Source organism: Falco peregrinus, chromosome 9 (genome assembly GCF_023634155.1).
Source record: "Falco peregrinus isolate bFalPer1 chromosome 9, bFalPer1.pri, whole genome shotgun sequence".
In the NCBI taxonomy this organism is placed as follows: Eukaryota; Metazoa; Chordata; class Aves; order Falconiformes; family Falconidae; genus Falco; species Falco peregrinus.
In genome coordinates, this window is record NC_073729.1 from 16,223,493 (window position 1) to 16,284,440 (window position 60,948).

At 37.9% G+C, this 60,948-nt stretch overlaps 1 protein-coding gene across 1 annotated transcript; it reads right to left on the reverse strand.

The window, feature by feature from the left end:
- Positions 1-24,963: 24,963 nt before the first annotated feature.
- On the reverse strand, positions 24,964-58,428 carry SLC17A6 (solute carrier family 17 member 6). Its single transcript, XM_005240328.4, has 12 exons — positions 57,614-58,428; positions 54,429-54,681; positions 53,135-53,253; positions 36,920-37,034; positions 35,024-35,111; positions 34,838-34,924; positions 33,775-33,917; positions 31,530-31,679; positions 29,233-29,365; positions 28,414-28,524; positions 27,457-27,584; positions 24,964-27,090 (listed from the first exon to the last, which is right to left on the reverse strand). Exons 1-12 carry the CDS (start codon positions 57,697-57,699, stop codon positions 26,758-26,760), a joined length of 1,746 nt encoding a protein of 581 aa, XP_005240385.1. The 5' UTR covers positions 57,700-58,428; the 3' UTR covers positions 24,964-26,757.
- Between the last annotated feature and the right edge of the window lie 2,520 nt (positions 58,429-60,948).

Here is a 60,948-nt window from a genome sequence, read left to right on the forward strand (position 1 = left end):
ATTGTATCTACCCTGCCCCCAAAGAGGTAGGAAACTTAGGATAAGTAAATATTGCCTAATTAAAAAAAAACCACCAAACCCAAAAAACAAAACACACCACTTTTTTAATCTTCAATAAAAAAAAAGGTTAATAGCCATTTGCTTTTTTATGCTAACTTTATTCCATCTAGTAAACAGCTTACCTAAAAAAAGAATATGTGGTGGAAAACCTGCAATTATTTATAAATTTGTAGAATGTTTGTAGAATAATCTGTATTTCTTTTTAAGAAATATGTGGCAGTTACATTGAGCCACAAATCTCTCTTTATTAGCTGTATGACTACGCAGTGTGTACAAATCTACACATCTTTATTCTCCTTATGTATGTTTTACATTTGTAGTAAGCAGCAGGCACTCATAGGTCTGGTCAAACAAGCTGGTTTAATCAATGTATATGTAATCAGTATTTTCTTTGTACGTCGAGAAAAAGATTTCCTTTCATCACCTTATGCTACTTGCCTTTCATTATGTGAGCAAGCTGAAGACACACAACTACAAGAGGCTATACAATTATTTTCTTCAGGTAGCTGAGTCTTTCTTAACATTTTAATATAGTTCAAGACATTGGTTGGTTGGTTGGTTTTTATTCTCTGAGCTTGGGACTGCCAAACAATGAGACAGTCACCTAATGTAACATAGCACAGATCTTATGGCTACCTTATGTGACAGCATTTTTGAAAGTATTATCAAGACTCTTCTGGAAATTTAAAGTCAGACTATGGATGTGTTATTACCTTCATGTGTCACTGTTGTTTTCATTCTCCCAGGAGAGTGGAAATTGCAGCTCAATGATACAGGTTTTTAATTGCTTCTCAGCACACCAGTCCAATGAGGATGTGGACTAAAGATAGTCATTCTTTTCTGAGAAGGTGCAACACTTTGAATGCTACACAGAAGACAGAAAATCCAGCCCGTGAAAAATCAAGAATTCAGTAGTTATTCCATTTTGGGGAAAGACGTAAAAATTTTGGGATATCTAAAATGGAAATTCTGGGGGGAAAATAAAGACATTTTGAAGCATTCTATTTTGCTTCTACTCCCTGTGTAAGAAAAGCTACAGGCTTTGAGTTCAGAAGTGCCAAAACATGGTGCTTTATTCTTGACACCTGTTTTAATTTCTCAACTGAATGATATTTCAAAGAAATCGGAGTGTTCCAGCTTTGGGCAGAGAAGTGCATTGTTATGCAAAATATTTAAATTAAATATTTCTTAACAGTTTCATTTTTATTTAGTTCAGTTCTCCTTGCCAAAAATTCCCTACTCAAAGTCAGGTCCCTTCTGTTGGAAGCAAGCTGAAAAGCCTTTGGCTCTGACTCCACAGAAAGGCTCCATGGAAGGTGTCTTCAATGGACAGCATTAATTTCTCTCTGTTGTTTCTATTTCCCTGGATATACAAAGCTGTAGTCCTGAAGCATTTGTGTATAACTCTTTGCAAATAATGAACTTTTTCTTTGTAGAAACAATTTACCAGTCTTAGCATTTCTAGAGATTACAGTATATCAGGCATCCACATCACAGGCTGCAGATTCAGCTCTATGGACAACTAAATGGCATGGGGTTTAGTTCTGTTCTCAGGGTAACTAAGAAGAGATGGAACCCTAATGTATGTAGCCAACATGGCCTGACATGTCCTCCTTGGGAAACTGTAAAAGGCACCACTGAGGTAACTATCTTTAATTGAACTATCAGCATTTTGGCAAAAGTGTAACCACACTTAGCAGTTTTGCTGAGGAACTAGCCTCCTAATTCAGACAGTTCAGTGACAATCACAAACTTTCATTTTTTTAAAAAAAGCCAATTTCAAGTCCTCAGGCATATGGAAGAAAGCTGGACAGCATAATTTAATGACATTGTTATGATCCAGAAAGCTAAAAGCAAAAAACCACAGCACAGGCAAACAGCTGATTAAACTATATTTTAACTCATTAAAATTATTTTTTTTTTCTCCTAAAACCTTAGGTTTTAAGGTCTGACTAATGCTTTGTGAATGTTATTCTGGATCCTCAGATTCCATATGCTCAAATGTTGCACTAAAATATAGTGATCCTTAATTTGGTGGAGGGGCTCAAATGTAGTAATCCCTCATTTAGTAGAACTGCCCTGGTTCACTGCCAGGAGGCCTCTACACCTTTTGCATCAGAGGTAGACTTGGCCCATGTGAAAACTCTGCTGCATTGCACAGAATACGCTAATACAATACATGTCATTGCAGTAAAGTATGTTACAGCCTAAAAATTTTTACAATAGCTTTCTGTCTCTTTTGAACAATTTAAATAATGTTGAAATCAATGGGGACACATAGAAGGGCAGATTTTGGCCCTGTGTTATGGAGTATAAACACTGAATTTTACAATTTTGTGATGTAAAATAATATTGTAAGCTATTAGGGGACTGTTTTCTTTTTATAATCCACATCAGATTTCTGTACTGCAGAAACACACTTGAAAGCTCCATAACCCCCTAAAGAATTGATTATTTTTAGGTCTTTGGAGGGTTTGTGCCCTTTAAATCCAGCCATATTTCTTTAACTAAAGCTGGTTGTGTGCAACTGTTAGTAATAAACTATTTTGCATACCAAGAAAAGCTTTTAGCTTGCATTCAGCTTAGCACAGAATGCATAGGACACAGCTGAGCAAAAGCAGTTTTGCCACTAATGTAAACAGTCCTATATTTGCCAGGAATACTAAAAAATAAAATCAGTCGGCTTACCAATATTTTCTTCTTTGCTGGAGAATGAAATTACAGCTAAATACAGAGATCAATAATATATAATACTGCTGAGGAAATAATTTCCTTTTTAGCTTTTTAGATGTTGTCATAAATCTTAAGATAAATTTTTCAGAGTTGCACAGGGTATTTGACTATTTCCTTTTATTTCAGTGGGAAATGAACATATAAATCCCTAGGCCTGGATTTTCAAAGCACCTTGAAAGACTGATGGTTTTATTCAGGTTTCTTCTTCACATTTAGGGAAGAAAATATTTTAAGTGAGTATGCCAGCAGTGGTGTTCATAAATACCACCATTTTAAAAGTATTTTTCTCTCTGTGAGAAAGACATCATAAAAGTACATAGGGGTGACTAAACAGGCTCATATAGAAATGAAACAATTGATCGCTATATTACCAAAGCTGCTATAGTCCATAACAGTGATTAGGACCCCACTACACTAGGTATTGTACATACAGTATAAAATAATCTGTGTCCCCCAAAAAACCACAAAAGCCACATGGAAATGAAGCATGAATGAAACCATTACCGTACCAACCTTACATGTGGGAAACTGAATGAAATGATGTGGAGGCTTTTAAAGTGCTACATATTAAAAATACGTTATTATGGTTTCATCCTCTGTTTCAACATCTACCTCATTAGGGAATTTAAGTTTCATGTTAAAAAAAATATTTACTCCACAATCTTAAAAAATAATTAGCCATTTCATTTCTGTTTAATAGGAGTCTAATAACGTTGAAGATCAGACTTCAGACTGTTGAACCTAAATCTATTTGATTTTCAGTTAGAGACTACAGTGGCAAGGGGACCTTGGGTCTCATAATGCCACACCTGGCAGATTCATTTGCTTTGCCACTGCTTGGAAACCACAGCCAAAGTCCCCCGGGCCTGGCACAACACAAGCAAAGTCAGGCTTAGTGACAATATGCTGTGCAAAAGCTAGAGTACTGGCCAAGGAACTGTAAAATGCCAAAAGGAAATCAAGATGAGAGAGACATAGCTTGAAATCATCTCCTTTCCAGTAATTGAAAGGATGTCAGGCATACTGATCAGGTACTTTTCTCAGTTCAGTCCTAAACTCTCCCTGGGAATCAAACATTTTGGCTTTTTTCTGAGGTGAGGCCAGTCTTCTTTCAAAAAAATAGAAGAAGCAGGTGCTCCACAATTTACCTGATAACTCAGTAGTACAAGGACTAATATGGGCTAAAGACTTGAATTTAGCTCCCTCTCTTGTGTAAAAATGTTAACTCCCTTCCTTCCTTCCTTTCCTTCCTTCCTTCCTTCCTTCCTTCCTTCCTTCCTTCCTTCCTTCCTTTTTCTCTCTCTCTCCCCACTTCCCCCTTTCCACCCTCCCTCCCCCTTCCTTCTGTTTCTCTCTCCCTCCCTTCCTTCTGGTTTTAGTCATCAGCCAGCAAAATACTGTGGAACAATATGCTGTCAGTCCCTCCCGCCTGAAGCTGTCCTACAGTGAGCTGAACAATTAAATATTTATGGAGGTCTGAAAGAGAGACAAGGCATGTTTGAGACGAGGGAGAGAGCCTACAGCCTAGTTATAGCATTAAGTTAGAAAGAATGAGACATGTTTCTTATTTCCAATCAATAAGTAATATAAAAATTTAATTATTTAGTGGAGTAGGTATTAGGAATCTGATCTCTTTTCCATGTGACACTGATTGTGTTACTATTTCTGGAGTGAATTATTTATATATAAACTATGTATGAGAATTAGGTTTTCTTTATGTGTAAAGTGTTCCACATGGGAAAGATTGTCCTACCTTCATATATAACATGGTGGCCCCTGACATGACCATTACCATAAGGTATTGGAGTCATACTATAGAGATGCATGCTATGTCCAGTGCTCAGCAAAGGTCAAAAAGAAAATCAAACATTAAGAATTACTAGAATAGTAAAAGATAATGAAAGGTGCATTAAACCATTGAATATATCCATGGTTTGCTGACACCAGATACGGACAGTTATGGTCCTTTGACCTCACAAGGAAAAGTTTCAAAGAAAAGGAATTCAAGAGAATGGAATGACTTCCATACAGATGATGACTGTGTAGGCTAGCAATCATCAACATGGAAATAAAGACAACTTAGTCAAGACAGAAGTTCAAAATCATGAGTAGTGTGGTGAGCTGTCATTTGTCTTTTCCAGCACAAGAAATCAGGACCATCAACTTAACGCAGTAGAGGCTGACAAAAAAAAAAAAACCAACACAAAAAAAAAAAAAAACCCACACACAAAAAAAACCCAAGCAAAAAAAAACCCACCACCAAAACAAGAAGGGAAGGAAGTTGTATTAGACCTGTGAAATTCTTTGGTTTAGACATTTTGGATGACAAAATATATTGCATCGAGAGGGCACTCTTAAGTATTTGGAAGAGACATTCGTTGAGGATTACTTACTAGACAAATACCAGCAGGCTTTGGGAATTTTCCAAGCTGAAAATTCTTGGAGGCTGGGAGAGTATTAACAGGGGAAATACTGCATATACCTGCCTTGTTTGTACCCTTCCATAGGTGCTCACATTTGTTTCTTGTTGGAGTCAAAGCAGTAAGCTGTGCTCTGAACGAGTATGGTTATTCTTGTGTTCTTCCGTAATCCTTCGTTGCATGTGGAACCAGCAGTAAAGATGGGTTGAAAGATTGTGCCCAAACCAAGCCTTGTTCCCTGATGACCAGACAACTGTTCTGAGGGAACTGGAAACAAATACCCCCATACAGAGGAGAAAGCACAGATTTTCTGCATCGCATTTGAATGACCTTCATAACATGCACGAGATCACACAGGAAGCCTATATACTAACATGGGGCTCAATTTAAATCCTCCAAATCTCAGAATAATTCTTTAGTCATTGCCTGGCAGATTTTGTTAGTGAAGATTCTGTGGAATCAATGACATAATTTTGATACCTGATAATTTTGTAGCCTGAAAGTTAACAGCAAGTAAGGATAAAACATTCTGGAGTCCACCCACATGTTCATTGAAATACGTGTGTGTCAAATGATTCATCTTGATCCTCACAGACTCTTCGATATTCTTGAAAGTCATTTGGTTATTTAGAGAATAAAAACTTTTTTTCATGACCAGAAAACATATGGCGAAAAAAGTGAACAGATAATGTTGTACCTGTCAGTCTGAAAGAGTTGTTATGGAAAACTGCCTCGTATTGCCATGCTTGGTCTGGACCCGAAAGCCAAATAGACACATCTATGTCAGCTCCAACACACTAGCAGGCCAAGTAGCAATCACTAGGTCAGTAACATTTGGAGCAACCTTTATTCAGCCAAATGGTTCATTCTTAGCAATTCTGCCTCAGGAATTCACTGTAAAAGAAAACCAAAGACTATTATCTCTATAACAGGATCCAGCTTACTAAAAAAAAATATTAATAGCATCATATTGTGGATGTAAAGTGATGTTGAGAGGCCTGCATTAAGAATATTTCCCATAGGTATTTTTTAGTCCTTTAAAAATAACCTTAGTTGCAAGGACTAGAGATAAACTTGTGAACACTCATATGTGCTCTGCTGCTATTCGGAAAACCACATTGCATATGCACTTCCATAAAATGGTGAAGCTTCATCTTAAAAGTATTAAGCTCTCTTCTTAGCATCCATGCAGAAAGGTAGCCCAGGATCATAGCAGTCTGATAGCTAGACAGCTGATCTAAGTTTTATAAATTATCAATGAGTTTGTAATTTAGTCCTTATCTTACACTGTCCCAGGCTTCATCCACTCCCCAGATTCCTGTTACCACTGGAGGATATTGAGATAAATCAGATCTGCAGATTTCTACAACTAGAGAATATATTCATAAATATCAGTTAGTGATGGATGGAGGGTCCCATTTACCCTCATTTTTAACAAAAATATTTCACCACTTTCTCCCCACAGTCATTAGTACCTTAATGTTCACTGTGGCTTATTTTAAAGTCTCAGTATGATAGTTATAATCTAAAGTGTCTTTGGAATCTCCGTGGAGATTCTCAGATATATCTGTGTGGGAGTCTGGCTGATAGGTGAGTGTTTCCATTCTTTTAAGAATTGGCTTTGCTCTAGATGTAAACCAATTGCGGTCAACGTACAGAATCAACAGGCAGTTTAATAAAAAATATTTTAAACTTTCTGACCTGCCTTCTGTTATTTTTTATCACTTTCCCACTATCTCCTAGTTTAATCATAACCTCAATTTTTATTTTGTTAAGTTGTGGTGCTCTATCTTTCCAAGAGCTAGAACAACACCCATTGTACTGATTATATCTAACGGCCAAATCAGTGGCATTTCCTCTTTCTTCAGGGTTCTCAGTGTTGGAGTTCATATTAGAGGACTTCAAAACTTTCTCTTCTGACCTCTACTCCAGTTTTGGATCCATCATATATTCTAATATTCTCAAAATGATCCTTGAACATCACATTACAATAATAAATTTTTTCTTCTTTCTTCATCAATGTTCTTACACTCCATTTCTTTCATGATCTGATTCATGGTAAAGAAAGAAAAAGGGTAAACTTCCAGTGGTTCGTTTTAGGTGCTTTTCAAGAGTAAAGCTGTTTTTCCACCTTGTCAACTGGCATTGACATTATACAGTGCTTTAGGAGGTGTTCTTTTTATGGACAATACCATGGTGACACAAACCAGAGCAGCAGTGGCAGCAGCAGAAGCAGGTGAGGTGGTAGCATGTTTTTTAGTGGATGAAACAGAAGAACTTGCCGAACCTGTGAGAATGTGACCCATAGGAGAACTTGTTGCCAAATTTCTCTCTTTTATAAATTTTCCTCTTTCTTTTTCATTATATTTGACATTTTCCTGAGACTAAGTTTTGTTAACTGTAAGTAGCTTATGGCAATGAACAGGAGAAATAGGGTCTGCTCTGATATGGAAAGTAGACAAAGAAAATTTGTGAAAAGAAAAACATTTCTAAAGCTGGAAAAAACATTTGTGAAGTGCTTATGACCCCTCCTTGTCGTCAGATGCTGGTAGAAGCTGAAGTTCTCCATTCCTTGCACAGCTGTCTATACTCAGAATCAAATGTCATTAATTTTTATCCCTAATTAGAGCCGGTTTAATTTTCTGTCTCTGTCTTCACTTGACAAAGAGCACCAGTCTTGGCTTTCAAGTTAGAAGTTACCCACACTCTCTCAGCTGGACTTCACAACTATCTCTACAATCCCTTTTTTTGTGTTTTTTCCTTGAAGTTAACTAAAAATTGAGGAAAAGTGAAAAACTTAGTTACTCATCAGCCCTTTCACACCAAACCTATCACACCTGGGCTCATCACATGTGTTGGCTTAAATCCAGATGCTAACTTTCACTTATGTGGCCTTGAAGAGTCAAGAGCGGGGTGTCTAGCAGACTACTTATGTAATGCTGGTTCCACTCAGAGAGAAAACCCAAGTTTCCCTAGGCTTTTACAGTGATGGGATTTCATCACCATTGCTCTTAACTGGGATTATGTGGGGTAAGCCCTGACAACAGCAGTAGACTCATATGGAATGCACAAATGCAGTGTATAGTGTTGTGATTCACTGTGTAAGATTTTAGTAGCTTTTAAAATAATCTTAATATTTTCTCTTCTTAAAATACATTCAAAATTGCTATAGAGTTGTTACTAGACCTTGAGAAGTCTAGGATGCTGATTTCAGAGATGGATTTAAACATCAGACGTACAGACGTGAGGTAAACTTAGTTAATTTGGCTGTGGAACTGACTGGAATTAAAAGGCAACCACTGGACCATCAGGAGAGAACAGCTGGATTACTTTCATTTTCAGTACTTTCAAATTTGTGATAAATCCTGGTAGTAGACAGTAGTGGTAATATCGCTTCAGCTTTTTTGTATTGAATTGTTTCTCTATGGTTGTTAAGGGAGAAGAGGCCAGGCTTTTATACTAAGCCCACACTTTATTGTATGCCTGGCCCAATGGGCAGAAAGATTCTGTGAAAAATCACTGTCACAGGTTGTAATTGATGTGAAATAGAAAAAGAAGCAGCTCTGTCTGCCTCTATTGTGCAGAGAACAGCAACAAAGCTGCCTAATGGGCTTTGCTGCTCTGCATGTTGCAAGCCACACAAAAACTCACTAGTTGTGTTAGTGAAATAGGAAAGGTGATGAGAGATACACTACCTTCGCCTTCTCACCTTGCTACCCCCACATCTGTAAGCAAACAGCTTTTAATGAATCATTTTGTATTTCTTCCATCCTTTCATGTCCTTCCCCAGTCACACACCAAGCATTGCTTTAGATCAGCCTAAATGAGAACTTGAGAGAGCAGAGAGAGAGTTGTCTGATGAGGGATTGCTTCACAGTTAAAGACAAGCTGCTCTAAAAGCAGAGCTCTGTTCTCAGATGCAGAAACTGAGGCTAGGGCACACTCCTAAGCTTGAAATGTTTTTTGGTGTTGTTTTTTTTTTTTTCCTGTTTGTGTAGCTAGGATATTTTCTTCAGGCATTGGTGTTTAGGTTTTGACCAAAGACTAAACCACACGTTTAACCAATGAAGCTCATTACTTCCATATTGAAAAAAAAAACAACGGAATTTCAAAATCAGATTAATTCTACTCTTTCTGTGTGGCCACATAAGTTTAATGCATACAGATACCTTCTTAACATATCTATTGAGTGCTTTCAGGTCTATTTTACAAAGGAATTCTTTTTAATCAATTTTTTTTTTAAATTAAAATAAAAAATATTTTTATGATTTTTTTGCAAAGTATATGCAATAGTCTTTGCACTGTACAAGAAAGTAATGCAACTGATGTCCTAAGGTTTTAAAATCTAATTAACCCTTTGTGCCCACTGAGCTATTAACAAGCAAATGTGTTTCAATGTTACAGTTGTCTATCTTGGGAAGTCCTGACATGATCTTTTTTGTGTTAACGTTTTCCCATTTGATTTCATTTAAGATGTACTGAACAAGGAAGTTTTTCTAAAATTTCTTGTCTGCGATCTATGTGCACCTATGCATGCTTCTTTAAGAAGATGCTTTATATCTCTACAACAGCTTGTGATTATCATGTGAAGCAGGAATTACCATGGTAACTACCTGTATGCATTTTCTACTACAGCACAATGAAAAGGTAAGAAAAGCTGCATAAGTTGTTGGCAACACAAGTTGCAGCTGCCCTTGGTCTGTGTATCTCAGTCATTCACTGGTGGTAAAAGCATTGTCATTGTCTTAGGATAGAATGCTTATATTTTATACATTAAATCCAAAGGAGGCATCTTTTGTTGGAAAGTTGGTTGGACTTCTTGTATATTTGTGATTTATGGCATGGAGGAATATACTTGCTTATACTTGGGAATTAGCAAGAAAAAGTCGCTTTTGCTCATTTATCTGAAAGATAAACTCTCAGGCATTTTGTATTCTTCTGTAACGTTTGGGAAGAAATGAACATATTTCTCCAAGAAAGGAATTCACAGACTGATAATCCTTAAGGAAAATATATAAGCAGTGTTTAAAGCTTTTTCAGAAATACGAATGCGGAAAATTCAGTAAAATTTAATTTCCTCACACAGAATTACTATGCTTGCTCATACATTTTTCATTTAAATGCTACATTTTGAGATGCGTAGACCTGAAATGCAGATGCTAGTTTTTAGGAGATAATAGTTTGATTTAGAAATGTATATGCCTGTAGTAATATAGTTCTAATATTTCTATCTTCTAATAGATAATAATAATCTAAATTCTCTAGAATTCCTATTCATGAGTGCTGCTAAGATAGCAGCAGGATGTAGCATGTAATCTCATTCACTGCCAGTTCCTCTGATCCTTCAAGAATCATTTGTTACTCATTCATTGCATGTCTGCAAAGCCAAGAAGCTCAAAGTGGTTTATTGAAAAGCCCAGTAAAATATTGTTTCTTGCAATTCACTGCTTAAAGAAGAACAATAGAAGTTTTGTTAGTGGAAAAACAAGTCTATGCCCTTGAAGGGAACCTCCAAAAAGAAATAGCGAAATATTTTCCCATCAAATTATTTAGAGCTAAACATGATGGCTTAGTTTTACATCCTGCTGAATGTCTTCAGTGCCCACAGCCTGGTGTTACAGAAGTCCTGTCTACAGAAATGAGAGTAGAGAATTGTTGTGCCATTTCCAGCAGTTCAGCCACAACTTCCAGACTCTAATGAGCCAGTGCTCTGTCAGAATTAAGAATTTAATTGTGCTGAAATTAATCAAAGTTCAATCCAGTTAATCCAAGTATATCTATATGTGCCTGGTTTTTATTTCTTCACCAAAAGGGTGCCATAGTTCAATAGTACGTTAAAGCTGGAAACTGCGTTCTGTTGCTAGCTCTGCCAGTGGTCTATCAGATAAATGTGTCCTGGTCCTTTCAGCTCACTGTACTTGGATTTTCCTACCTGTAAGAGAGCATCATGTTTTCTTTTCTCTATGAAGATGTCTTTGAGGTCACTCAGGTAGCATATAAACAATCAGCAGCTTTGCTGTCATCATCATAAAACTAAATATTAGGTCAGTTGTAAGGTAGACACATCTTTCTTCTTTGCTATCTGCTCTTCTTCCCACCATCGTGGACCCAGAAAAGTGAATCAGCTGTCCTGCATGGTCACAGAACTCAGGTCATTGGACACTAGTACCTTTGCTGGTCTCTCAGCCCAGCATATTCCACATCCTATCTTCAAAATGTGTGCCAAATGACCAGCCATTTCACATAACAGAGCAAGTTGCATAACAGAAAACATTCCCAAGGAAGACTTTCCAAAAGTAGTATAAAGACATAAGGACTACTTATGTTTTTCTCAAATATTCCTTTAAGGAAAACCATTATTATAAATGCTGCATTGACAGTGATTTGTGCTTGTATTAGTGTTTTGTGTCAGGGTTAGCACAAATCTGCAATTTGAAATAAATTATAATAATAAAATTTAAATTGCTGGAGTTCCAGAGTTGCCAGACTTGAACCTAGAACAATTGACTCCATGTAAATGCCAAACTGGCAGAGGGCAAAGAAAAGGAAAAAGAAAAAAATATTAGAACTCTCCTGACTTTGAACAGAGAATTCTGACTTTAAAAATGAAATAGCTCTTGCTTTTTCTCCTTGCCAACATCACAGTCTGCCACCTGCCAGATTTAAAAGCCCCACAGGTTGCATTATTTTCCAGTACTGAGACATTGACTGATGTCACTCCTTACATAAGACCACAATTAACTGTGTTTTTTCTTCAGTTAGTTCCAGTGATTAAATTAGTTACATTGACAGTGTCTGCTGTACACGGTAACTGGCTCTAGTCAAGTGTCTCTAATACTTACCAATGTATTTTTTTTCCAGACTTGCACTGAATTTTATTTAGAGAAAAAGATATTACTATTAATCTACTAATATTTATCTTCTCCTCCCATTCAGGTAGCCTTACACATACCTTTTGAAAGTTGCCAGATATGATACTGAATTGTCAGGGGTCATGACATTATGTGAAGTTTTTTAGCATGAAGTTACATAAAACACTTGCTAATGCTTTAAGGAGAAAAAGGAAGCTGGATGTGTCTGATGTTTTCTACAGTATTGATCCTTTTCTGAGTGCTTCAGGGACCTCTTGGCATATTTAGAGTTATAGAAGAATGTTTCTCTGGGTGTAAAAGCTTTTACTGAATATCAATATATAATACATGTAAAAATGTATTTTAAAAAAAGCTGTTTAAGTAGCAAATAAATTAGGTCTTCAAATAATTTAAAAAGCAAAATTTGAAATAGTTTTAGAGCTCTTAGCAATGTTGTCTTTGTGTACAGTGTGTGTGCAAAATGAGTTCAAAGTACGTCAAATGATCCTTGAAAAATGGTATTGTACATGTACAGAAAGATACAATATTTTCTAAAGATATAATATTTTCTAAATATTGCTAAATGCTATTTCAGTTATATCATGTGTATAACAACTATGAAATCGATGTTTTTATATATGGTCTATTTTAAAAAGCACCCAACCAAAACTAAGGAAGTGACGTAAATAAAACAGCATAGCTATGTGGTGAAGATCTGTAAGATACATTTTGGAGACACATGTCTAAAGCTAATAACCTTACACCCCTCCCCATTTCATCTGCACTTTGGCCTCCAATCTGCCTCCACTGGGACCAGTATTCATATTCCAAACCACAGGGTAGCTTTCAGAGAGGTCTCATTATTATATTTTTATTTTCAAAACTGCAACTTGCCATAAAACATGCCAAGTATTTTTGAATTGTCACGTGAAGGGAGTGATGAGTAGCAGACACACGGTTTGAAGGCACTCCTTTTGTAAGGAGTCCTTAGTTCTCCCTTGCTGCTCCAATGACTAATCCCTTCCCCTCCAAATACTGAATTTGTCAGCAGACCGTATGACCGGGGGGAGGTGGAGGAAGCCACGCATGCACACTTATTTTTGGTGATGCAGATTGAAAATTAGGTTGCTATGGATTTGCAAGACCTTTTTATGCCAGAGTCCTGACAGTAAGATTTTGAAACAGAGAAAAGGGGGAAAGATTTGGGTTTAGGATACCTTTCAGGATACAGGGGAACGTGTGCTTGTTGGAGAGGACAAGTGAAACTCAATACATTTGACATATTTGATGTTGAATTGTGTTTAAATTTCAGGTCAGACAACTATTTCTTCTCATACCAATGTAGTCTGCAAATCTTGAAAGGAATTCAGCTTGTTGAAAGGGAAATCATAATAGTTGTCATGTCAAACTCCTGTCCTTAGTGTATATGATTCTATATTTAATCAACTTGACATAGAGTGGGTAGATTGGCAGCTTCCAGGAATCAGAAATGAAGGATGTGATACACATGTCAGAAGTATGGAAAAGTAGGAATAACTAGAAGTATGCAACTACACTTTGAGAGTTTGACCATTGTCACAGTGTGTTGCCAGCTTTTGTTTTCTGTTATCTAATACAGTAGCCACACTGCTGGTTTTTGTGTACTCAAAAAATGTAGCTGATGGCAATTTTTCCTCTTTAAAGCTAGCTGTTTAGACAAGCAGATACTACTGACTAAAAGATGGGGATGCAACTCAGAAATACCAGAGACAGATTGATGACATAATTCATGCCTCTAGCATTTCATTCTTTATGTAAATAAAGGACAACATCTTCAAACTATATATTTCGCCGCTAGATTGGCAGCTTTGAGATAGAAAAATGTTTTCATATTGTCAGCTACTGTTTATTTTATATTCGGGTTTTTTCTCGGTATTTGGATCCCAAAGTGTTCTTTGTCAGTTGTACGGTATGTACAATTCTCCCCCTTCACTCAGAACCATTAATAATTCATTGTCTGGATTTGACTAACTATATTTCTCATGAATTTACAAAGTGAAATTTCTTATACTCTAGTGGCTCCTTGTGGAGTTGCCTTTTTTAGACTGAACTGCACATGATTCACACATGACTGTTGAAGGAGAGTTTTTTCTACATTTGCTTTAAAGTACATACAGGTTTTGATTTTGAAGTAAATAGCTATGAAAAATAACTCATATATTTGAAGATAGAAGTCCTTCATCAAGTAGCTCAGCAGTGTCATTATATTCACTTACGAACTGATTTGTTTCTTGGAGTTTTGCCTGGATTTTTTTTTTAACGTGTGTTAACTCATAAAAAATGCACATAATGAAGTCTTCCAAAATTTAAATGGCAGATGTATAGGGGATGCTCTTACTTGTATTGAACTGGCCTGAATCATCTGAAGACAGTAGAGCTACTCCACCAAAGTTGACCAAATGTCTGTCTCTTTGCAAACCTGTTGCTTTGTTACTATCAACATATCCCATCCATATCTGTCCCTTTCTGCAATATACATGACAAAATGACATTCTTTTGCAGAATAAGAAGTGAACCTACCCAAAACTGATAGTTAGTAACTTAGACAATTAAATCAATATGCAATACTTCGAAATTTTTGAAAGCATGTTTTCAAAGATTTGTGCTTCAGAGTAGTATGTACAATCGTTGTATTTGTCCACTGAAATTTAGCAAAACATGTACCACCTCATCATACCTAAATGCACAAATATTTATCTGCATGCACTGAAATAAATCCCAATGGGGTTCCAGCTCATGGAGAATCCCTGTGAGAAAGGTTCCATGGGTGATGTAGACCAGTATGGCTGCTCTTATCATCCATTTAAAAGGGTTGGCATGTGGGTAGGTTAGGTACAAAAATTTTGCTATGCAAATCGTCCTCTGGACTAAGGAATCAAATGAAATTGAGATAATAGATTGGGACTAGTAATTGCAGTCTGCAGATCTGGGCTGATGGAGAGTGAGGAAAGGAACACAGGCTGGGAATAAGGCACTACTGTTCTCATAAGATCATTGACTAATTCATTACACAGAAAACAGTTTCTGTAGATAAATAAAAGTGACTTGTTGCTTTACTTGAAAAATGTGTGATGACCAAGGCAGAGGACTGCTGGCAAATTACTAGCAAAGGAGGTGATGTTTTATTTCAGACTGTTGAATAGTATCCCAATGAACTGATTTCCTTTTTTCTTATTCCAAAACTTCTAGACTGAAACTAAAGAAGTTATTAAACAAAACAAATGAAACGTCCCATAGATATTAAATAAATGTATTTCTTATTTCTGAGAGGATAGTGTGAGATGATACAGGCTGATTATGGTTAGGTAATACATACAGCATTAGAGCATTTGTAACTGCACCTGATATAGGAGGCTGTATTATAAATTTAGTTAGTGTCATTTATCACCGATTGTTCTGAAAAATTGGGATTAAATACTCTCAGATCTGTGCCCTATTAATTAGTCATATTTTTTTTAATTTTTTTTATCTAGTTCTCTACCTAAGCATGCAATCAAGGCCCTTTTATGTTACATAGGTGCTGAGGAAATGTGGATCAGTGTCTGAAGCACTAGAACACTGTAGTGATGAGTATTACTGAAGAGTAAACAAGGAAATTAATCTTCCTGTCTTCAAATCAGGATTTAAGTGGGGTGATAACATTGAACAAGGAGGAGAAAACAACATATTTTATAGCTGCTCATTAGCTTATCTTAATCATTTGTGTACTAAGTGACATGGTGATCTCATGGAAAAATACATTGGTTCATCGTGCATTGTTTCAGAATATATGTAGAGAAGAAGACTAGGATTGTACAAGCAAATTTTAATTCTTATGTCTCCTAACTGTTAATACTTGGTTTTGTAATCTTTAATCTTTATACACATACACACATATGTATATACATATAAACATACAGTGTACGAGAATTTTTAGTGAGTGTGTGTTGCATGTGCTCGGTTTGATGTCTGAGCATCACCTGGAGGCAGTAGAAGGCAGGAGGAATTACAAGGATGAATGTACTCCTCTGTCTGTGGACTTAAACCTGCTTTTAAGCCTCAAGAGAAGAAGGAGAAATTATTTTCTGTTCTTGAAGGTATAAAAAATCTAACAATACTAAGCAGTGAAGTAATTGTGAATGTTAATGCAAAAACCCTAATGTGAATATAATTAGTATTAATAGAGTTTTTAAAGTAACAAAGATAAAGAAATTAGAACTGTTATTTCAGGTATATATCTTCATTTTATTGATTTACTTAATACATAGATTATGTCACATTTTTTCTGTCATATTAGAGTAGAGGATCATCTGAAACATGTTGCCTTTAAAAACAGTATAAAAATGAATTGGTAAGAGAGGATCCTGCTGAAAGATGATGATTTGTTAAGTCTCGTTTTGCTTACCTGGAAGTGTAGCACCATTATGGGTTACTCAAAACCTGAGATCAAATCCTAATGGTAAAGTGTGACACGAAGTTTGTGCTGGCAGCACAGGCAATCAGGCTTCTTATTTTAAACTGCCTACAGCCAAAGCTCTTCTTTGAAACGATTGTCTCCCACGGCAAAGGGAAGAAAGGAGCACTGCTGTGGCAGCGCTGCCCACTCAGCCAACAGGGGTACAGTGTCAGCAGAAGCCTTCAATGGAGCTTCAGCTTTGCTGCCATATGGTAGTAAATGCTATAACCTAGCCTCAGTGAGGTGGGGAAGAAGAAAGGAAAAGCAGAAAGGCATTATCAGTATATAATCATATGCTAAATCACTATTTTACTACTCTAAAATGTCTGGGGTTTCATTTTGACTGTATTTTCTTAGTAAAGCCTTTTATCTGCTGCAAAGCAAATACTAACATGCAGCTAAATTTACCGCCAGCCCTGCCTTCTGTCAGAGTTGTGTACTGACAATCTCTGTTCTTTCTACAGATATAGAACAAGGAGAATGATGTCTGCAAACCAAAATGTTAAGTCGCAAATGCTTTATTAGGAATATAATGCAGATTTGTTTTCATACACTCAATCACAAGAACAGCAGAGGACAAATTAAATTTGTGCTTATTGCATACAGGTTAAAGTGTGCTGTAGATATTAACTGTAAACCTGCTCTAATTAGTGCCCAAAAGCAGATCAATAATTCATCTGTATATATCTTCCTGTACTTTGCTAGTAATCACAAATTAAATTAATGGTCACACACAACAAATGAAATGCTGGGCTGCAGCATTTTTCCCTGGGAGATCAACACCATTTCACTGGAGACAGCACAGGGTCTCAGTGGGTCCTAGGATGTTGATTCAGGCAAATGAAGCACAGTCACACTTTGGGGTGTCAGGCTTCAAGCTACACTATAAACACTTTTTGTCCATATAAGCTCTAACATATGCACATCAAAAATTATTTTTAAAGAATCTTTAGCTCCTAATAAAAATTACATAGACCTTTTATTTTGAAAGCAACTGAGATTTCCCAAAAGTGTTTGGTTACATAACATGTCTATACTCTGTTAAGATAGTTACGTTTCAAACATCAACAACACAATTTTGCTAATTGGTTTTGTTGTCTTCTCTGATGTTTGGATTTGCAGCCTGTTTTGATGGTGACCTTTAAATCTCTCCTCTTTGTCAGCTGGGGGATTCTTTTCTGTCTTATTCTTTCACACACTTTCCTTTTTCTGTATACCTTTGTGATTATTTTTATGAGATTATCCCAGGATGAATTACATGATTTGTGATTTTATTGCTGAAAAGAAAAGCCAAAGTTGTTTGAAATTAAAGAATCAAGAAAAGAAATAGTAATCCCACCAGGAATGATTAAGTCATGTTACCAACATGTTGCTGTTAATCAACTTATATATGATCCACTATTTCATTTTTATAACATAATTGAAAGTGATAGATTCACAAGATTAAGTGAATCAATAACAAAAAAGGAAATAAGCATTTCCAAGCAGTGCCTCCAGGTTCACTTACTAGTCAAATAGGTATGGTTTTTTTTCTGATGACATAATGCCTCTAGGTTTTTTCATTTGTTATTTTATGGGATTGTCTTTCTTGTGTGACTTACCATTATCACTACTGACAGAAACTTAGGTAATACACCTTAACACACATCTAACTGCTGCTGGAACCAGAATATGTGGAACATCTGGCGTTTGGGCACCATGGCAGGCGGGCATGGATACATCCCTCGGTAACCAGGAGCTGTACCTTCCCCACTTCGACTCTGTGGCACAAAGACATCATTTCTCTTTTCTTAGCAACTTGTGCTAAGCAAATAGAACAGATCAGGAAATTGGAGAAGATGAACTCAGTGACAGAAGGATTTGAACATTTGCCTGGAATATGAGAGGCTTATATCTGAAGCTGTGATTCACTGCAGCAGCAGCCATAGCCCAGCACTACCCTGGAGCTGATCCACTTTCATTGCAAAGTCCTGTGAAGATAAAGCTTGCATTCTGACAGAGAACTAATGCCAGCAGCTTTGAATTTGAGGAAAATATAATTAGGGCTTTCTCTCTAGTTCAGTTTTTCCATTCTGTGAAATGGGAATACAGACTGAAATCTAGTGAGAAGCAGCACCGCAGACAATCTGCTACCTGGTGGTGGCTCTTCCAGAACAGAAGGTCAATGCTTGCAGCGTGGCTGTTACATAGCACAGTGTTCAGTCACAGTCATGACAGTTGCAATTTTGAGAAACTTGGTTTATCTTCCTTTTATTGAGGTCAGTGTCTTCAAAACACACTGCCCCTGTAGGGAGCAGAACCAGGTGTTTAGATAGAGGGTAGGTCCCAATTCTCAAAGTTTCATGGTCTCTGCATTACAGTATTAGTTAGGGAGGAGATCTTAAAATCATGCCAATAGTTAAATGCTAAATACTGCTGGTATTGCAACTCTACAGCAATTATTCCAGCTTATATGTCTTCTGCTAGGTAGTTTTTCCATCCTCTGACATCAAATTAATGCACAAGAACAATTAAACCACTGATGGCCCAAAGGATTTTATTCTAAATAAACCATGGAGTATTTACTTTTAGTAATATAAACAGCAAATGACAGGTGCAATAAGGTTGGCATTGTATGAACAAGCTTCTAGGCTAGAAAGGATATTCTAAGACAGGAACATAAATTAACTAGTAAATTATTTTTCAACATATACCCTTTCTTTTTACTCATGTGAAACACACACACACACGCAAACAGTCCTTTGAAATAATTGGCCTAAAGAAGTAATTCTGGTTTCTTAGATTTTAATTTCTGTCCCATTCATTACTGAATGTGTTCAGTATATAAAAATTATTATTTGATTTGACAAGAAATATGTATTAATTTATGGAAAAGTCAAATTTTAAGCTTCTCAGCATGACCCAGACCATATCTGAAAAAGAAAGAGATATCTGGTTTAAATTGGATAGGTACAATAGAGATATGAGAGAAACAGGGAGAAAAGTCCAGATGTTTCTTGAAGCAATATTTAATATATTTAATTCAATTTTTAATGTATTTCACTTTCAAATGCTTAAAATGAGCATTTAAGTTTTTGGTTGTATACATACATGTTATATGAATTAGCTCTTCTTTTAGATTTTAGGCTGATATTATTATTACATTTTTATTATTAAATGGCATATGTCAACAGTTATTGGGATTTGCATCTTCATGCAATGGAGAATACTAGCTCACAAAGCACAGCCAGTCCACTTCCTCGTAGTCACCTCTTATTATACACCATCACGCTACCAGTCAAGAAGTAACTGTCTTCAGGACTCCTGAGGTAGACCTAGATGGTCAGTCTTCAGCTTACAGTGCTGCCGTGGGATTTTCTGTGTAAAATGGGTACGTGCCCACAGGCATCTTTTCATACATCACATTTAATTTGGTGCTTCATCCATACAGGGTAAGCAGTTTGTGCTTTATTGATCCTATGATCAGACATAACTGTACAGAAAAACAGTTGGGAAAAAAAGTTGAGCTTTAGTTGACCTTGTCTTCATTCAGTTCAATTTTAATTCCACAAAACATTTGCAAAACAGAAAACAACATTGTAGTTTTCCAGATTAAAACTGGAAGCAGATCTGTTGATTGTTCTGATGTTTATCTTGAAGAAAATTATCATACACCCCTCACAAACTTATTGAATTCATGGCCATCTATGGCAATTATCCAGTGTTGGCACATTTAATTATAAAAGACAAATTCTAATTAAATGAAAATCTTCCAATGTTAACAATGCTATCCTTTACTTTTTAAATGCTTTCTAATCTAGTTCATTTTCTGTTTCCAAGCATCATTTTTGCTTTTTTTTTACATCTGTTTGTGGCATAATAGTGACCTTTCTCTTTGATTTGCTGACCTTCCCACATGCTACAGAAAGGTAGAGAGAAGTGAGTAGGGCTATCATATATGTTTCTGGATTCTTCTAGATACAATTCCTAGTATCACACAAATATTTTTCAAAACATGAGAAATTTTTTCCTCTCTCTGGATCCTTGGACATCCAGCCATACACTTGCATCTTCTGAACACTGATTTAAACCAGACACTGTTTTGTGCGGACCTTGACACATTTTTACAGTGCATGTGTTATTCACCTGTATAGCATGGAAATAATAAGTCCAGCATTTTCTGGTATCATTTTTACTGTGCATGTCCTATTAAATCAGTTCAGATTTTTCAGTGTGTGATACACAGGAAGCTTGAGAACACTGGCAGGAAGATTGCAACTAATTGCATAAGTGAAAGAAATTCCATTCTTCAAGGAAAGTTCTTTTTAGTATTTCTTTTCCCAGAGAGATTCGAGATCCTTTGAAAAAGTACAATCTGAAGTCAAAAAGATCCCTTAAACTGGGGAATGTTATTAGGCTATTCATACCTCTAGAAATAGTATGAAACTTAATTATATCTGCTTAAGTAAGTACTAAATACTTATTTGCTGCTATAGGGAAAATAAATAACAGATTATTTCACATTTGTGACCTGGAAAAAGTAATGGTGGAAGTGTCAGGATAAGCAATACAACACCAAATGTTTCCTGCCATTATCCCCATCCAGGTTTACAGACCTTTTTCAGATTGTTGTTCTGATGTTCCCTCAAGCTATCAGACTTCAGGATCTTAGAGAGAGAACAAAGCCAGCTAAACTCCTTATGTACAATTTAAATTTGTTACTTGTTGCTGATGTCCTTGTTAATTGTAGGTTGTAATGGCTTTGAGAGGAGACCTATGTAAATGCTATTTAAACTTGCTGAGGATACATTAGGATTTTGATCAGGTCATAAGAGAACTAAAATCTTTCTGTGTACGTTAAGATTTCTCTCCTAATACTACTCCAAATATCTGATTATTACGTACATATATATGTGCATATTTTATGGACATGTATGTGTATGTATATACAAATCTAGAAGAATACTCTAATGTGATTCATGTTCAGTTCTAAGTGAAGTTTTGCAACTGGATTAATCTTAACAACCATCTTTTGTGTGGATGGCTGGTACCTTTCTCATATGTTTATGATGTGAAATAAAATTCTTCCTGTTGCTGATCAAGTTAACCAGTTTAATTTGTTAGATTGCTAATGGCACGTGTAATCTCTGTATTTTCTGTAAGAAAAGCAGTAAAGGAAGTAAATTTACACATGTATAAATTATACATTGAGTGTTCAAGGTGTCACAGAGTAGATATGAATGAATTCATACTACTTAGTATGAATTGGAACCTTGCTAAACAAGATATAGCTGTACTGTTTGTCCATGTCAAATGTGCATCTCATTCTCTATTCTTTGTGCATGGAACCTGCCATTTGATCCCCAGGGTACAAGCAACACCTTGTCATCAATATCATCACTTAGGACTTCATGCCCAGTTTTGCTCTTCTCACTACTGCCATGAGCAGACATGAGGAAATTTGGTAACTCTTCTATAAGCTTTTCCTTAAATTTCCTACAACACTTTATTTCCTGTAATTTCTAATGTATTTTGTGTTTGACATCACATCTGCCTTTTATACTTATTCTCTGATTGCTTCCTGATAGATACAAGCATGCCAGAGGTTGGACTATTGCTCAGAATCTTACTTTATATTGTTTTCTATGCCTCACCCATGGCATTTGAGAAAACACAACTTGACCTAAAGCAAAAATTTCAAGGATTCTATGTTAATAATGTTAAAAGCCTTACCAAGGAGGCATTTGCAAACAATCATTTTGTAACATTAATTCTCAAACATGGAAGACACTGTCTAAGCACCTGACCTCGGTATAACTAAGCACACAGGCTTCGGTATATACATAAATATATCATACATTTCATTCTTCTCTGTGCTTTGGGTTACAACCGCATGAAAAAGTGTTAAGCAAAGCTAGAATAGGATCATCAGACATATTACCTGGATCAGAGATGACATACATAGCTATTTAATTAAAATATCTAACTAGTTCTAGGTCCTTTGATTATTTAGCCTTAAATCTCACAGTGTGATGAAAATTATTCAAGCAAAAAACACAGAAAAATTCAAAATCAAATGGTGTTAAGTAGTTAATCTAGACTTAGACTAGCCTTCAAACTCCTTCACAGCTTATCCTGAAAAGAACAAAACGTTTCATCTTTCAGAGGCAGCAACTAAGACTGTGATGTTATCTTTCTAACATTACAGCTTTGAACTGTGACATTTATTCTGGCTTCCACATTCATTCCTATTCCTAGCTTCATGCTGAAAGAGGACTTCATTCATATTTGCAGATGTTCTTTTGTCACTGTTATTCAGCCTTTACCTTGAGGCTTTCTTTTCCCCCATAGAAAAGTGTTTCTATGAAATTTGGTCCATTGAATTTCATGATCACTTCTGAAAGCAAAGAGGAGCGCTTTATGATAGCTTTATCTCTGCAACAAAGAGCATGTGCTAACAGCAGGGATCTGACCATTGCAGATTCAAATATTTAAAAAATTGTCACTGGTTAAGTGATACTATCTATATGAAATCATTTGAGGACATAAAGGTGAACATTTGAGGTGATATTCTATCCTGTCTAAACTCAAAGGTTTTCTATTTTAATGGAGCCTGGATTCTTTCCCTTCTTTTTACTTATTGTTCTTCACTGAAAAAATAACCAACTGATAAATAAAAATGTGAGAAATAATTCCTTTCTTTTCTTTTTTTTTCCATTTTTTTTTTCAACGTATTAAGTGAGCAGAGAGTACCAGATAGGGGAAGAGAACAGAAACAGGTGGCAGGACAAAATGATCAAGTGACTGTAAACTGATTTATCAATTTTTTATCAGATTTTATCAGTCTGATAAATGGGGATGGTTTCAGCTGCTAAGAGTTCCAAAAGAAGAACACTGTGCCGCACAAGTGTGGCACGTCTTTGGAGCTAGTCTTTCAATCGGAGCACAGAAGAGAAATCGCTGGCCAGGAAAGGCACATTTCAAAAGAGTGTGAAGAGGTATATTTTAGCAATGCTAATTTATAAAAATGAAGTAACAAGGGAGACACATAAATGTATTTACTGAAAAGAGGTATAGGAGTTTAGATGAAGGGTCACATTCCCTCAGCGCTCCTTTTCCCTAACACAGATCCAGCTCTTGTTGCTTGTCTTCGCTTAATCATCCTTTGCAAGACCAATTGTTTTCTCCATTCCCCCTTCTTCTTTCTCAGTACTGTTCCTGATGATTGGTTCCTGTATTTTTCTGTGAATAGGAGTCTGTGAAGAAGTAAAAATCTTAAAGACTGTCATGCTTCTCTTCCTTCCTGGAAGAATGTATTCCTCTGCACTGCAATTTAATGAGGAAGTAAAGGAGTCAAAGCAGGAGAGTGCTAGAAAGAGCATGTGGAGGATCTGAGAGTGGTGTAGCATTTAAAGGCAATTGTTGAGTTCCCACTGAATTGTGCATGGCTGAACAGTGTGGCATCTAATACCTGCATTAAAGTCTCTCTTTTGTTGTAAGTAATTAAAAGGTGTCAAGCTAATAAGAAAAAAAAAAAATTTACCTCTATTTAATGAAAGGAAATTATTGAAACAACTCCAACTGCAAGCAAAGAATTGATTTTTATTTTGTTAATTAGTTTTCATTTTCTGAGCTGTCCACTTGCCGCAATAAACACAAGAGTACTTTTACAACCCCTATTTATCCCACTTTTAAATCTTTCAGGAATTTTCCATGGCAACATCACACCAGTCCATCAAAACAATTAGCAGTGACTTTGTGTGTTACCTGACTCAGCATCTCATGACAACTAGCCTATCGGTGAGAAACACGAGGCCCATTACTGTTCTGTCTAGTGTTTTGCAACCTTTTGTTCAGTTTGATGTTTCTACATTCTTTTGCTTGGTGCAAGAAAATTACTGAAGAACAAAACTTTTGTTAGAAAAAAACTTAGTTTTAAAACAGATTTTCTTGAATTTACTGATTCCCATATGGTCTACCTAAAGATGGAGGGAAAGTAACATTATGTTTCAGTTAAGGAGTCTTGTTGCAGGAGCAAGGAAGGAAAGAAATTCTGAGAACAGCAGTCTGTGATGCTTTTCATTTTCTTTGGAGAATGCTGATCCATGCCAGCTCTTTAGCTAACACAGACTAGTCTGTGTTTCTCAGTTTCACTGCATTGGCTGCCACACTGATCCCTCTGCTCCTTTCTCTTCCACACCTACTCCAGCCATCCTTATGAGAGGAGGAACAACAATTTGGAGTTAGGCACCTTTCCCACCACACACCTGTGCATGGCGAGAGGAGAGAGTAGACAATGAAGGACATCGGGTATTCAGCATAGCTCCCAGCTGGGACATAACATATTATCTCCACATCAGTAGCAGAATTTGTTCTGCTGTTACTATAATATTAGTCATCTATATTAAAGTGCATCTAAAAAAATGACAAGAAACTACAATGGTCCTTTTTTATATAAAAGGATAAATAGAGCATTTTATTAACACTTTTTGCAGCAACAAAAGTGACACAGTCCACATCTTTTTCATTAAACACAGCAAAAGCTATGGTCACATTTTACATCACTTTGAGGCACAAAGCAAAATACTTTTTTCTTAAGGTCAAGGTATGATTTGCATTAAAAAAAAAGGAGAAGAAACAATCCTCAAGTTGTATATTGCGGTAGCAGGGTTTCCAATCACTAGCACAATACAATGAACAGACCAAGAATCCAGAATGGATTATTACATACAATAATAATCATTTGATTGAATTAAGAAATGGATCATTGTTGTCATTTTAGAGTATTAAGAAGTGGTCTGGTGTTGCTAACTTCAGTTGGTTCAGTTTGGTTTAATCCCAACAACCCCAAATATATACAACAAGCTAAATGAAGGTTAATATATAGTCTAGAAGATTATGCACTTCATAATGCATTGCACTTATTGCTTGGTACACTAATGTTGCAGTCACTGTTGAGTTATGCTAAAAAGACAAGCGTGATGCTTGTTGGCTTGTTTCAACCCAACACTAGTTATTTACCACTTTGGTTTATTGTGAGTTTATATGTTACTCATATTCAGTGTCCATTATTATTAGGTTTAATTGAAAGACAAATACATTTTTTATTTCAGGGATTTCTAAAATAGCAACATTTTCTATAATTACAGTATCTTCAATAAACTTATATCTATGTATACAACTGTGGCACGGTGTGTAAAAATATGAAAGCTATTAAGGGAAGAATAAGGATTAAATTATTCTCTGTTTCTTCTATTGGCTTCAAAATATTCTGCAAAACAAATACATCCTTTTTCATAGGGCTACTTGCTCATAGTAAATTTCTCTTTGGAATTTTGTAAAAGACTATATCTTTTTCTAGGTTATATCGGGTTTCTTCTCTCTAAAGTCACCAGTACAAAGTTGGCATATACTGCAAAGAATAGAATAGTAAAGCTTGTTTTTTAATAAAGGGATTTGACAGTCTGCATGTATAGTCAGACTTAACATTACATATTGGTTTTGTATTAGTTGATAAATACAGGGAAGAACATGACAACATCCATAATTTCTTAAGATTCTGTAAAGAATAGAAATAAGAATTTGTGCCCAAACATTCAGTATAAAACTTCTAAATAACTCCTTTATTTATCACAGAGTAGCCTGCAGCATGTATTCACAATAAACATACAGTATGTCCTATTTTTTCTTTAGGCTTGACACAATTACCATTAAAGGAACTGGATCAATCCTCTGTAAACGCCTAGGACTCAGCCTTTCTTTGTTAAGAAAGCTCTTGTCTTAGACTAAACACACAATTCCTACATTGCACTGAGTAAACGTGTGTATTTAACACAATCTCTTTCAATACAGTGTAACAAATATATAAGTGCATTTTTAATGATCAAGTAATTTTGGCTTTCTGAAAAGAGCATTAGATGTGCCAACTTGGTTGCTTAGTTGTGCTTTAATCCTTAGTTATGAGTTTTAGCTCTTGTATACTGCAAGTATCTAATTGCCTCTATAGTTTTGACCAGTAAACCCTTAAAACTCTAATGTTTATAGAACAAATATAACCTAATGAAAGTGATGACATGTCACAACTCATACAGATTGCACTTTGATGTATTTTTTTTTTTACAGTAAGACCTTCCTGTTTGATATGTGTTTACATGTTTATACCACATTTTATTTCTGTGTGCAAACAATCACAATGAATTTAATCACAAACACTACAAAATATAACCAATATTTAGGTTTGTTATGAATAATCTCCTTCCTTGTAGTTGTATGAGTCTTGTACTTCCTCTTGTACAAATTCCTCTTTTTTCTCCCAACCATTAGGCCAGCCACCGTTGACCTGGGTTGTAGCACCATAAGACTTGGTGGTACCATAATTTACATAATTCTGCGTAATGTCCCCTGTCTCTTCAGCAAGTTCATCTTCATGAATAAAGCCACATTTCTCTTCACTTGTCTGTTCAGGGTCTGCCCAGGGTTGTTTCTCTCCTGAAGCAAATATGCCATAGAAGATAACACCTCCATAATGAACTAAAGCGGCAATGAGGAAGACATACTGCCACTCTTCACGTGTCTGTAAGAAGAAATTTGCTAAATCAGACTAGTGCATAGACTTATCTAATTCTTCTGAGCTGAAAGATTTAAATTAGGGATTGAGGCTGTGATAGTCAGCACAGCTAAAACATCTAAGTGTCCAGTTTCCTATCATTTATATGCATCTTTCTTTCAAAAAATCTCTTTTCTTTAACCTAAAAAACCTTGACCTGGTGAGCATATAGTGAAGCATGCTTCAAATTTCCACATTCCTGGATGCTATCCCCTGGAGGTCCCAGACTCTTAATACAGATGCCCTGGCAAGTTGTATTATGGAAAAATCTTTTATTTGAAACCTGGATTCCCGTATTAAACTGGAAGTTTTGAAAACTGTACTGCCATTTACCTTGTTCTTTGTCATTGCTCCAACAATTATAGGGCAAACCATTCCAGACAAGGTCCCGACTCCATTAGAAATCCCCATTAAGATACTGGCATACCTTGGGGCAATGTCTAAATGGTTGACATTGAATCCTGCAATACAAAGGTCAGCAAACATTCACGTGAAAAGCACAGCATTACTTCAGTTCTGAAAAGTAATGCTATCACTTGACAATTTTACTATGACGTATTTGGATTGGTTAATTGCACTTCATTTTCCCTAAAAGGCTTGTAGTGGTTAAATAATCCTAGGGAGACTGGCTTTTCTTTTTCTTGCAAAAATATATTGTAAAAGCATAACTAATGTATTTTCTTCCCAAAATTGCAGTTTAAAAAAAAAATAATACCAGTAGTGACTGTGCAGAGCAGAGAACCCAGAAGATACTTAAGCAGGGATAAAGTTCATATTTCACAGTGTCATTCATGACCATTCCATGCTGTAAATAACATGTCATTTCTTCTTCCAGCTTGTACCACTTCCCTTTCCTGTTGCCCACATTTTTCTTTTTGTCGCACAGACCAGCAGAAGGGATTTCCCTTCTGTTCTTGAGTGGTAAAATGAAGGGAGCAAAAAGACATTATCTAGACAAGATTTGTTAATTATTTTTATAAATATTTGTTTGTTTTCTTGCATTTCCAGCAGCTTGATTCTGTTGAAATTTAGGCAGTAACTATTTAAATAATCTTAGGAAAAAACACTTCTCTGAAGTGACAGAACTCATTGTCCCCAAAATAAGCACTTGAGTAAGTGAAAACAGAAACTAAAATGTGTTACTAATTGTACATGCCTTAGTAATGATCATAAATAATGTCATTTGGAATTCTGAGTTTTGTTTAACTTACTATTGGTGAATAAAAACCAAATGAGATGTTCTGTCTCGTAGGTTAAAATAAGTTACTAATAACAGTAATATAATCTTACCGGATATGGCAAATCCACTAAAGCCTACAGCAAGCACTAAGAATGAAATAGCCACTCCTTTACTGTGAGAATATCCCACCACGAGAAGAAGAGTTGCTTCCATACCAAAACCTGGGGAAATCATAAGGAAAACCAAGCATCAGGTTTAATTCCCTCTCACATATCACAGGCCTTAGGATATGATAATATTTCATAGGAAGACAGAGGCAAACATTACCTCAGAGTGGAATATAATCAGGTATTTCTTTCATCCCTAAAAATCACATGCCCTTGCTATCTCAAATAATCCTTATTTTGTTCTTTGTATGCTAATTTATTGTTACTTCCTGTCAGTCTTAAGATGAAAAGAAATACTTCTGATTTTGTTAGGTCATTCCAGCCAACCCTAATGGGAATATACACTTAATCAGCTTATGAATTTTGCAGCCCTTATCACAGCTAGGATTCAGCTCACGTAACTTTAACCTCTCCAGTCAGCTATGTAATCTCAGGTAGTCTGGGCATTTTTACTGCAGAGGGTGTTTAGCTGAGGAGCTAAGTTTCAGTAAGTAGCTAAGGTTAGGCAAATTACCCCCAAAAAGCTCATCTGTTTCTTTAACAGTCTAAATGCTTTTTCAAATACCAAACATCTATATTGAACCTGGGAATATGAACAACTGTGTTTACTTTTATTTAGGAACTACATCTGTAATGCACAAAAAATGCACGAAGCATTGCTTCATAAATACATAAACCCATGCAGTTTGGTTACTGTATACAGCATCCTATATGGACATTGAATCTGTACGAGAAGCTTTTTAATAAAATAGGAAGACTTACCTCCACAGTTCATTATCTTTCTCACAGTAGTGGTTGAAAGAATCTGCCTACTTCTTAAAAAGTCTGCAATTTGTCCCCCAATAGGAACAATAATTGTCATCACTAAATGCGGCACAGCAGATAAGATACCCACCTAAAATAATCACTAGCATTAGTAGAGTATAAACCATAAGAAAATATTGATTCTTCATTTTCTGAAGCATTCAGCAATTAATTAATTGTTTCTCTTCAATGTCAGGCTATGTGCTAAAACTGAAAATCTTACCTTTGTTTATTAAGTGAACAAAACTGGTGTGATCTCAAGTTGTCATGGAAATTTATGAAGGACAGGAAGAGTTTTTAAGAACCTCTGATGCCGTGACACTTTTTGTATGCAATCGTTTTCAGTTTATGTTTAAGCTAATGGCTTTTTTCCCCTGGCTTATAGTCCCTCTGCCCTTTCTTTTCAGAAAATTTATGATCAAATGTGTTGAACTGAATTACTACATTTCTGGGGGTGATGTGTTTGGCATAGCATTGCCCTGCAAATCTAACATGTCCAGACAGATTCCTCACATGCACAATCACCATTTGCCTTTGACTTCTGACCACCCCTCAAGCTTCAAATTTCACGTGGGCAAAAGATATGTCTGAGAAACTCTGTACGTAGTGAAAGATAACTCACTAAATATCCATTGACAACATTAAAAATGCTATACATACTAGCAAAGTAAGACACAGTAATTATGTGGTGACTGTTCCAAGATATAATAGCATATTTGAAGACCGTTCCTTCAAAGCAGGACAGGGTACCTGTGAGCATGGCACAAACTGCCACTTGCTATCTTCTGTCAACATAACTGCCTTGCAGATAGTTGGGTTTAGTACGCATAGCTTTTCTTCTAACAGGGAATTCTGATTATTGGGTATGTCTAAACAAGTGCTTAAGCACAGGGGGGTTTGCGTAATTCTTGTCTGGAGAGCATATCAGCTGGCCCGGAGTCTGACTTGAGTTACACCAGCATGCAGAGCAGACAGACTCCATGAGAACAAACAAGTTTTCTCTACTTTTCAATTAAAGTTGTACAGTTTTGTATTTCACTGCAGTTTATATGTGGCAACTAGGTTGTGACAGCTAGCTTCATGCTAATAGGTGTTTCTCCCAATCAGCCAGGTATTAACTATGAGGTAACTATGGTGTTTCAGTTACTGCTTTGAGATGTTCTTGGCTAAACGACAGCTATTCATTTATGAGCATCCATATCCACAGCAGGTGAAAACTGACTTTGCTGTCATTCTTTACGAAGTTCCACATTTCTTTGAATACACTCTAAGAAAAACCTCCTAGAACAAAATGATCAGATTAATTCTATAGGATGTGACCATTTTATTCCATGTGTAACAGATGATGTTTCAAGCACAGTGAAGCTTCTTGATATAACTCCAGCTACAGAAGGAAACCCATCTTTAAATGCAGGATAGCGTTACATAATTTTGACAATATTCCATAATACGGTGAACCTTTGGAAGCTATGCATCTAATTGTCACTTACACCACAATTTAGGGTGACAATACCTCACAGAACAATATCAAAACAATACAGGTCTCTCAAAAGCACAAGCCCCCATCACTTTCACAAGAAGGAAATCTGTGTTACAAGAAAGCTTACTGTAAGCTCTGAAGGCTTGTTTGCATGTATCCATATTTACATTACAGGTCTTATTCAAAATTCATATGAATTATGTGGAACCTCAGATCATCCTTATGTGTCATATTTTGCCACCATCTCTTTTGCTTCCTAAGTGAAAAAGGAGGATCAGTTCTCACCACATTAAAGTGGACCATAGAAAGGTGATAAATTGTACTATCCTTCCTAAAACTAGGTGGTCCTGCTTTGTAAAATGCGCTTGGAAAAATGGAACCACTCGTCAATGCTTTCTTTACAGCTTCAGTGGGATCCTGCATCCCCTGGGGTGTAAGGGACAGAAGCGTAATGGGTCTCTCGATACCTTACTAATATCAGGCATGATCTGGTTTCAAGCACTTAGCTGAAGGTCTTTTTGCCATACGGCCCCAAGCAGATCATCACTAAATCTCATCCTGCCTTCAACTTCCCCTCTTCAGTCCTTTGTCATTGTTGTTACTTCACTTATATGTGCTGGTCAAGGGAACAGGAATGGGGAAGGATAAGATTTAAGACTAGAAAACCCATGATAAAGATGCAGAACACTTTTCTTTTTTCTTCCTAATAAATATCACAAATGTAGCTCTGATATTTACTTTGCTAAGTTAAAAGCTTTACATTATTTTTACATACCTTGCTTATTTCAAATCCAAACACTTCCTCAAAGTAAGCAGGCTGACTAATAAGTAGCAAGTAAAAAGTCCAGCTTCTACAGAAGTTTGCAACAATTATTGCATAGACTGGCATAGATGTAAAAAATTTTCTCCATGGAGTTTTGTATTTCTGAAACATAGAAAGGGGAATCCAGTCACCATTTCAATCATTATCAACTGTCTTTCTTCCCTTCCCCTATCTGTTCTTTTCACCTGTACTCCAAAAGACTCATCAATCACAGCTTTATGTATCTGAATTCCAATGACAATAAAGTACATGCAACCAAATTTGGATGACCAAGATTTAATTTCAAAACATAAGCAATTAAAAATAACTACAAAATGCAGAAGTCAGAAACTCAGTGATACTCAGCTATGTCACAACACTCATGCACAACTGCCATTATCTCAATCACATGAACATGATTGTCTAAGTCCAAAATAATAATATATCTTCAAAAGACAATGTTGCTGTATCTAAGGCAACAGTCATATTTTACACTGTAGGTACACAAATTCATCCAGATTTATTTTAAGCATGTATTTTAGCATTTAAATCTTAATCCCAGAATTCTGAATGGTTTTTTTATCAAGCCTTAGCTGAAACTGCTTGGTCAATATATTTTTTGTTTGTGTTATTGTATTTTTAAAATAAATCACATAATGGGGTGAAAAAAAAAAAAAAGAAAAAGACAGATGGGAAGAACTACAATCCTGCTGAGTCCCAGCACCTCTCCATGAGCCCAGGGTTCTGCCCATCTGTGTTGATCCAAATACAGGATCCAGCCCCAGATGAGTGTTGGAAAATTGCTTCAGCAAGGTTTCAGGCTGAATTTAATCTACTGTCAATTTGAATGCTGGCTTTTCTTCAAAGCAAAACAGCCCATAGATGGATATTTGCAATACCTTGCATACGGATTAAATTACACTTACGTTAAAGCTAAGGATCCATTGTCACTTAATGAGAAGCCAGCCAGAAAAGCTTACTTGATACAATGGGAAGAATTTCAGCCTAAATACTCTGGAAACAACTGAACTATTGATACAAACTAATCACTTCCAAAAAATGTTTAATTAAAAAGCAACAACAAGATAGAAATTATCCAGCCCAAGTTATAAATGTATGGACATCCTCTGAAGTATCTCACTTCATGTCAGATTTTCCAAGGCACTTACAGGTATAAGAACCCATGAATACTGCTGAATGCTATTGAAATATCAACCCAGACACTCCCTCAAGAACACCTAAAAATGTCAGCTATCAAAGAAAAGACTCCGTAATATTTCCAGTTCCCAATTTAATCTGGATCCAAGTTTTTTTACTAAGAGAATTTTTTTTCCCCTGAGTTCAGTCAAGAACCAATGTTCTCACCAATTAGAAAACATAACAAAGAGTGGTAGTGAGGGTCTGCTGGGAATAGATGGTGTAAAAATTTCAGCAGATGAACTGAGGCTTAAAATTTTTTTATATATATTTTCTTGAGTCAGTAAGCATGGTGACAGTTTCTTTGAAGCTTTTCAATAGTTAGAGAAATAAGAAAATTATTATTTTACACGATAGGATTGTTTAGTGGCTGGATAATTCTCTGAGGTAACAGCTGTTTTTTTAGGAATTCTTGAGAACTAGACCAGCACAGAAATAAGTCAGATCATAAGAAGTTTGATTGCATGTTTCCAGCAAAATTAGCACGATAATGGGGAATATTTTTATGGATCTCCTAGTATGCTGTATTGTAACTTGTAGTCTTTCTCGCAAATAGAATAGTCAGGATTTGCTTTTTCTGATGTTCTGAGGACTTCAAGAGACACTGAATAGTGCTCTTCCTCCAGTTTACTTTAGGAAGAGGAAAACCTTCCAGAAAGGATTATATAGGAAGGAAATTAACTGCTTAAACTCAAGATACTATAAAAGTCTCAATAAAGTTGCAATTTCAAACACAGCTATAGCTCTTTTTGATACTTTGGAGTAGAAAAAAAGGTATAATTTCCATGAGTGATCTTCTAGAAGAACTGGAACCTATATTTTTTTTGTGCAGAAGCAATATCCACCCAGAAGTTCATCAGCAGATTTCAGATCTCCCTACTCCAAAAAAAATTCAGAAAAATGCTTTTCTGTCCTAAAGAGGAAGGGTGCTTAATTTTTTTGTTTCTTTGTTTGTCTCTGTTTGTTTGGGTTTTTTTAATGACTATCTCATAGGAAATCAGTGTATGAGTAATATTCTTACTTCCATTGCACCTAGGAGGTTGGCACTCTCTCCAATGCTTTCTTCTATGTATCTCCTTTCTTCATCTGTGATTGTAGGATGCTTTGCAGGACTCTCATATGAAACCAAAAGCCAAAACATGTACCAGACTATACCAAAGCTCCCTTTGGAATGGAAAGAAGGACTTTAAAAAGAAATACACAGTAAAGCAGCAAACAAGGAAAAAAAATCTGTGAATAATTATAACTAATATAAATGGCAATTGTTGTTACTTTTTCTGCATTGAGTCGTTCTAACAAAGAATCAGATCCTGTAAAGAATACTGGTGCAAAATACATTCACTGGAGCACAGTGAAGTCCTCTGGTTTTTATTTCAGAATTATTTCACTGGAAGTGAATATTCACTGGTATTTTAACATCAATTTGTACAACACAATGCAATGAAACAGCTTCCATTTCATTTCACCAACCTGTAAATGAATTTCTATTCTGCATTAAGCCACTGTTGTTTGATTACTGCACTAATATTTTTTTACCTACAAAATACAAGACTGTGGCCTTGTTTTCAACATAGCAATGCACTTCCTGAGTAGTTTATTAAATTTCTGTAAGGCTTCTCCCCAAGTCACATCAATTTTACACTGCAGAATGAACTCCTTTGGGACATTCTTTTCCATCAGTGTAAGTTAAGGTAGAACAACTAGTGTGAATAAAGTTATATAGGTCTTCAGATGAAAAACAGGGCACCTCAATCAGGGCAGGTACTCTAAACTTACAGCTGTATAAATGAAAAAGTAACATTACATGATCAGAGATTATACAGATCTGTATAGCAGTTTGCACTGTTTGTACTAGAAATGACAAAGGTTTCACCAAAAACTAGGTACTCTTCTTATTTAATAATGTTGCTTTCCTGTTCTTTCCTTTAAATTTTGTTCTTTTTTTGGTCCTTTTCTTGGCTGTATTTTTAGCTTTATGGACCCACTTCCCTTTTTTTTTGGCCTCTTAAGAGTAGCTTTTACATTTTTAGAAAAGGTAGAGTAAGGTCATACAATATTGGAGTGAGATGAGCAAAACTGCATACCATACACATAGAACACAGAAGACCACCCAGTATATTGCACTAGAATTCCAGCTAAAGGCATTGCAATCACAGCTCCTGCATAGGAACCTACAAAACAAGACATGTAGATGAAAAGGGAGCAAAAATCAGTCTCAAAATACTTTTACGGGACAAATGAAAGAAAGACAAAAATAGAAAGTTACTCACCACAAAAGGAAGTGGTTGCTAACCTACTTCTTTCTAATGGGGGGGCCCACTTGCTCCAAATACCGTGGCAGGCAGGGTAGGTGACCCCCTGGGGAATGGGTGTGCCACAAGTTAGCTAATGATGATCAATTACTCAGTTCATTGTCTTTGCATGATATTTTAATTGCTACAAACAAGAAGTTGAGAATGTTTTGCGTTTCTATAGCACAGTTTGAGAACAGCCATAGAAAAACTTTAGTTTCTACTAAAGCTGAAATGGGACTCCAAATCATTCAAGTGGCCTTATGAAACTGATATAAAACATACTTATTTCCTTCTGGTCCCCTCCTCCTTCCAGGAAAGAATTGCAAATAATTAAAAAGAAAGAAACTTAATGCACAAGTACCAGAGTCAAGGGCAGGATGAAAACAGAGACCCTCTGGAGTCTTTCTAATGCTGGGCTGATTTCTTCAGCCCTGTTTTGGTGGCCTTATAGCTTTTTTTGATCTAACATTTAAAGTATCATTTACGAAATACAGATTACTGTTCCACTGCTTTAGAACTAGAAAATAAGATCAATAAGAACTTAAAAACATAATGTTAAGAGAGAAGGTTTTCACTGTCTTTGTCTTTAATGAACCTTCTTGAGCACTTAAAGCACATAATTGAATTATGTTAGTTGGTTTGATTTTAAACCAGTTACTTTTTAGATCTCTTTTCAAAACTAGCCTTTAACTTAATAATAGAAAAACAACAACAAAATCACATCCTGAACTGTTGCAATTCTAGAAAATGTAATAGGAAATGTAGAGAAATTTTCCACAAAATTCTTCTTTAGGAATCATGATGTATGCAGTTATGTAGAGTCACTTTTCTCTTAATCTGATGTTTTGCTTCCTATGCAAAAAGTAGAAAAAATTAATAACTTTTTGCAAATATTGAAGTTGCCATAAATGTTGAGCTTATCAGTCTCAATATGCAAAAGGTGGTAAAATAAATTAATTTGGTTTGAAAGAATGTCCTATAACCAATTTCATGTTTGTTTCAGTACTTTTGTCAATTAAAAAAAAAAAAAAAAAGATTTAAAGACTTAATCTTAAGATTGCCATGATTTATTGTAAAACTTCTTCAAGTGGTCCTGTTAAGGATGTTTTGCATTCACAATTCCTTTGAACAGCATCACAGAAATGAGGGGGTCTCAAATAGCTATTTTATTTTGTAATTACCCACTTGCTTCTGTTCCTCTCCTCTTTGCAGTCAAGCACACCTCTGTACATGCAGATCACTATTCAGGAATGGATCCAGATTTATACAGATATACTTCAAGAACTTAATTGACCGTTACCTAACTTTCAGGCCCATTCTGCACCCTTTTGGACTCCTTTTATACAATAAAGTGCCCGAGTTAAAATCAGCTCATGCAACTGGCCTGAGAAACAAAGAACCAGCAATCACAGGCCTAAAAGTCTGTCTTTCACTAAAGAAACAAACAAACAAATAAATTTAGAAGGAAGGCTCACTTTTTTTCTCTGTTAAGTTACGGTAAATCTCCCATTCATTCCAACAACAACATGGTCAAGGCCTACGGTAAAAGCTTAATTCTTTATTACCTGTGAGGCTGGACAGCAAATAACTGTTGAGAACAGCACCAGTATAAACCCTATGCAGTACATCATTTCAGTGAAGTTTCAGTGTTAAATACGTATCTCACTGGCTTCTTTAGCAAAAGAAAATTTTGCTGTTTAATTTTATAGATGAAGGAAAATTAAATAGCTGTAATTCATACGTTGAAATCTATTATGCTGAAAATCAGTAATAAACTGAAAGCAATTCTTATTTGCCCCAAAAAGTTACAATTGCTAGTTAAAGGCTAACAATCATATCACATTTACAGGTTATGTTATAATTTTTCCATACCTCTACAAGGCCCTGCAAGATCCTAACAAAGATGACGCACCCATAGTGCACCCTGGCTGCAGACGGTATTAACATGTTGAGGGAGGACGTCAGCAGTATAGCAGCACCAAATACTCTGCAAAGGTGGGGAAAAAAAGAGGAGAGGAAGTAGTTTCAGCGTTGTTCCAATTGACTTATTCCACATATGCTCACATATCACTTTATATATATTTACACATATGTTCTTTATGTAGGGAATATACAAACTACTAAACTGTATTAGTTCCATCTCATGTAATAGCCCGTCTGGTAAGACCCAGACCAAACATGGATGTATACATCTTTGTAGCATAATTTCCTACGGAAATACAGCTTACACAGTCACAAGTATAGATCTTATTCTGCCTATAAATCCCCACTCTTTTCTTTAATTTTCACATCTATTTCAACCAAATCTGATTGAATTCACCACCCTCTGGAGAAACTAGAAATTAGGTCTCCAAATGGTTTGCTAAAACAGGTGGCCAAGTAAAAGAGAGACTCTCGTAACTGCTTTAATTGTACAAAAGTAGCACCATGCATCCACTACTTCTAAACTGGAAAAGAATCCACTTTTATAAATGCCTAAGCAGCAGAAAGAATTTCAAACAGAGCTGAGATTTCCTTAGACACAAAAGTTAATCAGTCTGGAACCACATATCCACAGAAAACAGAACATTCTTTCTGCTGTTTTCTCAGAGGCTACTCATTGAATATTGCTGATTTTGATTCCAACAGCATCCTAGGAATTGCTTCAAATAAAGCGCATTACAATCTCTCAATAAAAAAAGAACAAAAGTGTGAAGGGATGATTCATTTTCAAAATTCCACTGCTTTGACTGAATTTTAATTTGATTCAGTTAATATCTGGCCCTTGTCAGAGGAAGCTTTTTCTCCAGCATTGTTATATGATTTTTTTATGTGCATTCATTCTTTTATTGTAAAAATAACCCTTTTCCCCCCTCATTTTCCTTCCAGTGGGACTATGCAAAGGGATGAAACCAGTAGCAATGAATGGCCACTTTCTTTATACAAAACTATGTAATGCTAAGACAAATCCTGGAGATGGCTTAACATATGACATCACAGTATCTGATGTGGAACTGATTTGACAGAAACCTTTAACCTTAGCATGTGTTCTTCAGAAATTGGTACAGGGCCATAAGTTAGTGAGAAACAGACCTTGGACTACAAAAGCAGGAAGCAGCAATAAGTTTCAGGATGAAAATTCTCCTCAAAGACATCTATGTTTCACATTCTCTATTTAAAATTACAGCCTGATACGAATCTTTAAATAGCAAACTGAATATGCTGCACTTCTATTTGACAAAGGACAGCAGAAAAAATGCTTCTTAGCACAGTAAGGAAGCTTTGTTAAATAGCTCTAAATCTGGTCTCCTCATTGTGTTCCCTATGATCCCCATCTCGTGTTAAACAACATCTAACTGGCTGTGCAGCACATTTCTGGCTTTGTCTGGCAGCATGTTCAATACATTTACTGGAACTGACTGATGCACATGTTTGTGTTCCACTGTGTGAACTATTTTGGCCTGAATTCTGTCTTTACTCTTGATTTCTTTAATGTGTAAGTTCCTACTCCAAAAGTACGTGCAGTTCATTTCCTTACAGTTTAATCCCCCCATATGTTCATGTAAACCATAATAGTGTCTTGGTTTTCATTTGCTTTTTTTCTTTAATATTAATGAGAGGAGTTTGGGACTCATAGGAACTTTGCTTGTGATTTTTACAAATTCTTTTTAAAAGTTAGATGTTCCTATTAACAATTTTTGAAGAGCAACGGACTGTAACTGTTCTAAAGGTTCATCAAGAAAATCTGTATTTGCTTTTAAGCAGGAAGAAAGGACTGGTTTGTATCCTTTCCTGCTTCTTTTCTGCATAGCTATTTAGCTAAATGCTTAATGCAACAATACAGTTTTAAATTTGAGATTGAGCATAGACTTGCTGGACCAGATTCTTAGCTAGTGTGAATCATTGAAACTCTTTGTAAATCACTATTCCTCTTAAAATCATGCTAGGATAGAATATTAAAAAATGCCATCTCTTCACAAGGATGAGATTTAAAAAATTATTATGGTACGTAACAGTTTCTTCAACGAAATTTACTCTAGTTTTTCAGTTCTGTATTTGAAATCAGCTTCTGTTTGCTATGACTGAAAGCTGTGTTTCCCAGAATTGCCTTTGTTCCCACGTTCACTGAAGAGAAGCTGTTTCCTTGAGTCTGTTCCTTTGAGAAGAGAAAGGAATATGTAATTGAAGGAATGATCAGAGACATGCATCTTCCAAATGAAAACCTTGCCTGTATTTAGACACACAAGTACCAGTGAATATTTAGTTACATCGAGGAGCAGATGATGAAATAATACCACAATGTCACTTGTAAGTCAATTCTCTCTCAAAACTATGCTTTATAGGAACAGCCTTCTCAAAAATAGATCAATTTTTCCCCAAAAAAATCTACTGATTTAAGGGTAAAATAAATCAAATTATGAATCTTGTAAGAAATAGCTTTTTTTTAATCCTTTTTCTTGAATGCATATTAAAAGCGGCACCATGAATTTAGTGCGTGGCTATTTTAGTGAGTCGGTTTCCTCTATAACTCTTAATCAAGAGCAAATACATCTTCCTACATTTGCTTTGCATGTCCCTATGCACATCCATAAATATAATCAGTATTTCTTCTTTGTGCTCTTTTGTCTTGTTGTATTTATTTCACCTCCATAAATACTAAATTCTTCTTCCTAACAGAGTATTGTGATATAGATCTGGTTTTTTTACAAAAGTACTGTTTTACTGTTTTAAATATCTCAGCTAACTATATTTATTGTGATTTAGATCAAATAAGAATGATTTTGAGCTAAAATAAATCTAAGTATATTTGAATTCTGCTCACATTTGAATATATTTAATTGGGAAATGAAACATTCTGACTGTTTCTAAGGCAATTCTAAGGCATTTTACCGACCCATACAACAAACCCCAAAATTGCATCATTCTTTTTTTTTGCTTAGATTTTTCTCACGTTTATTAAGCTATTTTTATGATGTTATGTTTCACTTCTACTTCTCAAACAATTCTCATTTGCTCAATTTTGCTACAAAGTTAATTCCAACAACGGGTTAGAAAACATGTTTTTCTTTAAGATCCTTATGTTTCCATGGCAAATTGACAGTATATGGGATTCCATAGTTCTATTTATTGCAACTGAAGATGGATTATATTCATTCCCAGACAGACATGGTTCCCTGTTTAAAATAAGACTTCCAGCCTGTTTCAGGAGCGTTCATTCCTACCCCACACCCCACTGCATCTTTTATGCATATAACTCTTTGTCCTCTTGATATTCTGAGATCAATTACGCAGATAGGTATGGCCCTTATAGGATACACAGTCTTAACACTGCCATGCCTTGCCGTGCATTTTTTCAGTCATGCTTTCTGCAGTGGCATGGATTTGTGGAGAAGACTTTATACCTCGAGCACAACCACCACTAGAGTTCACATGTCTTACAGAGTGAGCCAAGCCTTGCTGCGTGGTGTCCCTTGGGTTGAGCTCAGCCTAGGAAATCCATGTAGCTGTGCTGCTGAATTTCCATCCATTTCATCCTGGGCACACTTCAAGCTCCACAAAACATATTTTAATGCCATGGCACAAATGAAGAGCTTTAGTAGATTGAAAGTAAACTGGGAAAACTACAGTATGCCACAGAGACAGAGCAGGAGAGGCCAATGACAATGCCATCATTCTTGGCTCTGACATCAGGAGTGAATTAAAATGCCCTGACGTGCCTTCAGGAGCCCCTAGACTTGGGGGAAAGTTCCTTTCTGACCCGAAATCTCCAACTGTGTAGTTATATATAGAAGAAAATAACCATATACAGAAGATGACAAATTAATAAATACCGAAGTAGTATGTCAAGGAGAGGAAAAAAAAGGTAAATCCTTGTCGTCGTAAGTGACCAGAAGAAGCCCTGAAACAAAGATTTATGCTTTGCTTATCTATTTCTATTTCTAGACTTGGTAGACTCAGTCCCAAAAGACAGAATCTAACATTGATCCTCAGTGTTTTACTGACATTGGCATTATATGAAGGTCATGAGCTGTGACTTAGTCCTCCTGTAATACAAGTAGTAATAATAGCAAAATCATATTTGACTAAGAGACGTTTAGGATGGGAGCAGAGGAAGGAAATGACTCTAACATCTCAGGAAAAATGCTTAGAATGGAATGAGGTTGCAGGGGGGAATTAATCTTTTTGGGTTTCAAGCCAGTTGGCTCATTTTTCTCCTTGGGGAAAAACTAAAGAGAAAGAAATGTATTTATTTTCATCTCTGGATTTCTAATCTGTGCATCTGTGCAGCCCCACTATCCTCATCTACCTTTTCCATACAATTCTTATTACATGAGCATTCTGCATGGAAGTGCATTATTGTTTCTCGACAGGAAGAAGTGCCAGCTCAAAAAGTGAGCTGAGAACAGTGGGAGCACAGATGCACGCCAAGTACTGGCTGCCAGATGGGTGACATATTGGGTTACACGTGTGCTATCTGAAAGCAAGGGGTCCTGCCTGGAAGCATCCTTTCACCCCAATGACTGGGAGTGAAAATTGCTACAATGACTCCATAAAGCTGAAACCCTTTCATATGTGTATGGGGAGGAGTCAATTCCTCAGCTGTCAGAATTCCGTATATTTCTAGTTGCGCCATTTTTAAATATAACCAACAAATTTCACAATTATCTATGTCTCTATTCTCTGAATATGTGGTCCAAATTAAGGTGTTTTATTCTGACTGTAAACAGAAACCTATGGAAAATGTAGCCCATGCTCCTTTCCGGGACACACACCTTGGCACTAGACAGGTTTACAGGAATACTGATCATATTATGGATGACATTATTTTTATTGGGTAAAGTATCTGTATTGAGAAAATACTTCATTTGTAAACAAGATCAAACTTTTTTCCTAGTCTAGGGTGAGAGTCCTCTGTTAGGTAAGGGCAGAAACTAAAAAGGAATGAAAACATGAATTTTCCTTGCAAAGTTTTCCCAACCTAGTTTAAAGATGAGATGAAAAATCTGTCATTAAAAAATATGAAATTTATTTGGATTCAGGTTGGTGAGCTGGCTATTTCTATTCCTTCTCCTTACAGAATCTGAACAAAGACTTATTTTATCAAACATATATAAAAAATAAACTGAGTCTTGACTATCCTTTGGTGTTCTTTCTTAAACAGCGCTTGTTTGGGAGAGTCCCAGAGCAGCAGCAGCTCTGAGCAGCTAAACGTGTATTGTGCAAAGTGATGTTTTAGACTATTCTGTCAGCTCAAGGCTGCTAAAATTTATGATCTTTTATTCTGACTCTACCTACTATCATTCATCTTTGACACACCACCTCCTGCAAAAGGCCAACAACACAACACAGAACTGATTTTGTTATATTTTTGTACAACCCAAAGAATTTCTTGTCTGAGAGGAGCTGCAAGGCTGAAGGCTGGATTAAATGCTTAATTTTTTGAGCAAAACATAATGTCTAGGGAGAGACAGGGCAGGAGCTAGCTGGAATTCCTGCAGGGATGCAGCAGTTTTTCAGAATCCTTCCTTCTGCAAATGTTGCTAGTAATGACAATCTGTGATCATCCTTTTTAACTTCTTTCTTTGAGTTTTGCAGTGACTGAATATATAGAAATTTCAGGGGTTTAGCTGCCAGTTAACACTTCCCTTCTTAGAAAGTGAATCTCTACCCGTATCCAGTGTGATGAGGGTCTTCTAAGCCTTTGATATAGAACATGAACATTTTGATGACTTGAATTTGTTGTGATTCAATCTGCCAGCTTTGAAGATAAATAAATCCCAAAAAATTCAAGTCTTTTAGCAAAGCAGATCACACAAGGACTGGATCAAGCACCAGAGTAAAGTGCCATGCGGAGACTAAGTCAATTGTGTACCAGTAACAGAAAGTCCCTTTAACCTTCTGCATTGTCCAGGCCCCACCAATGCCACTGACTTGTACATGTCAAACCAAAATCCTAAATAGTTTTCAGGCGGCACCTTACATTGCGGGTTCACAGACCTATTTTTGATATCTCAGTGTTATTTTATTAAGAACTTGGGCACTGTTGGATGACAGCATCGTTGCAATTGATGCAGAATGTAAAAGACTCCTGGGTCATTAAATTCTGATTGTTGCTTTTACCAGCAAGTGCATTACATCATCCTTTCATAAGCAGATCAGGTTCCATCTCAGAAGTAATTAGCATTTGCCCTACTTATTTTGGAGGCTTTTCCAGTTTGTTACTTCCTACATCCAGTAGATATCTTATACTCATGCTGTTTTCTTTTAGCGGGTTTAATCTGCAGTTTACCCCAGTAGCGATCCTATTTTCTTTCTTTTGGATCACTAAGCTAGCCAGGCCCAATTCACCACATCTTCTTTATTCTTCATACATTTGATAGCCATACCAACCCTCTCTCTCCTGTTTGAATTCAGCTGGGGAATCTCTCAAACCTGTGGTTTCATTTTACACTCATTATATCCATATATGTCTAGATAAAATTCTGACTCATTCCTTCTAGCTCATTAGCTTTGGGATGGCTTGCTCTTTAAGTATGTAATCTGCTGGATCATGTTTCAAACCAAGACCTTCTCATTCAAATTACCATACCACGTTCCAGGGCTTGGGCTGTGATTCAACTGTCTCTGTTGATGTAGAGATATATAATACACTTATCAATGAAATCATCTGTGTTTTTAACTTCAAAATGTTTTGTGGAGCTGTTTGGGAGGATAACTGCTATGTGTTGGACTCAAAAGCTACATCTGTACTGCTTTGTGGAGTGTTTTCTGACATATAGGCCACATGTTACAACTGATTGCATCTGGACTGCACAAAGCAAATGCAGATGCCTTCAGAACAAAGCGACTGTGACAGTAGTGGTTTTATGCAACAACCTAAACAGCAGTTTTGTTGCATGAAATCCAGGGTACATATTGTATTGGGGTGAAGTATCAAAGCAGGTAGAGGTGATTAAGGATATCTGTTGGCTAGAGCATCTGGAATGAACTATGTCAGAAGCATATGTGGGTTTTGTTTCAGAGAGGATTAGTCTTTTCCCCTCTGAAAGGGATTCTGGTTATGAGGTATAATACATGCAGTATGGATTCATGAAGGCTTGGGACCTGGAAGACAACCGGGAGTGACGTTATTTGACAGTACTGACATATCTGGGTGATATAATACCAATAAATAATAAGTTTCTTTATCAGATTGGTCTGAAAGCATCTGGTGTAATTTTATGTAAACTGTAGCAAATTTTCTACAGATACTGATTTTGAAGGATTTGGATCAAAGGAAGATGGAATGCAAAAATAAGTCGCAACTTCAGACATTATCCCGCTCTTGTTAGTTATATCTAAGCAAGCGGGGCCAAATTCTGAAACTTTTATATCCAGTCCTGAAATAACTTGTCAAGAGTAAATGTAGTTCTCTGCATTTAGTATCTTGAGGATTACTGCCATTCTATAACCAAATAGTTCCAGAAGTCCACATTTGTCATCTGAGAGTTATAGAGGTACTTCTCAGTAACAGAGAAAATCATATTTTAGCTGATAATGTTATTGCTTGATGGTTGCCTGAAAGCTAGAAATGTAACACCATTAATGATGACTTCCTAGCTTCCAATTTATGTAAATATAAACAGTGCTCTGACTGACTTCTGAAAGGGATAATTTTCCTCGGTAATATCATGTGACAATTTTTTGTTTTCTTTTCAGCTGTTCCCCTGTACATCAATTGTTACCTCCTCGACTGCAAACTGTAAGTAACCGCTTGTTTGGAATATTTGTATTACCTATACTGATGTTTATTGATCACGTACCTATCATGTCACTTGTTCGTCTCCTTTGTAACCTAAAGACTCCTGATAATATTTCTCATACTCTAGTTGTCTTTTCAGTCTGTAATCGTGGTGCTCACCCTTCTTGGGACAAATCCTATTTCTGTTTATGTATTTGAAATGGAGTAAGTGAAAATGAACCAGGTATAGGGAGACACTGCTTGGCTATTCTATGACGTATATTATCATTCTGACTTTTCTCTAGTATAGGCTAATTTGTTGATGACTCTGTTGACCCCTCTACTGTAGACATATTCCTGTGAAATGCTCAGCCTGACAGTTTATGGCTTCACAAATGATAGACAGAATATAGTGGGTTTTTTCTGAATCTGGCCTTTAATTTGCATAAAATGGCATAGGTCTAACAAAGCTGGGATTATGCCATGAATATTAGAGTGGTTGATGAACTCAGCTGCCCAGCAAAACAGATCGAATAAGCTACCTTTGACATTAGAGAGGAACACTTATTCCCAAGTGCCAGTCTTAGGCTGAACATGCTTCATGAGAGAATTGCTTAAAACCAATCCTCTTTAATAACAGTCTGTGGCCAGAAGCCATAGTATAGCAGTGTTATTTGGCTTTCTTAAAATGTGATAAAATAGGTTATTTTCATTCATATGTGTACAGGGGAGGAGGGGTATGTGTATGTCTGTGTGCCCTTCATACCAAATCCTATTATAAGCCCTTCATCAAGCATTAATATGTAAAAGCCGACCTCCCGCCATCTAATCTAGTATAATAAGGGCTTGGGTACATTATTAATTTTTGTCACACATCTGAGGCCCCCTTTTATCAACCAAAACCCCCATCCAAATCCCTTGTTGCATCATTAAATTGTGAAAACAGCTTCATCATTCATGACAGAAAAATGGAAGGACCCTGAGCCATATGGCAGAGGGAGCAGTGGTACCAGCCACCCGCAGATATTTCCCCAGTCCCCTCCTTGCAGTGACTGGTGTTTAAAAGACCCTGCAATGCAGTAGGGTGGCAAAATCTTCTGGATTTTTTGTACAATATTGGCTTCTTTGGCTGGAAACAGATGAACCCAACAGCAGTGCCTGGGATTGGAGCCCGGTTTAATCTGCAGGATTTTGAACTGAACATGAAAGGTGGGGTTGGCAGGTACAGCTTTGGGGGTTCTCTCTTATAGTGCAAGGTCATCTTAAGTCTTCAGAAGTTCAGAGGCTGGCTCTTGTCTAACCACCCACAAATCCCCTGGTCATGCTGTGAATTGTACACTCTGCAAATCAGAAAAACACACAATGTGTCTACCTGCTAAAGCAGAGTGAATAATTCCTCTTTTTAAAAATGAAAAATATAAAGATGTAAAGTTCTAGGAAATCTTTGTACTTGTATTCCTAAACAATACTTTACCTGACATTTTTTATGCTTGTTGTCATTAAGGCTGTGTTAGAAAAAACCATTCTGATTTCACTGATGCACTAATGACACAGTTTCAGCGACAATCTTTGGGTCTCTGAGATGAGATGCACTGACATACAGTCATCTGAAACACCATTCAGTTTATTCATGCAGATAATCCTATTGGATTACTTGCTGGGAAGAAGGATTTAGGCCTTAATAACAAGATGAATGGCATTTTGAAAACAAAGATGAATTTGAAGTGAAAGGCTGATTTATACATTTTCATTCAGGTTAGGATGTGACAATGATGAAGGGTTCAACACAGGTGAGAGATAATAATATTGTAAAGAAATCTAGTATACTTATGTAGTGACGACTCTTAATGTGAATGGTGCCAGGATTTGCAGTTTAACAGATAATAAGAAATATAGGTCATTATCACAGAATTATATGCTGACTTTATTTTTTAAAAAATTGTCATTCTATTCTGCCCTTTGTATTTCTTTGTGTAAGAAAATTCTAATATTTGAGTACACGCATATGAGATAAAATGGTCACTCAGGTTTGTTTTACCAAAAAGAAGCCTGTGATCTATTTTTGAAAAGTACTTGGCACATACAACCAAAACCTGCATTTCTGTTTTAAATATTTAAGTGCAAACTTGGGAATTACATTCCTGTCCTGTGTAATCTAACAATGACCCATTAATTTCCTGATTTACAGCAAATATTTAAACTGTTCACTTTGGTAATCAATGAGGAAATAATGCCACAGCATTTTGGTAATGCTTTTGATTGGACAAGGGGTTTATTACAGATTTCCAGCATGATTTTTTAAGAATTTTTAAATAGTGTGTCAGAAGTTAAAATATAATGACATTTAAATTATCCTGAGATGAGGTGGTAAAAGCCAGTACAGTTTCACACCTTTCCATGTATGTGTGACAGCACAGCAGGTAGTTTATTTGCAGACAGCTGTAGCTTCACAGTAGAATGCATGTGAAATAGGAAATATTAATTTAAATAAAATTATTCTATTTCTAGATTAAAAACAAAACAAGTGCTTAGCTTTAAGGTCATCTAGCATGACATTCCCTATGGCATTAACCCTTATGTTTCACTTGCTTATCCCTTATATTTTCCTTAGTCATCCCTGTACTGAAAACATTTTATAATGGCTAAAATATAACTTCCAATGTAAGACTTTAACACCCAAAGAAGAATCTAGCATATAATTTCTCTGGTTGGGCAACCGGTGTTTAGTCATTATTGTTAATATTTATGCCTTTTTTTCATTTCTATGGCTACAATTTACTGATTCTTATTATATCTTTCCAAGGAACTAAAGCACACATTTATACCCGGCAATTTTTTCCAGTGGATTTATATGCATACTTTGTAAACAAATTACCTCTTAGTACTCTTTTTTTATGTATTGATATCCTGAATACATAGTTCTTGCTATTTCTTCCACTATGTGATATTATATACTGTCATCTTTTAAGTAATTAATGATCTCTAAATCAGTCTCTAATTTTTTGACACTCATATCATGTATGTACCGAAATTACTCACAACAGTCCAAGCTTAGTGTCATCGACCTAAATACACTCGCTGCACTAAATACAGAAAAATACATATCCCAGGATTGCATTGACTTTCTTATTAGAGCATCATGCTGGAAGCACATGATGGTTTTCTAGTGCAGCATGGCTTAAAATCCCACTCGGTGTGACTGCTTTACAGGGTGGCTCCCCACTCCCTGATGTTACTTTGCACTTGAGTGTCATATATATTGACCAGAATTCAGTTTAGCAAATAGCGATTAACATACCATCTGATTGTCTGGTCCTTTCTATACCCGCAAGCTCATCAGCATTTGTACATATCCTGAAATGGCTGATGAAGTGTAAAGATCACAGTAGATCCTGTTTAAGGAATAGTCAGCAGTATCATAAAAGTATCTCAGTCTTTGAAGGGTTCATAAACACTAACCAGTTAATCATCAGTCTCCCAATGTGGTAATATCACTAGTTTAGTTACAGGCACTCACTTGGTTGTGCGAAACACAAAAAGAAGGGGTTTCATCACACCACATGATAACTGGAGCCAACACCCCAAGTAACCTGGGGTCCCTATACAGTGTACAGGCAGAGATATAGAGGGGCATATTCTGGGAATGACACAATATACCTGAGGTCTGAAGTGCTTGCCAACTCACTCACTTAGTTAAATAGTATAAACCTTCCTGGAGGAGCTCAAAGTCAAGAAAAATTGCACCAGTTTCCAGTTGTCTATTTTGGATGCATCAGAACAGCAAAATCTGTTCTGTTTATAATTTAGTTGTTCAGATACTACAAAAGAATGTAATCATTAAATGACATTTCTGAAATTCATATCAGGATATTGCATTGTTTCAGAACATTGAAACATCTTGGCCACTGATGTTTAAATTCATTCCATTTAAATCAATTTTTTTAATTATAGAGTTGAAGAACCAAAAAACTGAATTTCTTTTTCTTTCTTTTAATAAGATTTCAGTCACCAAGAATGATGATTGTTTTTTAAAATCTGTAAAGGTTAGATGAATTCTGATTAGCCCTAGCAAGAGTTCTTTTCATGGACTAAGTAGAAATGCAGACTAGGTGGGGTTGAAGGACTGGCAGAATTTCATACTCTTCCTGTTCACATAGTATCATGATCATATAATGACAACCTCTCTGGCAGGAGCCTCTCTAATGCTGATATTAAAACTTGCAGTTTAAAAGCATTCAAATGAGATTTATGTGGTTTAAAATGGCATTAACCGCCATTATGAGTAATAGCTCAGCTGATTAAATAGCGTGGATACATGGTATTAGGGCATCACACTTGAATTTTAATGTTTTCTTACATTTTTCAGGGAAAAATACTTTTAAACAATGCAAAAGCAACTTACTTCCCTCCTTCTGAAAATTCTGCTTACACCAGGTCAAATCCACTGTGATTTAGTGAAAAACATAGCTCTGAACCCCCAAAAATCTAAAAAAAAAAACCAACCAAAAAACCAAAAAATTATCTCACTCTTTATTAACATTTTGAAGAGAAAGACTTGTGGTTACTAATCAGAAAGGATTGTAACCAATAAACATTTATATTTTGGGGGATTCATATCTGGAATCTGCTTGTCTACTCTTGCCCCTACAGTCTAAAAAGTTCTGAAATACAGCTGATTTTCTCTCGATAAAGATAGTTACGTAAACATCTCTGTGGGGACCATGAATTCTACTCCCAGTATACTGCGGCTGAGGGAGAAGGGCGCTTTTTTTAGTGTAAGGCTATGTGTTCAAATAGGAGAAGCAACCAAGAGGCGTTTCAAACCTGGATGTCCATGTGACAAAATGCCTTCCCTAAACTACTACAGCCTGCTCACCACTCTGCCATTATCGCGTCATGTTTAATTGGTGTCAAGGTTAATTGTTCACTGTTCATTGAGAACTTAATCCTGAAAAAAAGTTATAGCTGTAATAAACCCTACCCATGGGACTCTGCATTGCGTTTCCTTTGTTCCCCCAGTCTGCTGTGGTTGCATAGAACATCTTCCAGAGGCAGAACCTCTGCTGGGAGAAAAGGTCTCTAGCCTCTTGTGGCAAAAGGGACTCCTCTTCTGTTTTCACACGCTGTTCAAGGGATGCAAGTTTAAAGCTTCACTGATTACAAATGAGGGGGCACCTGAGGCCCAGTCTGTGTCTTTTGAAAAATTACATTGTCCTGCAATGCTCTGAAGGTTCCCTATTCCTACAAAAGTCAGTAGAGTTTGAAAGTGTTCAGGAGCACTGATCTTTGTAACGTACCAGCCGAACTTCTATAGACCACCTGAGATCTAAGTGCTCAGGAGATGTGTTGTTTCTGAATGTTCTCTGGAGTTTTTGAAGACAGTTTTGTTTGACCTTGTTGGTACTACAGCACTGTAAACACACCTCTATTAAAGAAAGCATTTTTCTTAGTGTTGGTCTGAAAATACACTGTAACAGAAAAGTCTCAGTGATACAATATGAGATAACTTGAGATCCTAGCTATCAAGTGCAAATTTCTGAGAAACTCTATTTACTACTTGTAAATCTGTAAATCACTAAATCTGATCTGTCAGCAGTAACGGGGAGCTGTGCATGATAAGAGCAGTGGGTGAAGGCAGAACAGAATAACCATGCAGCAGCAGCCTAGAGATTTACAGCTAGCAAAGGATCTCAGTAAAATGTTACCCATTGGCAGACTCAGTTAAAGAAAATAACATTGGAGAGTTCAGAGCTCAGGGTTGTTAGTTTTTGATTGGCAGTAAGCATTTTAAAACAGGCAGAATTAAGATAAAGGGTTTCAGTCCAGCCTGAAATTAAGGTTTTTTATGTAGAAAAGATTTCTTGATACCCCAGGAAGGTAATTTCTTCTGTATTTTATACCTTAGTGAAACTTTAACATTATGCCAAATGAATCTCTATAATTGGTTGCCAGCCTGAATCTTAATGTTATGTGCCATACACCCAGCAACTCCCTGGCAATAACATGTTAAGCTCACAAAGCACACTTTAACCCTCCTCCCAATTTCCTTCCTTTTAGCAACCTACAGTCAGTTTTTCATTCATGCTATCTTTTCCATGTAATCACTATCTCCTTCCCTTCCAGGAAATTTATCTCCTAAAATATCTCCCTTTTTCTGGAACTCAAGACTGAGTTCCTCACACCTCCTTGAATCTGGTGATGCTGTTCTAGAGTCTATTGTGTGTAGAGTACATCTGAACTTTGTTTTTCTGTATAAATTCAGACTTGGTCTGATTTCAAAGGAAACCATTAATGCCACAAAGATAGTCAACGAGGTTTGTTAAAAAACAAACAAACAAACAAACAAACAAAAAAAACCCCACCACACGTTACTTGGTTGTCATCCACTAAAGTATAAAGTGACCAGTTTTGGCTGTAGCATGAGACATGTATATCAGCAGAGGCTTTTATAGTAGCTCATATTCTACCGATGCCAGGCCCCAGTACTCACTTGTCTGACTTGTTCTCCTGCAGTTCTTAGAAAGGGTATGACATCAAGGCTTGCACCCTATTTTGGGTGCCACTTTACCCTACAGTCATCCTGTTCATTTCAAGTTGAACATGTAGGTGTCAAAATCTATATGTAGCATCAGAAACTAACTTGGGTTTTGGCCTCCTCAATGTCCTGCTGTTCCAACCACTACATCTAGTGACCCAGAATATTCTCAGCCATTCTTATCTGCAAACTAAATGTAAATCACAGCCACTATCCATATTTTACCATTTGCAATTACTGGCACATATGTCATAGCTAGTTCCTTAATTAAATCTGTGATTTACATGGTCATTTGCCTTGTGTTGGAGTTGTCTCAGAGGCTTCCACAAAAATAATAACTAATCACTAATCTGTGAAAATTGCTGAGTTAAAATACACCCAGGTCAATAACTGGAACTAGGGCTCATTTATTGTTGTAAATGTAAATATTTGTGAAGAGAAGGAAAATTTGAGTTTTCCTGGGAATGTCCCTGCCATTGTCTTGCAAACCTTTGTAGTGGCACCACTTTAAATCTGGATTGATTCAAATGATTTTACTGATGCTGCACCAGTGAATGAAGACACATTTTTTGATTCTCTGAGTCAAATTCTGCAGTCTTTACTCAAGCAAAACTCCAATTAGTCCTGAGAAGTTACAGACTATGTAAAGATGCAAAAATGCTTGAAAGAGGAAGAAAAGGAAAAGCACCGTTTAAGTGGCTGTTAATTGTTATTTGTAATAGCCTTTTACATTTCTGAACCACTAGCAGAAAGCTGACATTTGTAAACAGACAGGCAATGGATACCCCACTTTAATAAGCATTGTAGTTTGGTTTATTTGCTTTAAAAGGAGGGGTATTAGGGTTATCTCAGTTACAGAACATCTCTCCATTAGTAACTGCTCATCATTTGTAATGTAGATCTCTGTCTAAAAGTTATTTACCTTGGAGGGAGCATTTTTGCCGTAGCTCCCCTCTCCTCCCTCTTTCTCAAACCCACACAAGGAAGCTTGCTTGCCAGGCAAAGCGTCTCTGCCTTTCCAAGCCCACCTTTGATGTTGCACACTCCTGAGAAGAGTTAAAGGTATGGATTGCTGATTTTAGTACCCATTTGCACTTGGCTTGTTACTGTTTTGAAGAGTGGCACTAGGACCTTCGCTACTTCTGCAAACGATGAGCCTGTGGCATTAAGCGTGGATGTGAAAGCCTCATGTGTCTTGAATACTCAGTGGATCTAATTAACAGGTAGAATCGCACCCTGGGTGCTTGAAAAATTGCCAGACACCATAGAAACGAGTCCTTAAGTCCCCGCACCATCTGCACTTTCTTTTCATTGTGAAAGTCTCATTGAAACATGTTTTTCGACCATTCTAAGTTCATTTGTGCGCTAATGGAAAATTCCTGCTGATGGTTTTCCTTTTCATTAAAACAAAAATCATAACAACTATTTCATTCAATCATGGGGAAAAAAAATAATCTCGCAAGCTTTGATGAAACAATGAACCTTTGAATTTGCCTCTGCATACAGGTTGTTGGAATATCATTGCCACAACCTCTTTAAATGGCTTTTTAAAGAGAAAAGAAACCAACACGAGATAACCCGCGAACAGCGAGGTAGCCTGAAGAAGGGTGAGCAGCGCACTATCCCACCGCTCATGGACGTGTTCCTGCCGCCTTTAACTGCCTCTGCACCAGGGGCGGGGGGGCGGGGGAGCCCCGGCTGCGGCGGGCCCCCGTCCTGGCGTGCCCCCGGCTCCGGGGTCAGCGGCCGCGGCCGGCGGGCACCCCCCGCGCTGCCCCCGCCACCCCCCGCGCAGCCCCCGCCGCCCGCCCCGACTCGTCCAGGACCCCGGGCCTCTTTAGGCCGTCGTTACCTGTTAGCTGCCAGCCGGGACGAGATATACCCTCCGGGGATCTGGGTGATTATGTACCCCCAGAAAAAAGAGCCGTGGATCATGCCAACTGTTTCGGGATCCCAATTGAACTTCGCTTTCTTCCAGTGCAAGGGACCGGGAGAGAAGGAGAGAAAGAGAAGAGGAAGGCTGTAATCGTGCCAGGTTAAAGCATCCAGCCGCAGGAGCATCACACCGGGCAACAGAGGGGGCGATTCTAACGCCGGCGGTGGCGCCCGGCGGCCGGGATACCGGGACACGGACGCGGGGCACCTGGCGAAGCCGCTCGCTCTGCCTTGACCCACCATAGCATATACTCCGGATTAATAAACGGCAAAACAAACGCAATAGCAGCAGTAAACCCAGCCCCGTCCGTGCCCGCAGGACAGGAGAGGGGCAGGGCTGGCCCAGCAGTGACCAGAGCCCCGTGTGCCCGGGACCCCCGGCTGCTTCTCAGCCCCTCTGGGGCCGCCTCCTCCGGGCTGTCAGGGACAACCCCGCTCGTCAGGGCCGGGGGGGCTGCCGCCTGCCCTCCCCCCCTTGCCTGTGCAAGGGGTAGCTTGGAGGCGTTTATCTCCCCACTCGTATATTTAACACCCTTCTGTATTTAGAATTCGCTTCTTTCTCACTACGCTATAACTCGCTTTAACCCGGGTTTTATCATTGAACGCCTTTTATCAAAGCAAATCCTGCCACCCTGGTGTTTGCAAACGTTCCAACACAACCACCCGGGCTCCGTTACAGCGCGGCGCGCCCGCCGGCACCCGCTTATTCGGCGCCCTCCGTCCCTCATCCCCTACAGCTATTTGACGAGATATCTGCGTCTTTCCAGGTTGTGTGCAACGGGGAGAGGGTTAAAAAAAAAAAAAGAAAAAGAAAAAGAAAAAGAAAAAGAAAAAGAAAAAGAAAAAGAAAAAGAAAAAGAAAAAGAAAAAGAAAAAGAAAAAGAAAAAGAAAAAATAGTGTCTGCAAATTAGTAATTCAAAATAGAGCTGATAACCGAAAAGGAAAAATAGGAATAATCGGTAGAAATGGTTTCTTCTCGAGAACGGTGTTTCCCTCCTACAAAGGGTGGCGGCGGGGCTGGGCAGTGAGGGGCGGGGCGGGAAGGGACGGGAGACGGGGACACAGCCCGGGACCGGGACCGGGGAGCACCGCGGGCTGCGGCAGGGGGGCAGCGCCGCGAAGCCATCAGAGCCCGTCTTGCCTGCGCTGAGGTGCTTGACCTGGGACTTGTACTGGGAGGATGAGGGATTTACGAGGGAAAGGTTCCCACCTCTTTAATAACTTTTCCTCCTCGGTGTATGGTGCTGTTATTGACCATATCCACGATGGCCACTCCTAAGTTACACCGGATCCCGAAGGAAATGCAGAATCCCAGTCCACTCATGATGGCAATGATGTACCTCCGGGGCAGCCCGAAGCAGGTACAGTCGCACAACGGGGCTTTCTTCTCCGGCACTTCCATGGGCTTCCCATCTTCTGTCAGCTCGATGGTGTCCCCGGGCTTCTGTCTCTTCTCTAGGACTCTGCCCGACACAAGAAGGGAAAGTCAAGCCCTGGGCGCCTGAACGCACAGCCACTTCGGGTAGCTGAAGGCTTAAATTCACCGCTCCCCCCGCCCCTTTGGCTTGGTATGGATTGATTTGAGGATTTAGTGCTTGTTTTCCATTCACCTTCAACTGCTCTTTAGCAATGACCTGTGGGAGTCACGATTAGTCATCCCCAACTCCCCCCCGCCACCCCGCCGCAGAAGCCCAGGGAGGAGCTCTAGCTGAGAATTGCTCATCTATCATTAAAGACTTCTGCTTAAAAATGTAGGACGCATTAAGAAGACATCATCTGTAACCACTGCAGAGGCGCCATGTTGGGGAGCCCAAGAGACATAGCCTGGAAACCGAAACAGTCTTTTGGCGAAGGTTTTACTCCCTCCTTGCTGTATTAGAAAAACCAAGGGGGGGGATGATCTTGGTGTGTATCTCGCTTCAGGTCTGGGAACAAAAGGAATGTTAGCAGAAAGGGAGGGGGGGGCGATATTGCTACTTATTTTAGATTTGCAAAATGGCTGTCACATGCAGTGGAAGAAAACATGACCGTCTTCAGAGAACTGGCATCTCCGGAGAAGTCTTTCCAAAAGATTGCATCTGCTCAGCTACACCTTGCGAGCCTGTGATCCCTTTGTAGGTTTAACCTTCCCAGATCAGCTTAAAGTCGATCTCATTGTCCCCCACTCCCTGCTTTTTACATGACTATCCTATCTCCTAGAAAACAATGTGCAGGAATCTGAAGGGGAATGCTTATTTGCAGCTATTTCGAATCAACAGGAAAATATCGGGGATAAAACACGCTGCCATCCATGACAGGTGACTTAGAACACTTCATTTTATTTCTTCTTTGGTGGAAAAGCTTTTAAAAAGCCGTGTCGGTAGTAAGAAAGATCGGGTTTAAGGAGCAAGTGTCCCATGCTGAATCTTAATCTTCTTTTGTAGTCACTGAGATAGTTAAAATACAGAAAAACTAATTGCTTCCAGCCCAGCTCCATCATCTTATAGAGCGAATATGTGACCATTTCCCGACACCCTGGTCTCTCCTACCGCTGTCCTCATCCCTGCTCTCGGAGTGTTTTCTCACGTCGGAAACCTTCCCGGAGGACCACCTCTTTGAGGTTAACTCATCCGGCTAATGGGGCAGTAACAATTAGCAGAATAAGGCTCAAAAGCTTCTTCGTGTTTTGGAGAAAACACAGAGATTTTCCCCAATAGTTGCTCAGCTGAAATTTTCCCGATTTTTCTTTGCTGGGAGAATTATTTCCGTGCTTAAAGTCCTCAGCATTAACAAATGTCTTAAAGTTGTGAATAAAACAGGACACCGTGGTTTTATGTTCGAAATTCGTTCGTGCGAATAAAGGGTGCTGTAGAGGTGTTTTCTCCCTGAATGGGCTTCTTGTCTTCGGGAAGACATTAGAAATCAATGTGTCAGGGACAGAAAACCTATTTTAATTCTAAGAATCGGAAACAAAGTACTTAGTCCCGTGCGTTGAAGATTAGTAAAGCGCGCATTTGCTAATCAAGGAGAAAATTCAAACGGAGTTCTGCTGGGAAATACAAACATTGTAATTCTCCATTATTCTCTATATGACTATATAAAAAGCAGTAGACATGATCTTTTTATTTATATGTTGTAGAATCTTTTAGGGAGAAAAACATATTTATTTCCTTAATTATATTTGAAGCATTTATTCTGGATTAGTAATATTTCTTTTTCTAACTATTGAAAATGACTTAAATGTGACCAAAACCTGTAGGATATTCACTGCGTTATTAATGGCTTTGGTTTTGCTTTTGGCTTTTCAAAGTTGTACCCTTGCTACTAAAACGGAAATCTCGATTTTGTCTTTATCACTTCACTGATATGTCCCCTTTCCTGAAAATGGCAGCAGAAGTTGTGACTCATGCTGTGGAACAGCCTTGTGCCTGTGCCCAACACTGCCGCATAGGTATGGAAAAAAAGACTTTTACGTGACCTACCCTAGGCAGATGAATCCGCAGTTACCTTTAACCTGTAATTCAGGGGGGAAAAAACCCACACCAAACCAACGAAATAAACAATAAACCCCACCAATCAACCCCCAAACTTCGAGGGAATTTCTAGCAGAGAGCACAATCAGAAATACATTGGAATTTCACAGACCATTCTCAAACGTCCTGGAGGTTACCGAAGTCGCCAGGTTGGATGGAGCACGGTGTGTCAACTTTAGTGTATACACTTCTTAGGTATGCGAGAATTTGGGCTTGTTTGTGCGTATAGGGCTCGAAGATGGTAGAAACGTTCTGTACACACAAAACCATACTGTTGAATGATGCTTTTGAGTTTAGCAATTGCAGTTGTTACTTATAAGACGAGTGGATGATTCTTCAAGCAGGCGGATAAATAATTAAACACATGCCTCTATATGTTTCAGCTTCAGGAGAAAACAAAATCGTTCGGATATCAATTATTTATACATCTCCATGTTTATCTTCCTCTGACGACAAATTACACAAGGGACAAGACTAATCGAAACCAGGAAAAATTATTATTATTATTATTTAATGATTAGTAAGGGCAGGGGGAAAGATCCTGTGACTGCATCGCAGAATTAACACAGAACAAAAATACAGGGAGCTGCTCTCTCGTGATTATGATTTCAAGATGGGATCCTTGTTTTGTGAGAGAAAGATCTTTCGCTGCATGTTTACTGACACCATCTACGAATCAGATAGAGAAGTTACGAGGGTGCCATATTGAGTAGCTTCAGCACTAGTTTCCAGGATCCAGATTATATCAGCAGTATCTCAACACCTCCCAGCCCCTCCGCCACCAGCCTCCCCAAAGCATTCAACCTCCTTCAGCAGCTGGCGGTTAAGAAAAGCTTCCGATTATTTCTGGGAAGTAGAGCCCTGTAAGAAATCTCAGTCTTACCTGTAGAGTTGACCAAGCGATTTTCCAGCAAAATTCTTCAATCCCTCCTTGCCAGGAGTCAAAATCCTTTGTTTGACCGACTCCATTCCTGCAGGGGTGCTCGCTGGATTCTGCTCTGCTCTGGATAGGGCACTGCTACGAGCAACGATGGTTCATATTGGTTTAATCTCTTAACTTTCCCCCCTCATTAAATGGCTATCAGTGCACCTTCGGGTAGAGGGAGAGCGAGAGAAAGCGTGCGCGTGTGTGTGAGAGAGGGAGAGGCAGAGACGGCGTGCGGAGCCGGGGGGGCGAGGGCGAGGGACGCGCCTGTGTGAGGCAGCGAGCGGGGGAGCCTGACCGCTGCAGGCACCCCCGGGGCTCCCGGCAGGGCGGTCAGAAACTCTCCTCGGCCTTGCAGGGTGCCGCGGTGGCGGGCGGAGGCAGTGCCATGCCCGGCTGGGAGGGGACGGAGATCCCTTTGCGGGAGCGGTTCAGAGCAATCTCGCTGTGGCGCTGGCGGGGTCCCCGGCTGTAGAGCTGGAGGGGGAGGGGTGGGATTCGCCGCCGTAGGCAGACAGCTGCGCGGCACCCCGCGCCCCGGCGCCGCTGGCTAAATCCCGCGGACGGCGAGGAGCCCTGGCGCGGCCGTGCGGCCCCCGCCCGCCCACCCGCGCAGCGCTGCTCCCACCGCGGCCGCGCAGGTCGCGCCCCGAGGCGGCGGCGGAGGCCAGCGGCACCCTCCGGGCGCCCGTCCCTTCAGCACCGCGGACAGCGCCTCGCCCGCCGCCGGCCCCGCGTCCCTCCAGCACCGCGGACAGCGCCGCGCCCACGCGACGCCGCGGGGGCGGGCCGCGCTCCGCAGCCCCCGGGGAGCCGCGCCCCGGCCGCCCACCCCCGCGGGGACCGGCGCAAGCGGGGCCGCTGGGGGTCACCGCCGCCCCCCCGGGGCCGCTCACCGCCCCGGGCCGCTCCGCGGGGATTGCCGCACGTCGGGGCCAGCGTCGCTGATCCGTTTGTGCTGCTGGCGTAGAGAAAGGACATGGCCTTCGTGCAGTCAGTCACGCTTCTGGGGAAACACGGCAGCAACTGCAAATAATGCTGCTCTTGCTAAAAATAGAGAACATCTATTCTAAAGGTATATTTACCTCTATATCCCTGTTTACTCGCACAGCTTATTTTATATCATATTACGCATCCATTAGGGACTGCTTTCTCTTAAGCATTTAATATTTTCCATCTCTTTTGTGTCCTCTGCTTTCATACCTCTGGGTAGGCCAGCGTAACCTTTAGACTTGATTTGTGGTATTTACAGCTCTGGAATGAGCTGGGCATATTCTGCACATAATTATTTTCCTTTCCAGAATCTAGCAGTAAATTTCCTACTTTAATCACTCTGAAGTAGATTAAAGATGCAAAACGTAGTATCTTTAAGTCATAACCATTGCATTTCTCTTAGGTTTCATGTTAATCATAAAGTTTCTGTAGATTTGTTAAACGCAAAAAAAAATGTATAACTTGTGCTCTAAACAAATCCTTCTAAAATTATTAAGCTACTTCACCTGCCTAGTTGGTGACAAAATGTAAACAGCATATTTTAGAAGTGAAATTCCCTGATGGAAACGTCTTCGGATCTATATAAATTTTTTTTTCTGCTGTTGCCCTCTGGCGGAGGGTTAATGAAGTTTTATGGCAGCAAAGTACATTTATACAAGAAAGACCAATTATTTTAATGTTGAAATTCCCATAATGACTAATCCTTGCAGAATTTCAATATTTCCTTTCAAAGTTGTGAAAGAACTACAAAGTACAAGACTAGAAAATAGATTAAAAGCATATATAATTGACATGTTGCTAATTAGCATCAGAACACAGAGCTGATTCCTAAATCATGGTAGGTACTGAATGTGGTTTGCAGCACCGGTTTCAGTAGAGCATCTTCACTACCACTACGCTGCTGAAAGGATTTTTCCCAGTACATGCAAAGCTGCACAGTTATATAAGCAAGTCTTCCCAATGTTTCATGGCTCCAGTGTGCCATTGCAGATGCTCAAAGGAAACCTGTATCAAGAGATTTTTCTGAGGGGAAGCAGGAACAGGAAATTTTTTAGCGGGGATAAGATGGGATTGGATTCTGCAATGCAAGCCTTTCAGGAAAGTGCCAAGCACTTTTCTGAGCTGGAATTTGAGACTGTTGTTTGCAGGGCAAGGGTGCTTTGTTTATTTGCACACTACATAGGAGTGCTGGCCCTTTTTTTAGAAAGCACAGCACTAGCATGTTTTTAATGCTATAGCCACTAAGTAGCAGCAATAGTTATTAGTAAAATCATAACATTTAATAAGTAAATGATGACTTATTTGGGAAAGATAAATAATTTATCATAACACATGAAAATTACTTTAAAGGCCAGATGAGTTATTCCTGGGTGTAGACTCTTACTAGAGAAGAATTAGTTAGTCCTTGATTGGATAAAACATACAGAATAGCAAACAACACTGGTATAGTAAAACCCTGTACTGACTAGGCTGCTACTGTAGCCATCTGAAGTAGAAATTTTATGTCTGTCACATGTTATATCCAGATATTACTGAGTCCCATCCTGATCAAGTTCAGCTGTTTTGTTTTCACATGAGGCACTAAGAGCAGTAGAACGCTAATGTCATTAGTGTTATAAAATATGCACAGACTTGTCAGCTTCTTTAACATTGTATTTCAGTTATTTAACCTTGTTAAAATAAGCTGTTTTATTTAACCTTGGTAAAATAAGCTATTTCTAGAAGAAACAGCACATAGCATCAATATATGTTATCAAAATTGTTATCAATAATTATTTCCCTAAAGCATACCTGTGACAGGCAGGCTCCTCTCACAAAAGGCCTTATTCAAACTCCAGTGAAATCAGTCTTTCCACTGGTGTCAGTGGCAGGTGAAATAGGGTATTACACAGAAAATTCTAGTCCGGTTATCATTGCTAAAAGTTCACGTATTGACCAGAAGGAAAGAGATGCAATCAAAAGTCACCCAGTGAAAAACTGCAGCTCTGAAAAAGCTCTAAGAATATCTGCGGGACGATATGGTATGATGCAGGATGCTGCAGATGCCTGCAATTTTTCACATAGAGCAGAAAGCTTATTGTTTAATCCTGAAACCTTGTTATTAAATACAGTTCTCTTCACCTGGTATGGATTTCTTATTCTTTTTCTTGTGTGAAGGTTAAAGGATTGAGTCCCTACCTGCCCTTTTGTTTCTATATGTAGTTCCTTTTTATGAGTTTCTAACTGACCTATTTCAACAAGTTAATTGCAAGAGATGAAGAATTACAGATGCGGTTCTCGGTTTTTCTTATTGCTATATA

Bases quoted from the DNA above. Each gene is read 5' to 3' on its own strand.
- SLC17A6 (XM_005240328.4), bottom strand. From the start codon at position 57,699: ATGGAGTCGGTCAAACAAAGGATTTTGACTCCTGGCAAGGAGGGATTG. The intron at 37,035-53,134 runs GTAACGACGGCC...CCACCTTTGCAG, and splicing joins TCCCGGCTGGCAGCTAACAG to AGTATTTGGTGCTGCTATAC. The intron at 34,925-35,023 runs GTGAGTAACTTT...CTTGTTTTGTAG, and splicing joins AGCAACCACTTCCTTTTGTG to GTTCCTATGCAGGAGCTGTG.